Source organism: Trachypithecus francoisi, unplaced genomic scaffold, assembly GCF_009764315.1.
Source record: "Trachypithecus francoisi isolate TF-2019V2 unplaced genomic scaffold, Tfra_2.0 Lachesis_group2, whole genome shotgun sequence".
In the NCBI taxonomy this organism is placed as follows: domain Eukaryota; kingdom Metazoa; phylum Chordata; class Mammalia; order Primates; family Cercopithecidae; genus Trachypithecus; species Trachypithecus francoisi.
This window is the reverse complement of record NW_022681465.1, coordinates 15,458,321-15,524,572: the sequence shown is the minus strand read 5'-3', so window position 1 is coordinate 15,524,572 and position 66,252 is coordinate 15,458,321. Positions and strand designations below refer to the sequence as shown.

The 66,252-nt window shown below is 37.7% G+C and overlaps 1 pseudogene; it reads right to left on the bottom strand.

Annotated features, from left to right (window-relative positions):
• Positions 1-15,154: 15,154 nt before the first annotated feature.
• LOC117066015 lies at positions 15,155-16,443 on the bottom strand (annotated as a pseudogene).
• Positions 16,444-66,252: the final 49,809 nt, after the last annotated feature.

Genomic DNA, 66,252 nt, shown 5'->3' with positions numbered 1-66,252 from the left:
CACTGGTGTAGGTCTAAGAGTCCAATAGCTGAAAAATTTGGAGTTCAATGTTTGAGGGCAGGAAGCATTCAGCACAGGAGAAAGATGACACCTGGAAGACTCAGTCAGTCTAGTCCTTCCATGTTCCTCTGCCTGCTTTTATCCTGGTTGCACTGGCACTTGACTATATGGTGCCCACCCAGATTGAGGGTGGGTCTGCCTCTCCCAGTCCACTGACTCAAATGTTAATCTCCTTTGGCAACACCCTCACAGACACATCCAGGAACGGTAGTTTGCATCCTTCAATCCAATCAAGTTGACACTCAATATTAACTAATACAATGGATGTCTCTTGAAAGAAAACATACAAATGACCAACAGTTATAGGAAAAAATGCTCAACATTACTAATCATCAGAGAAATGCATATGAAAACCATGATGAGGTATCATCTCACTGATTAAAATGGCTTTTATCAAAAAGGCATGCAATAACTGACATGCAATTCTGGTGAGGATGTGGCGAAAGGTGAACACATTGTCTGTTTTGGTGCAAAGGTAAATCATTTTTTTTTTTTTTTCTGAGACAGAATCTTGCTCTGTCACCCAGGCTGGAGTGCCGTGGCATGATCTCAACTCACTGTAACCTCCACCTCCCAGGTTCAAGCAATTCTTGTGCCTCAGCCTCCTGAGTGGCTGGGAATATAAGCATGCATCACCATGCTTGGCTAATTCTCATATTTTTAGTAGAGACAGGGTTTCATCATGTTGGTCAGGCTAGTCTCGAACTGCTGACCTCAGGTGATCTGCCTGCTTTGGCCTCCCAAAGTGCTAGGATTACAGGCATGAGTCACCATACTCAGCCGAGAATGTAAATTAGTACAGCCACTATAGAAAACTCTAAGCAGTTTCCTCCAAAAACTAAAAAGAGAAATACCGTATGATCTAGCATTTCTACTACTGGGAGAAAAGGAAAACCAATATACCAAAGAGATATCTGCCCTTCTATGTTTATTGTAGCACTATTCACAATGGCTAAAATGAGATATCAACCTAAGAGCCCAACAATGAATGAATAAATAAATATTGCATATGCTCACTCACATGTGGGAGCTAAAAAAGTGGATCTAATGAAAACAGAAAGTAGGTTTGTTACTGGAGAAGAGAAAGGGAATAAGGGAGGGGAAAATACAGAGTATGATTAATGGGAGAAAGTATACTGTGTGATATTGGAAATGTGCTATAACAGTTAATAGAACAGTATGGTGACTACAGTTTACAACATCTATTATATAGTTCAAAATGGCTAGAAGAGAATAATTTGATTTGGTCTTTTCACATAGTCCCATATTTCTTGGAGGCTTTGTTCATTTCTTTTTACTCTTTTTTCTCTAAACTTCTCTTCTTGTTTCATTTCATTCAATAATAATCGGACTGTATACTTTGTCTTTCTGTGTCTGGCTTTCTTCACAACCTAACAGCCTCCAGTTCCATCCATATTGCTGCAAATGATAGGATTTTAACTTTTGGGGCTGAATAACATTTCACTCTGTGTATATACCACATTTTCTTTATCCATTTGTTTTATTTTTTTTTTAATTTTTAAAATGTTTGTGGGTACATAGTAGGTATATATATTTATGGAATATGTAAATTGTTTTGATACAGCCTGTAATGTGAGATAAGCACATCATAGGGAATGGGTTCTCCATCACTCAAGCATTTATCCTTTGAGTTACAAGCAATCCAATTACGCTCTTTAAGTTATTTTTAAAAGTGTGCTATTGTGCTATCAATAGTAGGTCTTATTCATCCTTTATAACTATTTTTTGTATCCAGTAACTATTCCCACTTCCCCTGCAACACCACCCATTTCGTTCTGGGAAAGCCTCCCCAAGAAGGTTGGGTACAAACAAGCCCAGACAGTGAATACTAAAATAAATACCTAACTCTTCAATACCTAGACACTGAAGAACGTTTACTAGCATCAACACCATCCAGAAAAACATGACCTCACCAAATGAACTAAATAAGCCACCAGGAACCAATCATTCAGAAATAGAGATGTGTGAGCTTTCAGATAGAATTCAAAATAGCTGTGTGAAGGAAACTCAAAGAAATTCAAGATAACACAGAGAAGAAATTCAGAATCCTGTCTAATATGGTTTCGCTCTATGTCGCCACCCAAATCTCATCTTGATTGTATTCCCATAATTCCCATGTGTTATGGGAGAAGCCCAGTGGGAGATAATTGAATCATGATGGTGGTTCCCCCATACTGTTTTAGTGACAATAAATAAGTCTCCTGAGATTTGATGGTTTTATCAGGGGTTTCCACTTTTGTATCTTTCCCATTCTCTCTTTGCCTGCTGCCTTCTGTGTAAGACAGAACTTGCTCCTCCTTGCCTTCTGCCATGATTGTGAGGCTTCCCCAGTCACATGGAACTGTAAATCCAATTAAATCTCTTTCTTTTATAAATTGCCCAGTCTCAGATATGTCTTTATCAACAGCATGAAAATGAACTAATGCAGCACACTGGTACCAGTAGAGTGGGGCACTCTGAAAAGATACCCGAAAATGTGGAAGTGATTTTGGAACTACATAACAGGCAGAGGTTGGAACAACTTGGAGGGCTCAGAAGATAGGAAAATGTGGGAAAGTTTGGAACCTCCTAGAGACTTGTTGAATGGCTTTGCCCAAAATGCTGATATGGACAGTAAGGTCCAGGCTGAGGTGGTTTCAGATGGAGATGAGGAACCTGTTGGGAACTGGAGCAAATGTGTCTCTTGTTATGTTTTAGCAAAGAGACTGGTGGCATTTTGCCTCTGCCCTAGAGATCTGTGGAACTTTGAACTCTAGAGAGATGATTTAGGGTATCTGGCAGCAGAAATTTCTAAGCAACAAAGCATTCAAGAGGTGACTTGGGTGCTGCTAAAAGTATTCATTTGAAAAGCGAAACAGGGCATTGAAAAATTTGCAGCCTGACAATGTGATAGAAAAGAAAATCGTATTTTCTGAGGAGAAATTCAAGCCAGCTGCAGAAATTTGCATAAGTATTGAGGAGCCAAATGTTAATCCCAAGACAATGGAGAAAATGTCTCCAAGGCATGTCAGAGGTCTTCATGGCAGCCCCTCCCATCACAGGCCTGAAGGTTTAGGAGGAAAAAGTGGTTTAGTGGGCCAGGCCCGGAGTCCTTGAGCTGTGTGCAGCCTAGGGACTTGGTACCCTGTGTCCCAGCTGCTCCAGCCATGCCTGAAAGGGGCCAAGGTACAGCTCAGGCCATGGCTTCAGATGGTGCAATTCCCAAGCCTTGGGGTACAGCTCGGGCCATGGCTTCAGATGGTGCAAGCCCTAAGCCTTGGCAGCCTCCATGTGGTGTTGAGCCTGTGGGTGGAGAGAAGTCAAGAATTGAGGTTTGGGAATGTACACCTAGATTTCAGAAGATGCATGGAAACACCTGGATTCCCAGGCAGAAGTTTGCTGCAGGGGTAGGGCTCTCAAGGAAAACCTCTGCTAGGGCAATGCAGAAGGGAAATGTGGGGTTGGAGCCCCCACAGAGGGTCTCTGCTGGGGTACCACCTAGTGGAGATGTGAGAAGAGGGCTGCCACCATCCTCCAGACCCCAGAATGGTAAATCCACTGACAGCTTGCACTGTGCACCTGGAAAAGCCACAGACATTCAATGCCAGCCCATGAAAACAGCCAGGAGAGAGGCTGTACCCTGCAAAGTCACAGGGGTGAAGCTGCCCGAGACCATGGGAACCCACCTCTTGCATCAGCCAGAATGACCTGGATATGAGACATGGAGTCAAAGAAGATCATTTGGAGCTTTAAAGTTTGACTGCCCCACTGGATTTCAGATTTGCAGGGGCCCTGTAGCCCCTTTGTTTTGGCCAATTTCTCCCATTTGGAAACCTTGTATTTACCCCATGTCTACACTCCTATTTTATCTATGAAATAACGAGCTTGCTTTTGATTTTACAGGCTTATAGGTGTAAGGGACTTGCCTTGTCGCAGATAAGACTTTGAGTTAAAGTCTAATTAGGCTGGGACCTTTGAGTTAATGTTGAAATCAGTTAAGATTTTGGGGGATGGTTGGGAAAATATGATTGGTTTTGAAATGTGAGGACACGAGATTTTGCAGGGGCTGGAGGGGAATGATATGATTTGTCTCTGTGTCCCCACCCAAATTCATCTTGAATTGTACTCTCATAATTCCCATGTGTTGTGGGAGGCAGCTGGTGGGAGATAGTTGAATCATGGGGGTGGTTTTCCCCATACTGTTCTCATTGTAATTAATAAGTCTCATGAGATCTGGTTGTTTTTATCAGGGGTTTCCAGTTTTGCATCTTCCTCATTCTCTATTTGCCTGCTGGCATTCATGTAAGACAGCACTTGCTCCTGGTTGTCTTCTGCCATGATTGTGAGGCTTCCTCAGCCATATGCAAATGTAAGTCCAATTAAGTCCAATTAAACCTCTTTCTTTTGTAAATTGCCCAGTCTCAGGTATGTCTTTATCAGCAGCATGAAAATGGACTAATACACTATCGGATAAATCTAACAAAAATATTGAAACAATCAAAAAGAATCAAACAGACATTCTGGAGCTGAAAAAATGCAATTGACACATTGAAGAATGTATGGGCGTCTTTTAATAGAGAATTCATCAAGTAGAAGAAAGCATTAGTGAGCCTGAAGGCAGGCTATTTAAAAATATACGATCAGAGGAGACAAAAGTAAAAAGAACAAAAAACAACAAACCATGCCTAGAACATCTAGAAAATAGCCTCAAAAGAATAAATCTAAGAAGTATTAGCCTTAAAGAGGAGGTAGAGAAAGAGACTGGGGTAGAAAGATTATTCAAAGGGATAATAACACAGAACTTCCCAAAATAAAGAAAGATATCCATATCCAAGTACAAGAAGGTTATAGAACACCAAGCAGACTTAACTGAAAGAAGACTATCTCAAGGCACTTATTATAAAATTCCCAAAGGTCAAGGATAAAGAAAGGATCCTAAAAGCATCAAGAGAAAAGAAACAAATAACATACAATACAGATCCAATATATCTGGCAGCAGACTTTTTAGTGGAAATTGTACACACCAGAAGAGAGTGGCATGACATATTTACAGTGTTGAAGGAATACAATTTCTACCCTAGAATAGTATAACCAATGGAAATATCCTTCAAACATAAAGGAGAAATAAAGACTTTCCCACATAAACAAAAGCTGTGGGATTTCATCAACACTAGACTTGTCCTACAAGAAATGCTAAAGAAAGTACTTCTAGCAGAAAGAAAAGGACATTAATGAGCAATCACCAGTGACCTGAAGGTACAAAACTCACTGGATATAAGTATACTGAAAAACACAGAGTGTTATAACATTGTAATGGTTTACACTACTCTTTTCCTAAGTAGAAAGACTAAACAATAAACCAATGAAAAATAATAACAAGAACAACTTTTCAAGACACAGACAATATAATAAGATATAAATAGAAACAACTAATAGTTAAAAAGTGTGGAGAAGAAGGTCAGGAGTAGAGTTTTTTAGTGTTCTTTTTGCTTGTTTGTTTGTTGATGCACAGTGTTAAGTAGTTATCCTGTTAAAATAATGGGTTATAAGATAGCATTTGCAAGCTTCATGGTAACATCAAGCCAAAGAACATACTATGAATATACAAAAAATAAAAAGCAACAAACTAAATCATACCACCAGAGAAAATTAACTTTACTAAAGGAAGACAGGAGGGAAAGTAAGAAGGAAGAGAAAACCACAAATTACCCAGAAAACAAATGACAAAATGGCAGGAATAAGTCCTTACTTACCAGAAATAGTATTGAATGTAAACGGGCTAAACACTCCAATTGAAAGACATAGAGTGACTGAATGCATGCAGAAATAAGACCCATGGATCCGTTCCCTGCAAGAAGCACACTTTACCTAGAAAGATACAAGTAGACTGAAAATAAAGGGATGGAAAAAGATATTCCATGTCAATGAATTGGAAAAAAGAGCAGGTGTGGTTATATTTATATCAGAGAAAATAGATTTCAAGACAAAAACTATAAGAAGAGACAAAGAAGGTCACTAAAGAATGATAAAGGAGTCAATTCAGCAAGAGGTTATAATAATTTTAAATATATATATGCACCCAACATTGGAGCATCTGGATATATAGAGCAAATATTATTAGAGCTAAAGAGAGAGATATGTCCCAATATGGTTAAGCTTTGTTTCCCCATCCAAATCTCATCTTGAATTGTAGTTCCCATTATCCCCACATGTCATGGGAGGGACTCAGTGAAAGGTAATTTAATCACAGCAGTGGTTAACCCCATGCAGTTCTCGTGATAGTAAGTGAATTCTCATGAGATCCGATGGCTTTATAAGGGACTTTTCCCCCTTACTTGGCACTTCTCTCTCCTGTCACCATGTGATGAAGGACATGTTTACTTCCCCTTCCACGATGATTGTAAGTTTCCTGAGGCTTCCTCAGTCATGCTGAACTGTAAGTCAATTAAACCTCTTTCCTTTATAAACTACTCAGTCTCAGGTATTTCTTCATAGCAGCATGAAAATGGACTAATACAGTAAATTGGTACTGCAGAGAGTGGAGTGCTGCTCTAAGTATACCCCAAAATGTGGAAACAACTCTGGAACTGGGTAACAGCCAGAGATTGGAACAGTTTGGAAGGCTCAGAAGAAGACAGAAAAATGCGGGAAAGTTTGGGATTTTCTAGAGACTTGGAGGGCTCAGAAGACAGGAAGATGTAGGAAAGTTTGGAACTTCCCAGAGACCTGTTGAATAGCTTTGACCAAAATGCTGATAGTGATATGGAGAATGAATTCTGGGCTGAGATGGTCTCAGATGGCAATGAAAAACTTGGAAACTGGAGTAAAGGTCACTCTTGCTTTGCTTTAGCAAAGAGACTGGTGACATTTTGCCACTGCCCTAGAAATCTGAGCAACTTTGAACTTGAAAGAGATGATTTAGGGTATCTGGTGGAAGAAATTTCTAAGCAGCAAAGCATTCAAGAGGTGAGACAGCAGAAAAGCTTGGAAAATCTGCAGCCTGACAGTGCAGTAGAAAAGACAAACCCATTTTCTGGGGAAGAGTTCAAGCTGGTTGCAGAAATTTGCGTAAGTGATGAGGAGCCAAATGCTAATCGCCAAGACAATGGGGAAAATGTCTCCAGGGCATGTCAGGGACCTTCATGGCAGCCTCTCCCATCACAGGCCCAGAGGCCTAAGGGGGAAAAATGGTTTCCTGGGCCAGGTTCAGGGCCCCCCTGCTGTGTGCAACCTCAGGACTTCATTCCCTGCATCCCAGCTGTTCCAGCTGAAGCTAAAAAGGTCCAAGTTCAGCTCAGGTGCAAGCCTCGCAGATTCTACATGGTGTTGGGCCTGCAGCTGCGCAGAAGAAAAGAATTGAGGTTTGGGAACCATTCCCTAGATTTCAAAGGATGTATGGAAATGCCTGGATGTCTGCTGCATTAGTGGAACCTCCATGGAGAACCACTGCTAGGGCAATGCAGAAGGGATATGTGGGGTTGGAGCTCCCCACACAGAGTCCCCACTGGGGCACTGCCTAGTGGAGTTGTGAGAAAAGGGCCATGGTCCTGCAGACCCCAGAATGATTGATCCACCGACAGCTTGCACTGTGCACCTGGAAAAGCTGCAGACAATGGCAGCCATGAAAGCAGCAAGGATGGGGTTTGTACTCTGCAAAGTGTGAAGCTACCCTAGGCTGTGGGAGCCTACCTCTTTCATCAGCATGACCTAGATGTGAGACTTGGAGTCAAAGGAGATCATTTTGGAACTTTAAGGTTTAATGGGCTGGGTGTGCTGGCTCACACCTGTAATCCCAGCACTTTGGGAGGCCGATGGGGGCAGATCACGAAGTCAGGAGATCAAGACCATCCTGGCTAACATGGTGAAACTCCGTCTCTATGAAAAATACAAAAACAATTAGCCGGGCATGGTGGCAGGTGCCTGTAGTCCCAGCTACTCTGGAGGCTGAGGCAGGAGAATGGCGTGAACCCAGGAGGCCGAGCTTGCAGTGAGCCAAGATGGCGCCACTGCACTCCAGCCTGGCTGACAGAGCGAGACTCTGTCTCAAAAAACCAAAAAAAAGTTTAATGACCACCATATTAGATTTTGGACATGCATAGGGCCTGTAGCCTCTGTTTTGACCAATTTCTCTCATTTGGAATGCATGTATTTACCCAGTGCCTCTACCCCCATTGTATCTAGAAAGTTAGAAAGTTACTAACTTGGTTTTCATTTTACAGGCTCATAGATGGAGTGGATTTACTTTGTCTCAGATGAGAGTTTGGACTTGGACTTTTGTGCTAATATGTTGGAATGAGCAAATACATTGGGGACTGTTGGAAAGGCATGATTGTGTTTTGAAATATGAGAACATGAGATTTGGGAGGGTCCAGCAGCAGAATGATATGGTTAGGCTTTGTGTCCCCTTCCAAATCTCATATTGAATTGTAGTCCCATAATCCCCATGTGTCCTGGGAGGGACGTGGTGGAAGGTAGTTGAGTCTTGGGGGAGGTTACTCCCATGCTGTTCTTGTGACAGTGACTGAGTTCTCGTGCGATCTGATGGTTTGATAAAGGCCTTTTCCCCTTTGCTCAACACTGCTCTCTGCCCTGTGAGGAAGGCCATGTTTGCTTCCCCTTTCATCATAATTGTAAGTTTCCTGAGGCCTCCCCAGCCATGCAGAACTGTGAATCAATTAAACCTTTTTCCTTTATAAATTACCTAGTTTTGGGTATATCTTCATAGCAGCATGAGAATGAACTGATACAGGCCCCAATACAATACTAACTGGAGACTTTGCATCCACACTTTCAGCATTGGATAGATCTTCCAGACAGAAAATCAACAAAGAAACATTGAACTTAAACTCCAAGTAAACAATCAAACAATGCAACTAAAAAAGATAGAAAAGCAGTAGCAAATCAAACCTGAAATTAGTAGAAGAAAAGAAATGATAAAGATTAGAGAAGAAATAAATCAAATTTAAACAAAGAAAACAGGAAATAAAAAACCAATGAAACAAAAAGTTAGTTCTTTGAAAACTTAAAATTGACAAACCTTTAGTCAGTCTAACTAAGAAGAGGGAAGATCCAAATAATTAAAAGGAGAAATGGAAAAGAAAACTTTACAATTAATACTAAAGATATTTAAAAGGTCATTAGAGGCTACTATGAGCAACTATATGCCAATAAATTGGAAAACCTAGAAGAAATGGACAAATTCCCAGACATATACAACCTACCAAGATTGAACAATGAAGAAGTCCAAAATCTGAAAAGACCAATAACAAGTAACAAGATCAAAGCTGTACTAAAAAGTTTCCTGCTAAAGGAAAGCCTAGGACCAGATGGCTTCACTGCTAAATTATACCAAACATTTTAAGAACTAATACTAGCCCTACTCAAACTATTCTGAAAAATAGAAGCAGAAGGAATACTTTCAAGCTCATTCAACAAGGGTGGTATTATCCTAATACCAAAAATGAGACAAAGACATATCAAAAAAAGAAAACCATGTGCCAATATCTCTGATAAATATTAATACAAAATACTAGTAAACTGAATTTAACAACATATTAGAAAATCATTCATCACGACTAAGTAGAATTTATCCCTGGAATGCAAGGATGATTCAACATATGCAAATAAATCAATGTGATACCTCGTATCAACAGAATGAAGGATAAAAACCATATGATCTAATTGACACTGAAAAAGCATTTGATAAAATCCAACATCCCTTCAGGATAAAAACTCTCAAAGAAAATGTGGTACATATACACCGTGGAATACTATGCAGCCACAGAAAGGAATGAGGTAATGTCCTTTGAAGGAACATGGATGGAGCTCAAAGTCATTATCTTCAGCAAACTAATGCAAGAACGGAAAACTGAACATCACATGTTCTCACTTAGAAGTGGGAACTGAACAATGAGAACACATGGACACAGGGAGGGGAACAACACACATTGGAGTCTGTTCGGAGGGGCTAGGGGGAGGGGGAAGGAGAGCATCAGGAAAAATAGCTAATGCATGTGGGGCTTAATACCTAGGTAATTGAGTTGATAGGTGCTTCAAACCACCATGGCACATGTTCACCTGGGTAACAAACCTGCACATCCTGCACATGTATCCTGGAACTTAAAATAAAATATTTAAAAAAGGAAGGAACATGACTCAACATAATAAGAGCTATGTATGACAGACTCACAGCCAGTATCACACTGAATGGGGAACAACTAAAAGTCTTTCCTTTAAGATGTGGAACATGACAAGGATGCCACTTTTACCACTATTATTCAACATAGTACAGGAAGTCCTAGCTAGAGAAATCAGAGAATGGAAAGATATAAAGGCCATCCAAATTGGAATGGAAGAAGTCAAATTATCATTATTTGCAGATGATATAATCTTGTCTTTGGAGAAACCTAAAGACTTCACACACACAAACAAAACTGTGAGAACTGATAATCCATATTCAGTAAAGTTGCGGGATACAAAATCAACATGCAAAAATCAGTAGCATTTCTATATGACAAGAGTGAATAATGTGAAAAAAATAAAAAAGTAATCCCATTTACAATTGCCACACACAAAATTGAATACCTAAGAATTAGCTTAGCCAAATAAGTGAAAGGTCTCTGTAAGGAAAACTGTAAAACACTGATGAAAGAAATTGAAGAGGACAACAACAACAACAACAACAACAAAAAAAAAAAGGAAAAGAAAAAATATTCCATGTTCATGGATTGGAAGAATCAATATTGGTAAAATGTCTGTACTACCCAAAGCAATCTACAGATCCAGTGTGATCCCTATTAAAATACCAATGACATTGTTCACAGAAATAGAAAAAAAAATCCTAAAACTTATGTGGAACCACAAATGACCCAGAATAACCAAAGTTACTCTAAACAAAAAGAACAAAACTGGAGAAATCACATTACTTAAAATTACGCTACAGAGCTATAGTAACCAAAACAGCATGGCACAGGCATAAAACCAGACATATAGACCAACAGACCAGAATAGAGAATACCAAATCCACACATTTATGGCGAACTTATTTTTGACAAAGGTGCCACAAACATATGGTGGGGAAAAGACAGTCTTCAATAAATGGTGTCAGGAAAATAGGATATCTAAATGCAGAAGAAAACTGGACCACTATCTCTAGGCATATACAAATATCAGATCAAAATGGATTAAGGACTTAAATCTGTAACCTCAAACCATGAAACAACTACAAGAAAATTTGGGGGAGAATCTCCAGGACATTGGTCCAGGCAAAAAATTCTTGAGCAATACCCCACAAGCACAGGCAATCAAAACAAACATGGGCAAATGTGATCACATCAAATTAAAAGTTTCTGCAAAGCAAAGGATACAATTAACAAAGTGAAGAGACAACTCACAGAATGGGAGAAAAATATCTGCAAACTACCCATCTGACAGGAGATTAATAACCAGAATAAATAAGGAACTCAAACAACTTTACAGAGAAAAAGCTAATAATCCAATTAAAAGATGGGCAAAAGATTTGAACAGACATTTCATAAAAGAAGACATACAGATGGTAAACAGAGACATGAACAGGTACTGAATATCACTGGTCATCAGAGAGATGCAAATAAAAACTACAATGAAATATCATCTCAACTCAGTTAAAATGGTTTATATCCAAATACAGGCAATAGCAAATGCTGATGAGGATATGGAGAAAAGGGAACACTTGTGCACTGTTGGCAAGAATATAAATTAGTCAAACCACTGAGGAGAACAGTTTGGAGGTTCTTCAAAAAACTAAAAATTGAGCTACCATATGATCTAGCAATCCCACTGTTGGGTTTATACCCAAAGGAAAGGAAATCAGTATATTGAAGAGATATCTGTGCTCTTATGTTTGTTACAATATTGTTTACAATAGCTAAGATTTGGAAGCAACCTAACTGCCCAATCACAGATGAATGGATAAAGAAAATGTGGTACATATACACAAAAGAGTACTATTCAGCCATAAGAAAGATGAGAATCAGTAATTTGAAACAATATGGATGGAATTGGAGATCATTATGCTATGTGAAATAAGCCAGGCACAGAAATACAAACATCACATGTTCTCACTTATTTGTGGGATCAAAAAATCAGAACAATTTAATAGATGGAAATAAAGAGTAGAAAGATAGTTACCAGAGGATGAGAAGGGTAGTGGGAGGCTCCGGGAGAGGCTGGGATGGTTAAAGAATACAAAAAAAAATTAGAAAGAATGAATAATACCTATTATTTGATAGCACAACAGGATAACTAAAGTCAATAATAATCGTACCTTTAAAAATAACTAAAAGAATGTAATTGGATTATTTGTAACACAAAAAGGATAAATACTTGAGGAGATGAATACCCCATTCTCAATAGATGCACTTTTATGTGAGTAAGAGCACTATTCACAATAGCAAAGACATGAAATCAACCTGGGTGTCCATTAATGGTAGAGTGGATAAAGAAGATGTGGAACATACACACGATGGAATGCTATACAGCCATAAAAAGAAATAAAATCATGTCCTTGCAGCAACGTGGATGCAACTGGAGGCCATAATCCTAAACTAATTCATGTAGGAACAGAAAACCACATATCACATGTTATCTCTTATAAGTGGGAGCTAAACAATGGGTACTAATGGCAATAAAGATGGCAACAATAGACACTGGGGAATACTCCTTGGGGAAGGGGTATAAGTGTTGAAAAACTAACTGTTGAGTATTATGCTCAGTACCTGATAATGGGATCAATCGTGCCCCAAACTTCAGCACCAAGCAATGCACCTAGGTAATAAGACTGCACATGTAACTCATGAATCTACAATAAAATTTGAAATTATAAAGAAAATGAATTGAATTAAAATTAAAAAGTTATTTAAAAAAATGAAATTGTGGCTCATTGTTTATTTTGCTTTTCTGTATTTATGAATGAGTATTTTAAAGTTTATGGGTGTTTTCCCATTGTTTATAAGTCATTTAAGTTTTTATATAAATTTTCAGTATTCTCTGCCCATTTGTCTGTTGGATTACTAGTCATTTCTCACTGATTTGTAGTCATATTTAAAATGATTAGCTCTTTTTCCGCCAGATGTATTGTAGTATTTTCCCACTTTTGCATATCTTTTCACTCTGTTTTTAATTTTACTGCAGTAGAGTTATTTAACATTTCTTTCTATAGTTTTTAGGATTTTGTCACTTTGAGAAAGGTATTTCTCATGCCAAAACTGGAAAAATATTTAACCATCTTTTCTTCCAATAGTCTATTTCACATGTAATTTATTTTTGTTGTAAAGAGTGAAGAAGCAAGCCCAATAACACTTTCTTTCTTTCTTGTTCTTTTTTGTTTTTGTGATAGTCTTGCTCTGTCGTCCAGGCTGTAGTGCAATGATTTGATCTTGGCTCACTGCAACCTCCGCCTTCTGGGTTCAAGCGATTCTCCTGCCTCAGCCTCCCAAGTAGCTGGGACTACAGATGTAAGTCATCATGCCTGGCTAATTTTTTAAAATAGAGATGGAGTTTCACCATGTTGGCCAGGCTGATTTCAAAGTCCTGACCTCAGGTGATCCACCCACCTCGGCCTCTCAAAGTCCTGGGATTACAGGCATGAGCCACTGCGTCCAGCAAACATTTTCTTATTTATTGAGTATTCCATCTATTCATCATGTAAATTGAACATGATATTTGTCACATGCTAAATTATTATATGATTCTGTTTCTTTCATATACTCTTCTATTTGTTAATAATTCTACTTTCTTGGGTGTTCTCCCCTTTGCTGAGTTTAATGACTCATTATACTAACAGACTAAAATATTTGGCAATTCTTCGTTGTATGCTTTATTTTTGAGATTCTCTCCACCCTGTCTATGGATATGCTTGGGAACTGCTGCCAGCATTTGTTGTGGGAGGAGTAACTCCTATAACATTTCTGCTTGGTTGTGCCAGTTCCTTGTCCCTGAGGGAAATCCCTCAACCAGTAGGAGACTGCAGTCATTGGCCGAATTCGCATGACTCTCCTCATAAGCAACTCAGGAGGTATTTTATACAGTTCTCTTGAAAAGTCAGTGAAATAAACTCCCCATTGCCTACAATGATGACCTGAACAATGTACCCTTTGGTCAAGTTTTCATCCTTCCTTGGTTCATTCTCCCTTCACTCCCACTCCTGATTCTGGGGATTACCTTCCAAATAAATTACCTGCTTGTAACTCCTTGTCTCAGGCTCTGCTATAGGGGAACTCAAAATCAGACAGTACTGTTTAAAATTGCAAGTATCATAGAGTTAACATTGTGGAAAGCAACATTAATAAATAGTCCCATTCTATACTTTGTGGAAAATATTCTACTCTTTTTTTTTTTAACAGCAGCTCTTTTATTTTTCCTTACACAATGATGTGTTGCTGGGGTCTAATGTTCTCATATAACAGTAGAAAATCAAAATTCTTTGTCATCTCTTTAAAGAATCTACAATTGCATACAAAAAAAAAACCTTATGTAAATTAAAGGATGAATACATTTACAGGTATAATGCAAACTGCTTCCAACTCAAGGCAAGAAACAGCACATAGTGTTCTGGCAGGAAAATATCAGCTAAGAAAGGAAACTGGGCCCTATGGCTTGGACTTTTCCAACCCTGGCACACCGGCAGGACAGACACCACTGGCTCAGGAGCCCTTGCCAGTCTCTAGAGGAATCCCAGAACACTTAGCCCTGACACAATATCCTGCACAGATCAGAGCCTGCTGGTCACGCAGACACTCACCAAGTCACAGACTTGTCTTCCACAAACACGTTCTTACCTCAGCCACGAAGTGACCAAGCCACATATACTAAGGGTTGAAATGAAAGATATGTACGGGGTATTAAATACCAAGGGGAATAGTAAACTTGAATACAAGGTCAAAATCAGCAACAAGTTCTACAATCCAGTGCTGATAACAAATATGAGCTTCGAGGACAAATTTCTTTCAGAAGGCTTATTCCAGTTTTGTAAGGCTAGCATGAGGTGTATGCATTTGCCAGGGGCAAATTTATGCTTTTGAATTAACCCATGCGGCAAATGCTATGAATCTGCTCGCTATCCATTTAGAAGCATTTGTGGCGGACGACGGGGCCGTGGGGGTACTGACTCGTCATACTCCTGCTTGCTAATCCAAGTCTGCTGGAAGGTGGAAAGTGAGGCCGGGATGGCGCGGCAGATTCACACCGAGTACTTGCACTCTGGGGGTGCCATGATCCTGATCTTCATGGTGCTGGGTGCCAGGGCGACGATCTCCTTCTGCATACTGTGGGCGATACCTACGTACATTGTGGTGCCGCCGGACAGCACCGTGTTGGTGTACAGGTCTTTGCTGATGTCCATGTCACACTTCATGATGGAATTGAGTGTGGTCTCCTGGATGCGGCAAGAATCCACGCTGAGGAAGAAAGGTTGGACAGTGCCTCCAGATCCTGGAACCGCTCGTTGCCAATGGTGATGACTTGGCCATCAGGCAGCTTGTTGCTCTTCTCCAGGGAGGAGGAGGATGTGGTGGGACCATGTCCTGCTCCAACTCCAGGGTGAGGTAGCACAGCTTCTCCTTGGCATGACCTCCCCCTGAGCGGTGGTGGTGAAGCTATAGCCATGCTTGGTGAGGATCTTCACGTGGGAGTGGGTCAGGTCCCGGCCAGCTAGGTCCAGAGGCAGGATGGTGTGGGGGGACAGCATAACTCTTATAAATGGGCACCATATGGGTGACCCCATCTCCAGAGTTCATTACAATGCCAGTGGTGTGCCCAGAGGTATAGGAGGTCAGCACTGGCTTGGATGGCCACGTACATGACCGGGGTGTTGAAGGTCTCAAACATGATCTGAGTCATCTTCTTTGTTGGCCTTGAGGTTCAGAGGGGCCTCAGTCAACAGCACCGTGTGCTCCTCCGGGGCCACACACAGCTCCTTGTAGAAGGTGTGGTGCCAGATCTTCTCCATGTCGTCCCAGTTAGTGATTATGCCATGCTCCATGGGGTACTTCAGGGTCAGGATGCCATGCTTTCTCTAGGCTTTGTCACCCACGTAGGAGTCCTTCTGGCCATGCCCACCATCACGCACTGGTGCTGGGGGCACCAGACGATGGAGGGGAACACAGCTCTCCCAGCAAAGCCAGCTTTGCACATGCCAGAGCCATTGTCAAGGAGGAGTGCAGTGATCTCTTCCTCCATTGCAACTGGCAGCGACTGCAGCACAGCTGGGCTCGGAGCGGCAGGGGGACGTGGTGCGTGGGGTGGCGGCAGTGAGTCATATTCTACTTTTATCAACAGAAACAATATAAGATCCTGCTTCTGCTTGGTTGTGCCAGTACCTTGTTGTCTAGTATGGATGGTCTCCATCTTCTATGGGTATCCTCAGACATGTTGACATTGCTTGAATTCTCTGGATCTAGTGCCCTACTAATTGCTCTAGAACCCTTGTGTCCACCATAACATTAGATATAAGTTAAAGATAGGGGAGGGGAGGGACAAGGGCCAGACTTCTTAGCTGCTCCTCTGGTTTACCAAAACCATGGCGCAGAGAATTGCCGCCTTTTCCCTTCCTGCTCTTTGTCCCTGCCACCTCTGGGCTTAGAGTTTCTATGGAAGCCCCGTGACCTTTAGCATATGCTATTGGCTGTGGTGCCATCACACGTGTCTGTCTCTGCTGGTCAAAGATTCTTCCAAAATTTGATCCATCAATGGAATTCTCTTTTTTAAAAAATTTAGATTCAATGAGGGGTACATGTACATGTTGGTTACAAGGGTACATGTGGTAATTGGGCTTCTCGTGTACCCATTACGCAAATATTGAACATTTTATTCAATAGGTAATCTTTCAATCCTCACCCTCCTCCCTCTCTCCACTTTTTGGTGTCCCTAGTGTCTATTATTTTCATTTTTATGTCCATGTATACTCATTGTTTAGCTCCCACATATAAATGAGAACATGCAATATTTGATTTTCTGCTTCTGAATTAGTTCACTTAGGATAATGGCCACCAGCTCCATCTATGTTGCTACAAAAAACTGATTTCATTCTTTTTATGGCTGCATAAACAAAGGATCTCTTTTCGGTCATTCCTAAATTTGTATCGAAATGGCAAGCAGGCATGGGCAGTCGATGTGCTGTTTTGACTCAAACTATGCCTTCTTAGCAGGATCTTACACTGTTTCCATTGGTAAAAAGTATAATATTCAACATGAAGCATGATCTGGGACTTTCCATTTATAAATGTTGCTTTCGACAGCATTAACTGTTCGATACTTGCAATTTTAGAGTGTACTGTTTGATTTTGAGTCCCCCTTTAGCAGAGCCTGAGACAAGGTGTTATGAGCAGATAATTTATGTGAAAGGTAATCCAAGGAATCAGGAATGAGTGAGAGGGGAGAATGAAATAGTGAAAGAGGAAAAGTTGACAAAATGGTTTGTCAGGTTTATTTAGGTTATCACTGTAGGCAGTTGAGGTTAGGTTTCACTGATATTCCAAGAGAAATGTATAAAATAATTCCCAAGTTGTTTATCTGAATCAGGGAGGCATGCATATTTGCTCAACGACTCCAGTCTCCTGTTGGTTGAGGGATTTCCCCCATGACTTTAATCCAACTCCTATATTTGTGTGCCAGCTGGCTCAACAGGCTCCTGCAGTGTCAGAGAAGAAATGATACCACCCAAGAAATGATGGCCAGGTTCATGGGCAAGAAAAGATGTCCTGTGCATGCTTGAGGTGGGTCATCAGCAGCATGAAGTTATCCATGTTGAAATAAAACTATACATCGCAACTGCTACTGAAATCAGAATTCAGCCAAAAAGACTGATTATCAGCTCTGGAGACATCTGAGAAAAGTACATGGTAATCTTAGCAAAGTGTTCTCTGGAAAATAAATTATAGAATACACATAGAATGGTCATTGCTTTTCCACAACTTCTATGAGTCCTGTGCTAAATTCAAATGTGACCTCCTAACAATGTACACTTGAAACCTCTGCAGGGTTTGATATATCTCAAAACATATGAATATGATCTGAATCATACTAGAACTCTCTACATACAGCATGTCCCACAGAAGCTGATTTAGTGTTACTATGATATGTAATTATATAGTCTTTTTTTTTTTTTTGAGACAGAGTCTCGCTCTGTCGCCCAGGCTGGAGTGCAGTGGTGCCATCTCAGCTCACTATAAGCTCTGTCTTCTGGGTTCAAGCCATTCTCCTGCTTCAGTCTCCCGAGTAGCTGGAACTACAGGCACCCACCACCACGCCTGGCTAATTTTTTGTATTTTTAGTACAGACGGGGTTTCACCAGGTTAGCCAGGATGGTTTCAATCTCCTGACCTCGTGATCCGCCCCTCTCGGCCTCCCAAAGTGCTAGGATTACAGGTGTGAGCCACTGCGCCCAGCCATATAGTCTTATTATTTATAAAAGAATGGTAAATATGTGGCAAGCATTCCCCACAGTCTTGCTCTCCAGGGAATAGAATGTATAACCACTTGGTTAGGGTATACTTGCCCCGTGGAGTCCAAGAAGAGACCTCAGAATGCTTCTCAACACTGTGCTCCAAGTTGGTGTTTGAGTTACAGTTTATTGTCTATTTAGTATAATATCATTTCTTATTTTATTATAATAATAAAATTTACTCAATCCCAAGTGCTTCATTCAAAACTCCACAAGCACTAGAACAAAATAAATTGCCAAAAGTCATATGTTGACAGTCGTGTTTGGTAATAAAACTAAGTTGACCCTTACCATGCATTAGTCCTGGTTACAGACCTTAGATCTCTCAACAAAACAAAGACTAATAATGCTAGTAAATCTTGTGTTTACACTAATGCTGCAAGTTCATAAGGTTGAAATAGAACTTGAGAGCCCAAGTTGTAGTATGAACAATCCTCACTTTACACAGCTCATTGGAACTGTAGCCTCACTTTGCGCAATTCTATGGTCACTGAGATTGAATCTTCATTAACAGCAAACCATGCAAAGAAAAGGCATAATTCTGATGTGCACGCATTTCAGTTAACAGGGTACTGGGAAAGGAAGGACTTCCTGTGTATAATTTAATTAACAAATAGTCAGAGTAACAGTTTAATAATCTGGCTCCGTGTCTTTCATGCTTTCAGCTTCAATATAGGAAGTCTTGCAGCGCATGAAATTTAGGATCAGGTTTACTGACAGGTGTTGTACTCTGTAATAGGTACGCCATCATTTATTTAAGCTTAGGTTCTCTTCAAATTGCCGGAGAGAGGACATACTCCACTGTCTGCGAAAGCACTTGAATGATTTGTACCAACTGTTATTTTTATCTCTTTGAATATAAGATCCCATTCTTATTGCCAGAATATCTTGGTTCAAAGTATTAGCCAAAACAGGCAAAATAAAAGCATGCCTTGAACAGCAGTCCAGTATAGGGGCAGCAGCTATTTTGGTCTAACACCATTCTAAAGTGTACAGCATGCAAGAAGCAAATCTTAAAAAAAAACATCATTTACTGATCTTTAATGACATTAATATAATATTTCTGTAGTTAATAATAGGTATATTTCATGACAGAAGCTGCAGTTCAAAAAACTTTAAACTTTGCAAATAAGCTTGGGGACTTGTAGAATTAGAACAAAAGGAGTAGTTATTTTTAAGTATGTTTATCAAAATGTTGCTATTGAGTTTCAGTTTCTGCTCCTGTCTATTGTCTGTGGCATTGCTAATTGCCATTTTTACTTGCCAGTACCATTCTCTCAGCTTTCAAAAATGTCCAGCCCCCCATATATGATGCCTACAAGTACAACTCATTCTGTTGTAAATATAAAAGTATTATTGCTTTTAGAACTGGAAGGATCCATTTAAAAAATCAATTAGTCCAGTTTTCTCATTTTAAATATGAGGTAACTGAAACCCAAGATTTGAAATGATGTGGCAATGTCTCACAACTTTAGAAGTAGACTCCATCTTTCTTTCAAATCTTTCATTCTGGAGTGTAACATTAGAATAGCATCACCAGCATATAGGTAATTCCTGGGAAAAAATATGGAAAAATCAAAAGACTTGCTTTCATAGGCAGATTTCTCGGTAATTTCCTCCATCATTATTTCTTTTATTGTTATTACAATGTGTTGTTATGATGAATAAAAATTTGAGGAAAAATAAAAAAGAAGCAAATTGCAAACAATTAGATTTACCAGTTTGTCATGAAAAATAACATATTTAACATATGTTTCTCCAGATAAAGCAGCCTGGGGGAAAAACAGTTTTGAAGGAATAGCAACAAGAAGTATTTTTCTGACTCAGGCCTTGCCACAGGATTGCAAGAAATTTAGCCTTCTTTAAATTCTTCCCAGCTAGTTTGGAAAGGCATTTTCTGGGGCTGTTTCATGCAAGTACATATTCTCATTCCTTAGCTTCCATGGTAAGCCTACCGATTCTTACCCTCTGTGCTCGGTCATTTCTCCTTTGGGTCAAGTACTGAGACATCCCCGGCCTCTTATCAGAAGAGAAATTTGAGAATCAGAAAGCATCGATGGAGATGGTGCCATGCATCCTGGATGGCTGTGTCTGTGTCTGGATTATTCTTGGCTAGTATGGGAGCCCCTTAGCAAAGTATCACGGCAAAGAGTTACTTGCTTCCTAGCAGAGTACATAAAACTAAGTTGACCCTTAACATGCGTTAGTTCTGATTACAGACCTTAGATCTCTCAACAAAACAAAGACTAATAATGCTGGTAAATCTTGTGATATTTACCTGAAGGGATAAAGTCCCAAGTCCTGGTGGTGGGAAAATCTTGCCCCATGTATTTCAGATAGAGCACACTTTCAGAGAAACACAAACTTAAGATGGGAAGATGGGGTAGATCTGCTCATAAACCACTTGGAGGTCAGCTGACCTCTTACTCCCTGTTGTCAGTGAGACCGAAGTGGACCCCTCCACTTGAGGAACAAGAGCCCACATTTGATTCTCTTAGAGCAATAGGCTCAGGAAACAATGCGCCACCACCTGAAGAATGAGAGTTTGCAAATCCTGCCCTGGGGAAGGCGGTCAGGATTCCTTTTGCAGATAGGTCTAATAGGGTTTTTGAGGGACCTATGGGGTCACCAGACTGAGAGAGACCTTGAGTTTGAAGTGAAAATGGAGAAAGAAGAGAGGAATGAAAGAGACAGATGACATTGAGAGTGACAGAGTATTCCCCTGAGGCACTCTCTGAAGATTTACACTGTTAGATGTTTCCCTTCCTGGGAGGAAATAATTACATAAGGTCCCCAGTTCTTGTCTTCCCATCTGGCACTACTTCTGGTGGCTTTCCCGGCTCTTCAATCAAATAGCAGCTTCACCTTCATCTGACTCAGTGTGAATCTATACTGCAGAAGACAGTGTAGTTTTCCATACCTAGGAAGCACTCAACACCTGCTTCCTGATTGCCCAGGTAGGGGAAAGAGGCCCCTCCCTTGTGCTCAGTGGAAGTAGGAGATAACTTGACTCCTAGACTCCTTCACAACACAGCTTCCCTGGCCTTTGCCTCACACCGAGCCCAGAGAGAATGTCACATTGTGCTACTCCAGGAGCACCATTCAGATCAGACGCCACATGGAAGGTGTCCCCTGTCAGCACGAAATGTCGATTCATTTGTATTGCACTGTAGAGAGTACAAAAACTTAGTGGTTTAAAACATTGCAAATGTGTTATTTTATAGTTCTGGAGGTCTGACACCCGAAATCATTTTCACAGGGCTGAAATCAGAGTGTCCAAAAGCCCACCTTCCCTCTAAATGCTCTAGGGGAGAATCCATTTTCCTGCCTGCTTTTGGTTTCTAGGGGATGCCTGCATTCCCTGACCCCCACCATCTTCAGAGCCAGCAGCCTAGCATCCTCCTCCCTCTCTGACCTCTGCTTCCATCCTTTTACCTTCTCATTCAGACCCTGATCCTCCTGCCTTCCTCGAACAAGGACCCTTGTGATTCTATTTGATGGCTCCAGATCATCCAGGATAATCCCTCCCTCTGTGTTAGGTCATTCTTGTGTTGCTGTAAAGAAATAACTGAGACTGGCTAATTTATAGAGCTAAATGGTGTTTTTATTTTTTTGAGACAGAGTTTCACTCTTATTGCTCAGGCAGGAGTGCAGTGGCATGATCTCAGCTCACTGCAACCTCTGCCTCCCAGGTTCAAGTGAGTCTCCTGCCTTAGTCTCCAGAGTAGCTGGAATTACAGGCACGCACCACCATGCCCAAATAATTTTTGTATTTTTAGTAGAGACAGAGTTACACCATGTTGGTCAGGCTGGACTCGAACTCCTGGCCTCAGGTGATCTGCCCACCTCAGCCTCCCAAGGTGCTGGGATTACAGGCATGAGCCACCACGCCTGGCCAGCAAAGTGGTTTAATTGGCTCAAGGTTTTGCAAGCTATATCAGCATGATGCCAATATCTGCTCGGCTTCTGTGGAAGCTTCAGGGACTTTTAAGTGGAAACAGGAGGAGGAACATCACATGGGGAAAGCAGGAGCAAGAGAGAGAGTTGGGGGCTGTGGGAGGTCAGGGAGGTGCCACATACTTTTAAACAACCAGATCTCCAGAGAACTCACTATTGCCAGGACAGCACCAAGCCATGAAGGACCCATGCCCATGACCCAAAGTCCTCCCACCAGGCCCCACCTCCAACACTGGGACTTACAGTTTAACATGAGATTTGACAGGAACATATATTCAAACCATATCACCCAGCAACTAAACATCCTTAGTTCAATCACTTTCACAAAACCTCTTTTACCGTGCAAAGTGACATATTCACAGGTTTGGGGGATTTAGATGTGGACATCCTAGGAAGGACCATTATTCAGTCTAACATAAAGTGCAGATACACGTGGAGGCCCCGGGCAGGGACCCCTTGTTCTGTGCATGAGTCTTAATCTATAAAGCAGGCTGAGTGTCAGCATGGAGAGGTCAAAGCCATGAAAAAAAAGTTTTTTGTTGCTTGCAGTTTCACTGGAAAAGCAAGGAACAGCGTGCCAGTCAGGGACATGGGAGAAGCACCAGTGTTGGTCAGGAGACAGAAGCAACAGGGAGAAGCAATCCTCACCACAGTCTTTGCTGGGGTGTCCCTGGGAAAGGCAAAGCACAGTAAAGTGAATTGCTTAGGGTTGGCTAGTTTGGATGATTCCAGCAGGCTTTATGCTAGAAGAGTGGTTTCTGGTTGTCTGGTATGTGGCCCCAGGATTATTAAGACAGAACAATATTGCTTCCTGAAATATACTGAATAGAGAACGTAAAGCTCTGGACTGGCTAGTTTGCATATTAAAGCCCTTTTTTTTTTTTTTTTTTTTTTTTTTTTTTGGAGACGGAGTCTCACTCTGTCCGCAGGTTGGAGTGCAGTGGCGTGATCTCAGCTCATTGCAACCTCTGCCTCCCGGATTCAAGTGATTCTCCTGCCTCAGCCTCCCGAGTAGCTGGGACTACAGGTGTGCTCCACCACGCCCAGCTAATTTCTGTATTTTTAGTAGAGATGGGGTTTCACCATGTTGGACAGGATGGTCTCCATCTCTTGACCTCGTGATCCGCCTGCCTTGGCCTCCCAAAGTGCTGGGATTATAGACGTGAACCACCACGCCTGGCCTCAAGCACTTTTCTAGCTGAGTCTTTTGCTATTCCTAAGGACTGGCTAGCCCCAGGTAGGCCAGTCTGTCCCCAGACAAAAAGAATTTTTAAAATATAAAAACACCATAATATACAAAAAATAAAAAATCTCCACCCATGTTGGGACAAATTGAAGGTCAGGCTCTCTGCCCTTGGGCCACTATGATTCTACTTCTCAAGTATTGGTCTCCTAGGTCCACTGTCCTAGTGTCCTCACCCGCTGAACCGAGGGCTGCGTTCTGTGCCTGTATTTTTCCCATCATCATGATGTGGACCCCAGAAAAATATACCTTCCACTGTTCCCAGAGAAGTCTAAGTAGCGTAGTCAAAATTTCTCCCTCCCGTCTGTCACTAATCAATTGTTATGGACAGATCTCACAACCCCTTCACTTTATCTTTCTGTAGGATGATTTCTTTACTTGGAGGCTCTTTCCTGTGTAGAGAGAACACTTAAAGACTAGCCCCAGAAGACACAGCAAAAAGTCCATGTGTCTGCATCCTCAAGGTGGGCACACATTAAGCCCTTGAGCTAAGATCCTAATGCCATCATGATTCAAGAGAAAATTGCTGAGCCTGAAAACATAAACCTTTGGATATACTTTTTCAGTAAAGTAACTAATAACTTTGGATGAGGGGTGAGATTTAAATAAACCCACTTGATATCAATTACAGTGAATTATTTATCTTAATGATGCAATTTGGAAAAATTATGCTTGGCATTATGTAAATATAAACTTTTTCAATAATATAAAGAATTTGTTCTACTAAAAATTTTATTACATTAAGATAAATAGAAAGCAGATTTGTCAAGAATAGATCAGCATGAATAGTGATACTACTACCAATAAATACTAATAAGATCCTCCCATGAATAATGAATGTTGTGCTCTATTCTCACAGCCAGGTTGGCTCAGGCACAAACTCAGAGGCAGGGGGAGAGCCACATCTATCCTGCTTCATATTCTAACTCCTAATCATCCAAACTTAGGATGGAGTACCTGAATAGACATTACCTCTTATTATTTTAAAAAGTCCCATAATACAAAAATCATCATGAGGGTGCATAGCCAGTACATTAACTTCAAATCTGGACTCCCAGTATAGTGTATTTTTTACCAACCCTTTATCTCAATACACACACACACACGCACACACACACAGAGAGAGAGAGAGAGACAGAGAGAGACAGAATTATTGCAGGGCTTAGGAGAAACCTGGTCTTGCAGAGAGGATACACATCATAGAGACTGTAGACACACCAAAGATTTAGAATAGATTGAAACAGAAAGCTGCAGCTCAATTGTCAGGTTAAAAACAAGAGACCAGAAAATATCTCTGATCAGTAACAAGTGAGGATGCGAATTAAGAAAGGAACCTCTCCATGAAGACCATGGTTTGGGGAAACAAAAGTAATCAGAAAGCAAAAAAAGAAATTAGACCACCCAGAAGACAATGAAAACTATACCAGAGCTATTATTCTTTCATCTTTCATTTGAGGAAACTCGGGATGATATTGGCAACCACAATACAGGTGGGACATCCAAACTCGGAAACTGTTTGAGTGCTGCCATGAGGCCACAAGTGGAAAATCCCACACCTGACCTCACATAATGAGTCGAAGTGAAAACACAGCCAAAACTTTGTTTCATGCACAAAATTACTTAAGACATTATATATAAAATTACTTTCAGACTATGTAAGATATATATAAAGCATAAATGAATTTCATGTTTACACTTGAATCTCCTCCCCAAGATGTCTCACTGTGTAATGCAAATATTCCAAAATCCCAAATGTGAAACACTCCTGGTCCCAAGCATTTTGGATAAGGGATACTCAACCTGTAAATCCTTTAGTATCTCTTATATGTAACTAGTTCTTATTCTAAAATAAGGATGTGGTTTTTCATAATGTAAGAAATACAAGTAGCTACATGATCTTTGACGGTCAAGAAGTGCCAGTAGTTTTAGTTTTATATATGCAGTTCATCAGTTCTGAGCCACATTCACAAAGGTCAGCAAATAGCCTGACTAGAACCTTTAGTTAAGTACATAGCATCCTTATGTATAAAGCCTCTCTGGGTATTACTATAGCAGAATAACTGAATCAGGAGAACTTCTGCTCATCTATTACAAGTTTGATCATTGTGTCCTTAGTAACAAGATAGAAAATGGAAATAACATCTCTCACAGAATCATGTCTCAGGGAGCTTTATTTCTATTTAGGTTGCATTAGGTATCTCCTCTCTAGATATGTAAGATAGCCCTAAGCTGATTGAGAGAGTCTTGAGCTTTACTTTGCATGGATAAATGAAGGGGGATGAGTTTCCTGGAGTCGCTTAAAGGCTGAGATCTAGAAAAATGGAGAGAAGAGAAAAATGTTAGAGGGGTTTGGAGTGAGTGGAAGAGCTGAGTAATGTTGGCAAATAAAACCTCTCCATTTGCAAGATCTGCCACAATTTTAAATGTTAGGTGTGAGTGTTTTTATTGGGGTGAGGGGGATCACAGAAAATGAATGATGTTCTATATATAATTCAGTATGAAGCAGAGAAATAAGAGAAATGCTGGGAGGTGAGAACAAGAGTTTGGTGGGAACCAGAAGAGCATGAGCCCCCTGAGAAGTGGTAAATATAGGGAGGCTTTGGACTTCCCACAACGTGTGGGTTAAAGCCAATCTGCATTTTCTCCAGTTCAAGTGATTGGATGACTTCAGTAGACATGTGAATTACAGTCGTTTCAAAAGAGTTCATCTCTGCTTTTTAAAGAAAGCATGTTTTGTAAGTCTCACGAGGCAAAGGTGAGTTACAAATCCACTGCACCATGCTATTGTCAGCTGGGCAGGAAGAGGAGGTTGAGATACACAAAGGAGAATTCTGTGGCCGAAGCTTGGAAAGAGCACGGGACGCGACTAGAAAGGAGAACAGGCTAGAGTGAGAGGAATTTGGGAGTGAAAGGAATTTGTGAGAGGAATTTCAGGCAATGCTGGCATGTGGTAAGGATACGTGGTAGCAGATAACCTGATACCATGATGCTCACAAGTGTGGTAGTAACAGAGCATGAGGATTCATTTTGGAGAACAAGGGCATGATTGGCAAAGAAGGGAGGGCTGCTGGGAGTTCTTTGATAACCACATTGTCACATTTTGAAAGGGGAAGAACTCCAAGATTTCACAGTCATCTTGAAGGCATAGCTGTCTTGGCCATCATTTTGGTCAATTGTGGTGATCAAAGTTTGCTAATCTTTCTAAATATCATAACACTTGTTCTATGCAATAATGTTAATATTACACAAATAATAATTTAAAATGTCAAATATAACATCAATAATAAATTATAAAATATATTAACATGTATTAATATTCTAATATTACACATTTTGGAAATCTTTTAAAATATGTGGTAAAGTGAAATAAATGTTTGCACATATTTAATTACTTTTTTTACTGAGTAACATTAGAAATCCATCAATGAAGTCAGTAAGTTTCAGATTTCTGAATAAAAGACAATTAATAACACATCTAGCCGATGAAAAAAGTGAGCCAAAATAATTACAGTAGAACTGAAGAAATTGGCCTGAAACATTCTGACACATGATTTGGGAAAAGAAAAGCTTCCCTACTCCAAAATACACTAAGACAATATAAAAATATCATTTTAGAACCTCACTTTCTGCAAAGAAGTAAATGAATGCCAGGAAGATCTATTTTAAGAGCTATAAAAATAACTAGATAGGGAGTCAAGTAAACGTTAATATGTCCCCTTGATGAATTAATCCCTTTAGTATTACAAAATGGACCTCTTTATTCATCTATATTCCTTGTTTGGAAATCTACTTCATCTGATATTAATATAGTCATCCCAAATTTTTGGATTAGTGTTTGCATAGGATATCTTTTCCATCTTTTACTTTAAAAAGAATTAGCTTTATTGAAGTATAAATTGCACACAAAATATTCACCAATTTTAAGAGTTCGATTTGAAGAGTTTTTGCCAAGGCACATGGCCATAAACCTCTATCACGATGATGATATAGAAAGAACATTTCCATCACCCCATAAACTTCCTTCATCCCCGCCTTTCAGTCATTCCCTTCCCCTTTCCATTGAACCTGTCAACCATTGATCTACTTTCTATCCCCATAGTTTTGCCTTTTGTAGAATTTCATTCAAATGGAATCATACAGTATGTAGTCTTTTGCGTCTGGCATCTTTCACTTAGCACAATGTTTTAGAGATTCCTCTATGTGGATGAAACGTTATGTGGATCAGTAGTTTGTTCCTTCTGACTGCTGAGTTGTATATTTTTATAAGATTAAATCAAAATTGGTTTTCCATTCATCAACTAACAGAGATCTAGGAACTCTCTAGTTCGGGAGTATTATGAATAAAGCAGCTATGAACATTCTAGTATAAGTCTTGTATGGACACATTTCCCAGGATACATACCCGGGAATAGAAATGCTGGGTCATATGGTTGGTGGATGTTTATCTTTGTAATAAATTGCCAAAGCACTTTCCAAAGCAGCTGAACTGTTTTGCATTCCCACCAGCAACCTATAAGAGTTTCACTTGTTCCATGTCCTCACCAACACTAGTTTCTTTCATTTTAGTTTTATTCTCACCTTTTAGCCATTATTCCTTTCAATTATAGCTCTAGTGGGTCTAGTTAATCTACTGTGGCAGTATTTCAGTGGTTTTCCTGGGCAATGTCCACATATTAACAATGTTACACATCCTTTTATGTGCTTATTGATGATTTGCATATATTAATTTTCAGTGCATTCAAATCTTTTCCCAAGTTTTAAATTGGGTTAGACAACTACTTTTTTTTTTTAGAAAAACTGTGTAAATTTAAGGGGTACAAGTGCAGTTTAGTTATATGGATATATTGCATAGTGGTGAAGTCAGGGCTTTTAGTGTAACCATCATCCAAATAGTGGTACGTTGGCCCTATTAGATAATTTCTTGTTACCTAACCCCTCCCACCCTTCTGAGCCTCCCATCGCTATCATTTCACATTATGTCCATATGTATACCTTATTTAGCTTCCACTGATAAGTGACAATATGCAGTATTTGACTTTTTGTTTCTGAGTAATTTCACTTAAGATAATGGCCTTCAGTTCTACCCATGTTGCTGCAAAAGACATTTCATTCTTGTTTCCAGCTGAATAGAATTCCATTGTGTCTACATACCACATTTTCTTTATTCATTCAGTTGGGATGGGCACTTAGGTTGATTCCATATCTTTGGTATGGTACATAGTGCTTCAAAAAATGTAGGGTTGTAGGTATTTTTTTGATAAATGATTTCTATTCTTCGGGCTAGGCACCCAGTAGTGGGATTGCTGCATTGAATGGTAGTTCTATTTTTAGTTCTTTGAGAAATCTCCATACTGTTTCCCATAGAAGTTGTACTAATTTACATTCCCACCAACAGTGTATGTGGATTCCCTTTTCTCCAGTTTATGTATTTGGATTAGAAGTCCAGATATACATTTGGCTAATATTTTACCCTAGACTGAGACTTGACATCATTTTCTTTACAGTGTTTATGGAGAGCAAGTGTTTTTAATTTTAACAAAGTGCAATTAAATTTTCTTTATAGTTTGTGCTTTTTCTGTCCTATTTAAAAATCTTTACCTTCTCTTAAATTGGTGAATATTTTCTACATCTCCAAATTTTCTCATAAATATTTTACAGAATTTTAAGAGTTTTGGCTCTGACATATAGGTCTATGCTCCATTTGAAATCAATTTTTGAATGTGGTGTGTGTTAAGTTTTGAGATTTGTTTTTCTTTTATTTGCATATGAATAGCTGGTCTTTTCAGTAAGGCTGGGGAAAAGATTGTCCTTTCCTTATTGAATTGCCTTGGCAACTTTGTCATGAATCAATTTAATATTTACATGGGCCCATTTCTGAAGTCTCCATTCGGTTCCATTGATTTATGTCTCTCAGGAACAAAGAATCCACTGCTTCATTACTGTATTTTCATAATAAGACAAAATCAGGTTGTGTAACTTCTCCAACTTTGTTCTTCTTTCTCAAAATTATTTTTGGAAATTCTAGGTTCTTTCAATTTCTCTACAGAGAAGCTTTTCACTGTCTACAAAATAATTGATTTAATGTCAGAAAAAAAAAGCTTGTGAAGATTTTTGGCTGATTTGTATTGAAAATACATTTTAATTTGGGGAGAATTGAAATCTTAATGACATTGAATCTTCTGAGCCAGGAACATAGTATACCTATCCATTTATTTTGGTCTTATTTCTCTCAGAAATATTTTGTCATTTTCAGTGCACAGTCTTGCAAAAGTTTCATTAAGCTTTTACCTAAATATTTCATGTTTTTAATTCTTTTATAAGTAACATTTTAAAATATTTTAATTTCCATTTTTTCTATTGTATAGAAATACAGTTAGTTTTTGTATATTGATATCATAATCTATGAATTACCTAAACTTATTTATCAGCTTATGTTTGGATTTTAGAAGATTTTCTACATAAATGATCATGTTGTCTGTGAATATGAACAGTCTTAATTCAGTTTTCAGATCTGTATGTCTTTTTCTTGCCTCATTTGGCTGAACAGAATCTCCATTATGGTATTGAAGAGCAGGAGTGAAAATTGCCTTTTTCCCAGTTTTCATGTGGAAAGTGTCCAGTCTTTCACAATCTATATGATGTTAGCTGTTGACTTTGTAATGAAGAAGATCCCTTTTATTGTTTATTGATGAAAGTTTTTATCCTTTATATCATTTATTTATTTAGTTATGAATGTTAAATTTTCCAAATAATTTTTCTGCGTGTATTGAGATAATTTAAAAATGTTAAGCAAATCTTGCCTTTTGGGCATAAATCTCACTTGATCATGATTTATATTTTGATAAATATTGCTGGAATAATTTTTTTAACATTTTATTAACATTTTTGCACTGTGCTCATTTAGATACTCTCTGGTTGTTTTCTCTTGTGTGATTCCTTGTCTGTCCATGAATTGTGAGTTCTTTGCTCATAGCTTCATGAATTGGGAAGTATATGTTTCTCTTCTAGTTTCCAGAAAAGTTTAACAAAATTTCTCTGTCTTGTTCACTAAACGTTTGCTAGGATTCAACAACGAAGTCATCTGTTCCCGGAGCTCTTGTTTCTCAGAAGGTTTTTACCATGCTTAGGATACTCAGAATATTTCTTTTAAAGTAAGCTTTAGTAGTTTGTGTCTTTTAAATGATGTGTCCATATTGTTAAAACTGTCATATTCGTTGGTTTATAGAGTTGCTGGCAGTAGTTCCTTATTGGTCTCATAGACCAATAGAATATGGTTTGTAGAATGTGTAGTAATATTCCTCTTTTATTCCTGACATTGATAATTTGGCTCCTTTCCTGCTTTTTTGATCAATCTGGGTAGAATTTTGTAAATTTTGTGGATATTCTTCATAGAACCAGCTTTAGATTTCATTGATTTTCTTTGCTATATTTCATTTTCTTCGTTATTGATTTCTGCTCCTATCTCCTTTCATAATTTCCTTTCATTTCCTTTAATTACTTTTGTCTACTCTCTTTAAAGTGGGATCTAAGAACGTTGCTTTGAGTCCTTCTTTGTTTTCTTATATGAACATTCAACTCTATAAGGATGCTTCTCCACTTACAATGGGGTTACATACCAAGAAACCCATTATACGTTAAAAATATTGTCAGTTGAAAATGCATTTAATACACCTAAGATACTAAACATCATAGCTTAGCCTGGTCTACCTTAAACACACTCAAAACACTCACTAGCCTACACTTTAGCCTACACTTGGGCAAAATCATCTAATACAAAGGCTATTTTGTAATAAAGTATTGAATATCTCTGTAATTTATTAAATGCTGTGCTGAAAATGAAAGGCAAAGTGGTATATGGACACTCAAAGTATAGTTTCTACAGAATGTGTATTGTTTCCCACCTTTGCAAAGTTGAAAATTCATAAGTTGGACCACTGTAAGTCTGGACCATCTGTGTACTTCCCTCAAAGCATTACATTAGCTACACCTTACAAATATTGATGTTATGTTTTCATTTTCCTTCATTTTGAAATATTTTGTAATCAACTGTTCTACTGCTTCTTTAATTCATGGGTTATTCAAAGTTGTACATTTCAATTTTCAAATATTTTGACATTGTCTAGATATCCACTTGTTATTGATTTCTAATTTAATTTAATAATGGACAGAAAACATAGTATGATTACAATCCTTTCAAATTTGATGAAATTTGTTTTATGATTCTGAATATGATCTAATTTTGTGAATGTTTTCTGTGTACATTAAAATAATGGATTTTTTTTGTTTTATAGCTGTCAACTAGGTTAAGTAAAAGTCATATATATGCTTCCTGATTTCCCCAATTATTCTATTAATTATTGAGAGGAATGTTAAAGTTTGCAAACATAACTTTAGATTTTTCTATTTTTCCTTTAGTTTGAAGTTTTGCTTTATGGTTTGAAGTTCTGCTTTATGTTTTGAAGTTCTGCTGTAAAATCTATTAATATTTAGGGTTAGTATGTCTTATTGATATATTAATCTATTATTTACTATGAAATATCTTTCTTTATCTTGATGATATTCCTTGTTCTTAAATTTACTTTGATATTAATATAAAATTTCCAGCTTTCTTGTGATTAGGGTTTTCATAATATATTTTTCTCTATCTTTTTAATTTTAGCACATCTGTGTCTTTAGATATAACGGTAGTATTTTTTAAATCCAATCTAAAAATCTCTCCCTTTTCATTTGAATTCTTGAATCATTTGCATTTAAAAACATTGTTGATGGGATTTTCACAAAATCCACCATCTTGCTGTTTATTTTCTGTTTGTCCTATCTCTTATTTATTCTTTTAGCTTCTATTTTCTGCATTAGTTTAATTACTTAAGTGTTTTTAATACTTATATTTAGTCTCCACTACCACTATTTTAGGTGTAATATATTGCTTTACGTTTTCGTGTACTCCTTAAGTTTTAAAATACCCATCTTTAACATTATACATTCTACCTTCAAATACTATTACACTACTGTTATATATGGAGTAAATTTTTTTTTTTTTTTTTTTTTGAGATGGAGTCTCACTCTGCAGGCAGGAGTACAGTGAGGGGATCTCGGCTCACTGCAACCTCCGATCCCCGGGTTTAAGCAATTCTTCTGCCTCAGCCTCCTGAGTAGCTGGGACTACAGGTGTGCACCACCACACCCATCTAATTTTTATATTTTTAGTAGAAACGGGGTTTCACTATGTTGGCCAAGATGGTCTCAATCTCCTGACCTGGTGATCCGCCCACCTTGGCATCCCAAAGTGCTGGAATTACAGGCATAAGCCACTGCGCCCAGCCTATACTGACTAAATCTTATAACACATTCTTCCATTGTGCTGTATTTGTCATGCATTTTATTTCTGCATATGTTATGAATCACACAATACATTATCTTTATTTTTGTTTTAAACAATTTTCTTCTGAAGAGACTAAAATGAGAAAAATATATTTTATACTTACCCACATATTTATCATCTCTAAATGTTTTCATTCCTTTGTGCAAATTTCAGAATCTCATCTGTTATCACTTTTGAGAAACTTTCCTTAAAAGTTCTTGAGGTGTAGATTTGCCAGAAATAACTTCTCTAACTGTGGTTTGTCTAAAACAGTTTTTATTTGGCCTTTATTTCTGCAACACATTTTTGCTGAGTATACAATTTTTAGTTGATGTTTACTTACTGACATAAGATTTTAAGGACATTGCTCCATTGTTTTCTGGCTTACGTTTTTTTCTGACAAGAAGTACGGTGCCATTCTCACCTTTGTTCCTTCATGTTTCACGTGTCTTTTCCTCTTTAGCTGTATTTAAAAGGATCTCCTATTCACTTGTTTCCAGAAATGTGATTATGGTGTTTCTTGGCATAAATTTCTTTATATTTCCTCTAATAAGGGTTTGTTGAGCTTGAATCTGTGAGTTCATTAATTTTATCAAATTTGTAAAACTCTGGCATTCACTTCCCCAACTTTTTTTTCTGTTTCTCCTTCTTTCCTTCTGGAGTTTCAATTATATGTTTATTAAACTAACATTGTTGCTCAGATAACTGATTCATTATTAATTATTTTGTCTTTTTTCTACCTATCATTTTGGGTAGCTTGTATTGCTGTCTTCAGAGTTAATTACTTTTTTTCTTCAGTGTCTCCTTTATCTAATTTTACCCTGTATGATATCCATTTTAGATATTACATCTTTTGCTTATATAAGTTCCCTTTTGGTTTTTAAAAAAAATCTTTTATTTTCTCTTCACCGTAATGATATTTTTCTCTACCTTGTTGAACATATGGAGCATATTTACAATCGTTGTTGTAATGTCTGTCATTTCTGGGTCTGTGCCTATTAAGTAATTTTTTTCTTTTTGGCTTTGAATCATATTCTTTTTTTTTTTTTTTTTTTTTTTGCATACCTGATAATTTTACTTTGATGCTGAATGTCATAAATTTTATAATTTGGTTTTGGTTGATAGTTTTTCTGTTTTCCTTTGTATAGTTTTAAATCGTTCCTTGGTCACACTTAGTATCATTTGGAATCAGTATGATCCTTTTGAGGTACGCTTTTATGCTTTGTTAGGGCATGCCCAGAGCACCCCATAGTTTAAATCTAATTTAATCCCACTACTAAGGTGATATCATTTTATGAAAACTCAATGAACTATGCTTTGTAGTACCTTTCTACTCTGGCTGATGGGCACATAAACTCAGTTTATGTGAACATTGGAAATTCTTCTGCTTACAGTTTTTCAGTGGTTCTTTCCCCAGCTTTGAGTATTTTTATCTCCTGTGTATGAAGATTAACATCAGTGAAAGACTTAAAGCATCACCTCCACAAATATTCAGACTTTTCTTCATGGAGTTCCCTCCTCTCTGGCACTCTTCTCTGAAAATTCTAGCCACCTCTGTCTCCATGAAAAGGACAAAGCCTCTGAATTGTGTCTGCTCAACTCAGCAAGACTGTTGGCTCTGTTGGATTTAGTCTCCTTGCACTATGGCCTACAGCTGCATCCAGGCATTGAGCTGGTAAAATCACAGGGCTCACCTCATTTGTTTTTATTTTCTCAGGAATCACAATGTTGCACTGCCAGTTGTCCAATGTCTGAAAATCATTGTATAATCTATTTTGTCCTGCTTTCTAGTTATTTAAGGAGGAGCCACTACTCTTTAGAATAATTAGAAGCCTCCTTATGAAGAGCTTTGATGAAGGCTGTAAAGATCTTTGCCTTCATCTCAAATGGAGGCAAAGGTAAGTCTCTGTAAGGTATTAAGAAGAGCATGGAGTACTCAAAGCAAAATGAGAATACAGTTTGGATACTTATGCTAGAACCTTGCTTGCATTTGTGTATCCTTTGAGAGGAAGCAGAGCTTGAAATCAGTCACAGGGAGGGAGCTTTGATGCAGAAAAAGAAAGCACTGCATTTGGAATCAGAATACTGATAGTGAGTGACTTACGATTCTGCCAGCTACTAATTACGTTATCTTGGATAGTTTAACGCATTAGTTACTAAGTTTGTGATGTTGGTCAATGAGCTTATTTCCTTACCTGCAAAATTGGTGGTAAAATCACTTCTTTTCTAGGGCTTCTGAGAGAAACAGCTAGACATAAGATCGATCAGATGTGCATAGGTCGAGATGAGAGAGTTCTAGTTCCATATCAGCCACTGGCATGCTGTGTCAACTATAACCACAGAAAGTTAACTATTGAAAGCATTCTTGTAATTAATTAATTTTAATAATTTTCATATATACAAAAGAAACATAGGAATCTGAACTTTTGAAACATAATTTATAATATTTTTTACTGTTTAAATTATTTTTAGATTTTAGAATTTGGAAATGAAAACATTTTCTAGATAAACTTCACGTTTAAAAAACCAAAAGTGTGCAGTCTTATTATTTGAATATGTCAAGAAGGCAAAGGGAGGGTATTAGTATGGTCTAGGACTTCATTGAAAATGAATAGTCAATGTGACCCTAAATTCTTTTACTTGTGGATATCAGAGATAAAGTTGGGAACTGGCCAGGAATGGGGAGGAAAGTCAAATATCTCACTTTCCTCCAGAGAAAGTAGAAATTCATGATAAAAATACAGTATTAAATATTTTCCATATCTTATACCACAATTTAAAATAAATACATTCAAATGTCATAATAAACTAAAGACATAAGTACTATAAAACAATTAAAATATTTTAAGTGAGAAAATTTGAGATGGGAGTTCAGTAGACTTCCAAAGTAAAAATGTTATTCTCTTAAGAACACTTGAATAGGAGCTACTTTTATAGTTTCTAGTTTAGTGATAAGCCATAATTCCACTGGAGTTACAATATTGAATTTTTATTTGATATTGTTTGCCCTCTTACTGCCCCTTATTAAAAGTGAATTTTTATAAACTTCTGCTTCCAGGAATATAAAGTAGGTGTATTTTTCCCTATTTTTTCCTGCTAAGTACAACTTAAAAACCTAGATGTTAGATATAAAATAACCATAAGAATACTTTGAAAGGTGAAGAGAAGGTAGTTGTCTAAGACCTCAAGATTTAAGGAACAATACAGAAATAAATTACCTTTGTTTTCTTTTCTTCCTTATATATCCCAGACATTAAAGAAGACAGCAACCTGGAAATGCCCAAGGATATAGACAAAATAAGTTCAACAAGATCTTGCTCTCTCTAGACAAAGAGCTAGGAAGAGGAGATTCTCTCGCCAGCAAAGGCTGAATAGAGAAGCAGACTTCTGTCTTTGCCAGGCCATAATGAGGTGTCCCAAACTCTAGCTGGGGTAGTGTTAGAGAAGGCTAAATATGATGCTGAATTTCGTTCCAACCCAGCAGTAGTAAGAGACCCTCTACCTCCCATCTGAAATGATGTCAGAGGAGGCATAGTCAGAACTTTCACCACTGCTCAGCAATAACAAGGCCACTCCATCCCTTGTGGTATCATTGGAGGCCAAGTGGGAGCCAGTAATGAGTGATTGCTATCCCTTTCAATCAGGTTGGGATGCTAAGCTGGGAGTGGAAACACCTACGTTTGCCCAGCATTAATGAGGCTCACCTCCCCGTCATGTCAAAGCAGGCTAAATGGGGAACCTGGACCTTTGCTCCCACCTGGAAGTAATGAGGCATGTCTCCCTCTCCCACTTCACTTTCCATAGTGGTTCCAGAGAAAGCAGCTGAAAGAGGAAGTTTACATAGCCCATAGTCTCACAACACAATACCCAAAATGTCCAGGTCTCAATAGAACATCATTCGTCATACCAAGAACCAGGAAGATATCAAACTGAATGAAAAAAAAAGGCAATTAATAGATGTCAGCACCAAGATGACAGAGATGTTAGAATTATCTGTCAAAGATTTAGAATAGTCATCATGGAAATCCTTCAATGAGCAATTATGAACATATTTAAAACAAATGAAAAATAGAAGTCCTTAGCAAAGAAACAGAAAGTCTCAGCAAAGAAATATATATAGATGAATGGAAATTTTAGAACTAAAAATAAAATAAATGAAAAACTCAATGGATAAGCTCAAAAGCAGAATGGATGGAACAGAAAAAAGAAGGAATGAATTGAAGATAGATAATAGTAATTGCTTAATTTTAACAACAAAAATAAAACACACTGGGAAAAATGAACGAAAGTCCCTGTTCCTCAGGGGCCTGTGGAATTGTGATAGTCAGTTTTACGAGTCAAATTGGCTAGACCGTGGTATTCAGATATTTGGTCAAAATTATTTTAGATGTATCTATGAAGGCATTTTTTAAAGATAAGATTAACATTCAAATCAGTAGACCAAGTAAAACAGCTTATGCTCCATAATGCAGGTGGGCCTCATCCAATCAGTTGAAAGCTTTAATAGAAGAAAACTGAGCTCCCTGCAGAAAAGAGGGAATTCTTCCAGTGTACCACCTTTGAACTGGAACTGCAACTCATCTCCGGGTCTCCAGCCTACCAACCTACCCTGCTGATTTTGAACTTGCCCAACCTCCACAACTATATTGGCCAATTATTTAAAAATCTCGTATCCCTATGTATATATAAAATTGTGTGTGTGTGTGTATATATATATATATAATTGTGTGTATGTATATATATATATATCTTTGGTTCAATCATAAGAACCTCAGAGGCAGAGGAGAAAGTAAACAGGGCTGAAAGAGTGCTTATAGAAATAATGTCTGAAAACTTCACAAATTTGGCAAAAACTAAAAATAAATATATAAGACAATATATAATACAAATTGGGTACACTATGTACTGCTCGGGTGATGGGTGCACCAAAATCTCAGAAATCACCACTGAAGAACTTATTCATATAACCAAATACCACCTGTTCCCCAAAAACCTATGGAAATAAAACATTAAAATAAATAAATATATTAGATTCAAGAAGCTAGGTGAAACACAAACAGGGTAACCCCAACAAATTCACCCTGATACAAAAATATGTAAAGCAGCAAATACAGAACGGCACCTTTTCTTTACGGGAAAACAAATACAAATGACAGTGTTTTTTTTTTTTTAACCGGATGTCATGGAGGGCATAGGAGGTGGTACAATATTTTTCAAGGGTTGAAAGAAAAGAACTGCCAACCTAGAATCTTATATCTAATAAAAATATCTTTTAGGAATGAAGGAGAAATCAAGGCATTTTCAGTTGAAAGAAAACTATCAGAACTAACAAGTGAGTTTATCAAGTTTGTAGGATACAAGATAAACGTACATAATTGTGTTTCTGTATACAAGCAATGAACATATGGAATTTGAAATTAAAAATACAATATCATTTGTAACTGTTCAAAAATAAAATTTTAAAGGATATATACACATACAGAATTTGAATATTCTTTGAAAACTACAAAACACTGGTAAATCAAAGAAATTTCTAAACAAATGGGAGGCAATCACTTTTCATAGTTGAAAGACTCATAGTAAACATGTAAATTATCCCCAATTGATGTATAGCTTATATGCACTTTCTATTAAATCCCATTTTGTAGATATAGGCAAAATTATTCAAAAACTTATACAGAAGGGGAAAGGTATTAGAATAACTAAAACTATTCAGAAAAAGAATAAAGTAGGAGGAACCAGTCCATTCAATTTTAAGGCTTACTATATTGATACAGCAATCAAGATTGTGTGGTGTTTCTGGAGGGATAGACACATAACTTAGTGGAACAGAATAGAGAATTCAGAAATAGATCTATACAACTATGTCCACCTGAGTTTTGGCAAAAACGCAAAAATTCAATGGAGAAACAATAGCATTTCAACAAATAGAGCTGGAGCAAGCATTTATAAGCAAAATATAAATCTCAACCTAACTGTCACATCGTATTTAAAATTTAACTCAAAATGAATCACAGACTTAAATATAAAACATAAATCTGTAACATTTTTAGAAAAAATCATAGCAGAAAATCTTCATAATCTAGGACCATACAAAGAATTCTTAGGCTTCAAAACAAAAGTATGAGCCATACTTTTGGTAATGGTATGGTAAATTACATTTCATTAAAATATAATTAAATGTAAATTCAAGTCTCTGCTCTGTAGAATATCTTGTTGAAAGAGTGGGAAGACTGGGAGAAAATATTTGCAAATTACCAGTCTGGCAAAAGACTCATATCTAGAATATTAAAAAAAACCTTCAAATCTCTGTAGTAAAAGCAAACAAACAATCCAATTAGGTGATGGACAAGAGACATAAAGAGACATTTCACTGAAGAGGATATGCAGATGACAAACAGGGAAGTGAAAATTAAAACCACAATGAAACATTACACCTGTAAGAATGGTTAAAATTTAAAATGTTGAAAACACCTAATGGTGGCAATTATAAAAGGAAACTGAATCATATATTGTTGCTGGATATCTAAGATGGTGTATCCACTCTGAAAAACAGTTTTTCAGTATTTCATTTTTTTAAAGACAGTAAACATGCCTCTATCATGGGGTCCAACAACTGCATGTTTGGGTATTTATCTCAGAAAAATAAAACTTTATATTCCCCAAATTCTGTATATGAATTTATAGTAGCTTTATTTGTAATATTCACAAACTGGAAACAACTTAGATATTTTTTCAATGGGTGAATGGTTAAACAAATTGTGGTATATCTGTATGCTAGAACAGCACTCAGCAAGGAAAAGAAACAAATTGATACATGCAACAACCCAGAGGAATATTCAGAAAATCGTGCCTAGTGAAAAGGCTAGTCCCAAAGGTTAATACTGTGTGATTCAATTTTTATAACATTTCTGAAGTGACAAAATTATAGAAATGGAGAGCAGATTCATGGTTTCAGGTTAAGGAGAGGTGAGGGTGGAAGGGAGAAGGGATGGGTTATAAAAGGATAACTTGGATCCTTGTGATGATGGAAATTTTGGGGGCTTTGACTACATCGTGTTAAATATCCTGGCAGTGATATTTTACTATAGATTTGCAAGATGTTACTATTAGGAATGCTATGGAGAGAATTTGTCCCCTGCCAAATTCACATGTTGAAACCCTAATCTCAAATGTCATGGTGTTTGGAGGTGAGACTGCTAGGAGTTAATTTGGCTTAATTGAGACTGTGGGAGGAGTCCTCGTGGTGGAATTAGTGTCCTTATAAGAAGAAATACCAGACACCTGTTCTCTCTGTGAGGCCCCCCCCCAGCTAGAGAGTGTCTGTTTGCAAGCCAGGAGCGGAGCTCTCGGCAGAAACCAGCCATGCTGGCATCTTCATCTTGGACTTCTAGCCTTCAGACTATGGGAAAATAAATTTCTGCTGTTTAAGCTACTCAATCTATGGTGTTTTGTTGTGGCAGAGTGAGCTGAATTAAGACAGGGAGAAACTGGGTAAAAGGTACACCAGAACTCTCTTTATTATTTCTTACAAGTTCATGTAAATCTATAAGTATCTCAAAATCAAATGTTTAATTAAAGAGTCTATTTTTACATAAATATTTGAAAGTTATCTTTGTATGCCATAAAATAATGCTTCCCGTTCTTATGGTACTTTACATTTTTCAGGTGATTTCATACAGTATCCTTCACCAGAATTTGGTTACACGTTGGGGAGCCACTGCTGTTCTTTTAGAAATGAGAAAACTGAACCCACTAAAGGTAAGCTCATGGGAATACAGCTGTACAACAAGGGACTGAGGCTCTGACATCTCTTCAGAACTTTTTCCATTTCAACAAGCCTACATTAGAAGTAAAGAGATTGCCTAGCCATAGAAGAGGATGAGTCGCTTCTGTATCCCTAAGGATAACATTTGAAAATTAGTTTTGAAGCTTTCTTTGAAATGTCTTAATAAGCCACAATACCCTCCATTCATATGGTACTTCACATTCAAGCTAGTGTGAATATAGTTGTATGCAAGGGTTAACTTCCAGTTTGCTGTTCGAGCCCCAACCCTCCAGATGGGGCTTTCCTGTGCACACCCTCTGAATGCAGAATGCATTAAAAAAGAAGGAAAGAAAGAAAGACTCTCTCCACAGAGTATGTTCAAGTATAAATATGTAAGGAATGTATGGGGGAAGGTAGTGATCCTCTGTTTGCTTTTCATTAAGAATGGATTCCTGATACTCACTGTCCCAAGCAGAAAATCAAGGCTAGTTCCTAAGCACCAACCGTCTTTTCCTTTGAGGGCTTCTGCCAAGTTCATAGAAAACATTATACAATGCAAAAATTGTAGAGCTGGCTTCATGTTTTCTCACTGCAACTCTACTCCCTGTGTTAGGAGTTGAATGGCAGGTTCCACCTTTCAGCTGGAGCCCAAGATTTTATTTTTCATTTGAGAATTCAGAATAGAAAAAACTTCCCGGTAGTTGTTATTTTGTGAAAAGGCACAGTAAGCTGAATTTACTGAAACAAGAGCTCCCTAGAATTCAGAGCTTGCTGTGTGTGTGTGACGAGCCGTGGCGTCTGGCTCACCGTTAGTACTTTAATTTCCTTTTTTAGGGTATAAACCAGCAAGGTGCTTTGACAAGAGGCTTGTTAAATGGAGAATGGAACTATTTACTATGGTATGTCAACCAAAACCAGAATCTAGCTTTCAAGTAGTTGGATGGCTCCCTCAGATCTTTATAGCCAGAAGACTGGGTAATCAGGTGATATACATTGTTAACCTGAGCCACGATTTTACCCAATGCTGGTGATGCAAGCCACAGTGGCTGAATCCCTGGTACGTGTGTGGGCACACAATTGTTGCATGGGTCTTTTATCAAGACCTTCAAGTTTAATCTAATCATGGCCACGCTGGAGAAGGTCACCTGGGTAGAGGAGAGTGACTGACTATTCAGGGCATTCGTATTACATCATCTGGACCTGGCAGTTTCTTGGTTAGTCCATAAGAACAATAGCTCCTATTATTTAAGTTGCACCTATTTGCCAGACACTGGGCTAGGTGCTGTGTATGCATTGTTCCAATGAATCTTCATAAGAATTGAAGAGGTGAATTGAATTAGCACCCTATTAAAGATGAAAAAACTAGGCAGGTAAGTACCTGTCCTGAGATTTTATCTCTGACAAGTGCAAATATGTGAGTTATACACACATCTGACTGTTTTAAAACCCATGCTTTTTCTTTCCCCCATTCGACATGCTCTCACGCCACTAAAACTCTTCAAGAGCTAACTAACTTCTTGAAGGATCTAGAGAATATTGTGTTGGAACAGAGTGTCAAATATTAAATTCTGATTCTTAGTTTCTACAGATTTCAAAAAGTCAAAAACTGCTCTGATACGTTTCATATTTAGCAAAAAAAAAAAAAAAAGAGGAATCCACTATGCTGATTTAAGTATCTTTGAACAGTTTTAGTATTAGTTTTATTGTTCAGTGGCACCTTAACTCCCTCTGAGTTAAGTCCTGATAATTTAGCTGATAAATACTTAATGCCTTCAGAAACCTAGTGTGTTCTGGTGACAGGAGCCTGGAGACTTGGGCTCCAGCCTGTTTTTCTCACTAATTTAGCAGTTATGACATTGGACAAGCCAGTTTAGCAATCTTTGCTATAGTATTATTGTGCATTAAAGGACATAATACCTGCATATCTATCAGTTAGGAATGTTTTCAGATACATATAACAAAATACATGATTAACAGTAGTTACAAACATAAGGGTATTAATAAAAGTTTGAAGGTGGGAGGACTAGGGCTAAATCAGCAACAGTGGTGTCAAGAGCCTATTCTTTTATATCATTCTATTCCTCTTCTTGCTGGGTTTTCCAGCTTATGGTTTTGTATCAGCCTATTCTTTTATATCGTTCATTCCTCTTCTTGCTGGTTTTCCTCATGCTTATGATTGCAAAATGGCTGCTGCAGCTCTAGCATCACTCCCATACTCAACCAAGGAAGACTAAGGAAGAAGTAAAGCGAATAAGCTCTTCTTTGCATCTATTCTTTTCACCAATAAGCAAGCTAGGTTTCTCAGAAATGCCATAATACACTTCCCTTTACAGCCTCATTATCTAAAATTGAATCACTTGGTCACCCACCCATAATTAAGAGGCCAAGAAAGCAAAGTGTCTGGCTTTTCAATCTTGATATTTGTATAGTCCGTTTTCATACTGCTATAAAGAAATATCCAAGACTGGATAGTTTAAAGGAAAGAAGTTCAATTGACTCACAGTTCTGCATGGCTGGGGAGAGCTCAGGAAACTTACACTCATAGTGGATGGGGAAGCAGGTACCTTCTTTACAAGGTGGCAGGAGAGTGTGTGAAGGAGGAACTTTCAAACACTTATGAAACCATCAGATCCTGTGATAACTCACTATCATGAGAACAACATGGGGGAAACTGACCCCATGATCCAATCACTTCCCTCCCTTGACATATGGGGATTACAATTCAAGATGAGATTTGGGTGGGACACAGAGCCAAACCATATCATTATTAGAAGACAAAAAGAAAAAATAGAGCTCAGAATGGCCTTTGTAAGCAATTATTAGTGTCTTGCATAGTGATAACCTCAAATGATTTGTTTCATCAGAGTAAGATTTCTTGCTTTGTCCCTCTCCATCCTAAATAGTTTGTAACCAATATTTTAAATGACATGGTGTATATCCAATCATCTTTATCTGTGCAATGTCTCATATATGTGAAATACAACAATGCAGAGTAAATACCGTAGATATTCAATCGATGAATTATTTCAGTACCAAAAAAACGCCCACTTGTGATCTAATATACAATATGTTTTTTGTGTCATTTAAAGTAATCTCTTATATTAGTGTTCTCTTTTTCAATAGCTGGTAAACTAGACACAAACTATGAATAAATAATGCCAGAACATCTGGATGAAAAGAAAAAAATCAATTATCTGGATGTTTTGTCTACATAACATCAAAACATGTAGCATTGTATAGACAAAACATCCAGATGATTGAATATTTTACTTTTCATGCAGACAGCTTGTTGCCATGTAGACAAAAAGCACTGCCAAGTTAGGAACATAAAAAGAAAAAACAGGGCATAGCAAAACTTGCCTAATTTGTGGATCGTGAGGATTGGTCCTAAACGTGATATAGGAAAAGAGGACAATTAATGAGGTACTGTATCAAATTAATTTCCAAAACTTCTTGACTATATTGGAAGAACTTTCTTACCACAAGTTCATAGTGATCATAATAAATGGTGGTTCCATTATGAAATGCTTAATAGGAAACACACAAACCACTTTTTATTTGACACTGTGTTTATTTTATAGATGAAGCAATGCATTCACAGAAAAAAAGAAAAAACAGTGATTACTAAAACACTCCTTTATCTCCTGGAAGAGCAAATATAGAAACTAATTCTAGTTGTCTAAACATAAGTCAACTTACTAGCCAGGACTCAAGTACAAATTCAATAATTATTTACCTTTGGTGAGCCAGGGGCTGCACTGATGAATTTTTCATATGCAGGCTATCATCCGATTTATTCCACATTAATTCTGTTCAGTAGCAATTGTTATTCCCATTTTATAAATAGGAAGCTGGGTCTTAAAAATGAAGGAAAATCTCCAAAACCCCACAGTTCAATTATTTCAACAAATAACATGATGCTTGAAAAATAATTTTTTAAATCGGTGTGTTTTGTTTTGTGTAAAATAAAGGAGTGGGGCCTTAGAACACCAAATTTTCAAAACTTGGGTGTCATGACTTGTAAATGCTAGGAATTATGGCTAAATGCACTATGTCATACTATTTTTATTTCATCTGTTGTTAACACTATTTTCCTATGTTCCAAGTCTAATATATCTAATTGAGAACTAAACTTGATGAAGAGGGATATCAGTGTTTGACAGGAATCTTTATTTTATCCTTGAAGAAACTGACAGTGCAATGTCCTTAAATACCATCTGAAAAGCCTCACTGAGATAACAAATTACGTTTTATGACTCACTATTCTCATTCCATCTTAAGCAGAAAGTTCCAAATTCAATACACAGAGGTCACTAAGGGAACATTCTGTCTTCAAATCATCCTTATGTAGTCTCTCAGTTTTCTGGCAGTGGTTTAGCTGGCTGGGATCATTAGTGAGAGTCAAGGGAACCTTTTGTTTTGAGTCAAAAGTTGTGTGATCAGGACCCAGTGGTCTTGGATTTTCCAGGTCAAAAGGCTGTCAAAAAATGTCATCGGGGAATGGGTCTGTGGAGGAAAGCAGTAGAATGTTCAACTTGAGCCACAGTGGTGTATTACTCAGTGTAAAGAAACGCATCATTGTGATAACCTCTGAGCCCTGCAGCCACTTTGTGAAATACAGAATTGTTCTGATTTATGAATATGACATTACGGCTGCCGCAAGTCTGTCACCTACACATGAAGTTTCAGACCAGGAGTATCAAGGTAAACCTCACCATGCTGCCCATTTATAAATTTCCTGCTGTTAAAATCCAACACTCTTCATGAACACATTGTATTTTAAACCTGAATTGGTTCTGGAACAAGATAGTGGTAATGGTTGCACAACCTTGAGAAGATACAAAAAAAAAAAAAATAGATTTAATGAATTCATCCTTTAATGGATGAATTTTATGATATGTGAGTTATATCTTAATTTAAAGAGAACCGTATTGGACTAATTCAAATGGCTTCTTGAACATCAAATGGATCTTACAAAGCTATATTTCTGTGATTTAAGTGTAAATGAAATAGAAACATATGGAGTAAATTTCTGCAGAATTGTGCATGATTTCAAAAATTAAGAGGGAAGCGTTCTTGGCAAAACCTAGTTGGGTTTTATCTAATCCAAACTATTTAAAAAATAAATTGAGACATTTTATAAACCAAAAATACAGCTGGTTTTTCCATCCTTTATGTATTTGTTATGTTTAGTCCTTTACACTAAATACATTTCTACTTATATTGAATGGTACAGGCAGTTCAGGCGCCCAGACAGATAATTGTGAATACTTTGGATAATCATATGATTGCCTAAGTATATGAATAGTTAGGATATCATAGAGCCTAAAACAAAGTCAAGTTGTGAAAAAGTTGCTATAGTTTATTAAATATCATTTTCGAGGAAATATTCTTTGTTGAAATAATTAAAGGAGAAAGCCTGTTACAGCAGCCTCTGGGTTAAGTTCAAGAGCACAGAATAACTGAAATCTCTGAAACCAGTCTTCAAAGTTCATTCCATCTTCATTATATGTTAATATTTTCTGGGCATATAAATACCATTGTTACTAACAGTGAAGTCTTTTTTAGTGTGCAAAACGCAATCACAAAAAGGTAAATCTTTACACATATGACAAATTTTTGAGGTTATCACGCACAACCTTGTAATCATTTTTAACCCATACATCTACTTATTTTTCCCTTGCTTTTCTATTAAGTCCTAGACTGTAAACTCCTAAGCAGCAACATATGTGTCCTTTCCACAGTTGATTTCCAATGCCTGATGGGTCCTTTGCACCCACAAAAATGTGTTGAATGAATGCTCCTGATGAAATGTCATTTTAACTTCCATCTCTTCTGCTGGTGTCAATTCCTCAAATAAGCCTTCCCCAACTGCCTATGTCCATCATCTCTCACTCTCTATCCATTGATCTTTTTTAACTTTACTTCCTAGCATCCTATAACATGGCAGTATAATATACATATCTATTTGTTTATTGTTTCTCCCACTGACATATTATTCATTGAGGTCAGGCACTTAGTTTTCTTCAATGCTCTCTGAAAATGGGAGGACAAAATATCAGAAGATATAGAGAAGCCAGAGTTTGAATCACTCACTAAGTAATATTGGCTCCAAAGCCACAAGAGGAAATATTAAAGAAGGACATTCCATCTCACAAGGAGCAATTTCTAAATATCTGGAATTCGGGCTTACAAAAAAGGAAACATCATATGCAGCTATTGGACCCAGTCCACGCACTTCCATAGATTTGCTCAGACCTGACTGTTCCAAGGCCCATGGAAACTTGCCCTGCCTTGTGGTCCATTTGGAATCAGCAAATGGGTCATGTTTCATGTTTCTCCTATGATGATAAAGCCCCCACTATGATGCCATCTTATCTCTTAATGCCATTGCTTTTTAAATCTTTACTAGGTGCAAGCACCTTCAGCAATGGGCAGTGCAGGAGCCCTAGCATGTAGGTCCTACCCAACTGGAGCTGCAGAGACCTTGCCTTCCTCAGCAGCTACACAGACAGACTGATGTTGAACAATTAAATATGAGGATATTTGAATGGATTCGTTGATCATTCTTTCTCCACAATGGAATGCTCTGAGAGATGAGCTTCTTATTGCCTCACTGGGGACATTCCATATGTCCACATAACCAGTTGGGTTTTCCTGTGAAGAAAATAAAAGGCTTGGGGCATTAAACTGCTAACCTAAATCACACTCTGAAAGCCCAGAGGTTTCTATGTCAGCTTTAAGGGGAGTATTCATTTCCTTCAGACACATGGAAGACTGTGTTGAAAATGAGAACTGATATCCAATTATTGGTGTGACAGAGTTACTAAAGTGATTAAATGTACAACACAGGTCTTCTATAATAAGGCTCAAACCTGATATGAAAAGTATGGGAATGGGAGATTTTAGATTGGCGAGTCAAACAATCTCAATCCTCCAATTCTCCAGAATTCTACTACATACCAGAAGAGAAAACTCTCCTTGCCTGGAAACTGTGCAAAGGCCTCACCTGAAGCAAGGTCTCTTACTATGTCTCAATTTTCTCAGGGTTCTCTGCTACCCTCCATTGTAACCAGGCTAGATGGCAGCCTGGTTAAGCCTTGGACTTCATTGTCTGAGACAAAAATAGATGCGATTTCTACATTAGATAGTAAGGCTGAAACAAGAGTGGGAATCAAAGTGTTTGATCTACAGGGATTTATGGCCACGGTGCTTGGAGAGGGCAGAAAAGGCAAAGATGTTTAGATGGTGATCGTGTTGCTTGATTTATGTAATCAAAAATAATTGATGTCTATTGAGCTGAAGGATGATGCCAACAGCTGTAATGGAAACTCAAGTTTCCTTGACCTGTTTCTAGATTTAAGTTAATTCGCAGACCCAGAGTCACATAACTGGAAGAGTGGCTTGATAAGAGAAATAAATAGGATAGATATTTCCCAAATTCTTCTTCCCCCAAAGAGCTCACAGCCAATTTCCGTGACAACTATATACTGGGGAAAGGAGAATGCCCAAATACTCAGGAGCTGTTATATATAGAATCTGAGTTTATGCTGATTTAATTGGACCTAAAATGCCTTCCTGCTCTCATTAGGATGGACACTTTAAAGAGATTTGGGGAGAAGGCATAGATGGAGAAAGTTCCCAAGAATTTGGGTGGGGACAGGATTGAATGTGCAATGTAACTTTTGAAACTAGAAGATAGAGTAGGTAAAGTCATTAATTTTACAAATTTACACATTTAGTCATTAATTTTACACACTAAAATACTGTCTCTATAAATACTGTTAAATTAAAATACTCTATAAATACTGTCTGTTATGTTATAACAGCAATGGGAATAGTAGATAGCAAGATAGAAACCAAGAGAGGAAAGAATTTCAAATAGGAAATGGCTTGTCAATAAACATTCTGTAGCAAGACCTTCATTTGTTCTGAGGACGAATGCCTGAGTGTTTATTTCCATTTGTTGAGCAGCAGAAGACGAGTTCTGCCCACAGCTGTTCATGAGAAAAAAGACAATTGTTTTTTTTTTCTTCTTTTTAAAATTGGTTGCAAAGGAGAGACAGGAAAGCCTTCTTGGAATGCAACTAGGAAGGGGGAAGAATAGATGTATGGGGGTAAATCTTTAGTTAGTGGGAACATGGTGATAACAGAGAGACAGATTGGTCTGGCTCTGAGTTTTACTCTGTTCTACCATTATGGCCTTGGGCAAGTGGGCTAAAATTGGAGGTGGCCAGGGGAGTCATTAAATAGAAAAAGAATTTTGGAGACTGTTTTTTTTCCTGGACTTTCTAGAAAACAAGCCTAGAGCAAAGTTTACATGCTAACACTTTATCAAATTTTGCAATCCCATGCGTGAGTGAGGGGAAAGTAAAGCAATTCAGTACAAAAGAGTGAAGGCAAATGTAATTATGAGGTTGTGCATTAGCTAAATGATCATGTTTTCCCAAGAAAACATAATTGTTTCCTTGGTCAAATAAGATTTTTTAATTATTAAAATTAACAAACGAATTTATGAAAGTTAACATAAAAATGAATTAATTTAAATATACTGGCAAGAAATAATTAGAAAAATAAGTTGATCAAATAATAAAAAGTACACACTGTATCTACATGGTTCAAGTAATCCACATCCAACCTACTTCTGAAAACTGAGTCTAGAATATCCATTTTTACAATCATCTCTAAATTTTGTTGTCTAGAAATGTCTTTAATAAAATTTTGAAGAAGTGTCCCTGGAAAAGATTGTGATAGCAAAGAATCCGATGTGATCATTTGTAGGTCCTTGGCAATTTATCCCCTGATGTTGGATAGCTTTGGTTTTCAAGAAAATTGTGTATTTTATGTGACGCTATAAGCAAAACCATTTCTTACTTGTGTCTCAGTTTTTGGTGAGGCAGCTCTCCGGTATATATAAAACATCCTCATCAAGAACCCAAATAATGTTCTTCCTTTCTTAGTTCTCCCCAATGTAGCAACTACATTCTGTTTGGCCCTTTTCCACCTGTATCTCTGTCACACTTCCATGACTTCCTGGAACTTAACAGAGCTTTATGCAACACAACACCTAGTGAAGTTGAAGTGAATGTATGTATTAACAAGAGGTTATGATATATTGACATGAATGTAGACATAGAGATCTAAGTAATTTATGCAAACCATTTTGGTTAAGTAATTCTGAAAATATGTTTCATCTCCCTGACTTACTATTGATAAATGTGTTTCCGAGTTTGTTCTAAAAGTAGTCACCAGCACTAGCTGTTACTTCTTGCTTCTTCCCAAGAAACTGGCACTGATTTGCTTGATAAATTTGAACACTTTTCAAAAAGATCTCTTTTAAGAGCTGGTAAATAGCAGAATTAGAATATATTTTCTGTTCGTCATACTTTTTCTATAGCCTAACCTGAGGGTCCTGTAATATTTTTCTAACTCAAATGCTATAGTATTTTAACCTTCAGAGAATCCCTGTGAACAGTGTATAAAAATGTGGAGTGCATAAAAAGTATTTTGACAGTACTTCAAATAATGTAGATCATGGATCACCCTCTCCACCTGCCTGTATGTGGGATTCTGATATTGTATTATACACATGGTCATAATAAACACACTAAAGTGTTTGGATCTGGACACATTTTTTCTTTGTTATTTTTGTCTTAGTTAAATATAGTGGAAAGTGAAAATTATTTATTCAGGGAAAACACCACATTTCCTGAGTCATTCATTCAGCAGTGTTTGGTTAAGTTGATTTTGTTGGGCATTTTTATAAATCTGATATATTTACCCAGAGGACTTTTGGCACTGGCAGCATATTAAAATCAGCAAAAATAGTAATAATAACGATCTAGCCTCGGATTGGGAAGACTCAATTGCATCCAGATGAGGACCAAATCCACTTCAGATTTCCAAAGCAAATACAATTAATTATGTCAAAAATGCATCCTTTGGAGACTTCTGGGATGTATATTTATTCCCATGCTAATTATGGTGGCATTCTAGTGACCCAATTTTGCATCATCTGCACATACCCCCATCCTCCCGCTTGTCTTCCTTTGTGTTTATTAGTCTTCTTATTTCTGATTCACATAATTTTCCTGAACCAACAATTAAAGGAGATAATTGAAGCAAGTATACAGAGGATTTGACTTTTAAAAAGCACGTTTTCTAAATTTATACCTCATTTTATTTTTTTAAAATTATTCATTTATTTTTAATTTTTCCATAAGTTATTGGGGTACAGGTGACATTTGGTTACATGAGTAAGTTCTTTAGTGGTAATTTGTGAGGTTTTGGTGCACCCATCACCCAAGCAGTATACACTGCACCATATTTGTAGTCTTTTATCTCTCACCCCTCTCCCACTCTTCCCCGCAGTTCCCACAGTCCAATGTATCATTTTTATGCATTTGCATCCTCATAGCTTAGCTCCCACATATCATTGAGAACATACAGTGTGTGGTTTTTCCATCCCTGAATTACTTCACTTAGAATAATAGTCTCTAATCTCATCCAGGTCACTGCAAATGCTGTTAATTCATTCCTTTTTTTATGGCTGTATAATATTTATCACATATATATCATATATCATATATACATATATCATATATGTGATATATGTACATAGATCATATTTGTATCTTATAGATGTGATATATGTACATATATGTATCATATATGTGGTATGTGTACATATTTGTATCATATGTGTGATATATGTACTAACATGTATCATATGTGTGATACATGTACTAATATCACATATATGATATGTGCACACATATCACACATGCACATATATACACATACCATATATGTACATATATGTGCACATATCATATATGTACAGATATATATGTACATAGAGCATACATATGTATGTCATATCTCTGTCTCTCACAGTTTCCTTATCAACTGATTGATTGATGGGCATTTGGGTTGGTTCCACAATTTTGCAACTGTGAATTGTGCTGTTATGAACATGTGTGTGCAAGTATCTTTTTTGAATAATGACTTATTTTCCTCTGGGTAGATACCCAGTAGTGGGATTGCGGGATCAAATGATGGTTCTGCTTTTAGTTCTTTGAGGAATCTCCACACTGTTTTCCATAATGGCTGTACTAGTTCACATTCCTACCAGCAGTGTAGACGTGTTCCATGTTCTCTGCATCCATGCCAACATCTACTGTTTTTTGATTTTTTGATTATGGCCATTCTTTCAGGAGTAAGGTGGTATTGCACTGTGGTTTTGATTTGCATTTCACTGATCATCAGTGATGTTGAGCATGTTTTCATATGTTTGTTGGCCATTTGTATATCTTCTTTTGAGAATTGTCTATTCATATTCTTAGCCCACTTTTTGATGCGATTATTTCTTCTTTTCTTATTGATTTGTTTGAGTTCGTTGTAGCTTCTGGATATTAGTCCTTTGTCAGTTGTGTAGATTGTGAAGATTTTCTCCCACTCAGTGGGTTGTCTGTTTACTCTGTTCCTTTTGCCATGCAAAGCTCTTTAGTTTGAATAGGTCCCAGATATTTATCTTTGTTTTTATTGCATTTGTTTTTGGGTTTTGGGTCATGAAATCCTTGTCTAAGTCAATGTCTAGAAGTGTTTTTCCAATGTTATATTCTGGAATTTTTATGGTTTTAGGTCTTAGATTTAAGTCCTTAATCCATCTTGAGTTGATTTGTCTATAAGGTGAGAGATGAGGATCCCGGTTCATTATCCTACATGTGGCTAGCCAATTATCCCAGCACCATCTGTTGAAAAGGGTGTCCTTTCCTCACTTTATGTTTTTGTTTGCTTTGTCGAAGATCAGTTGGCTGTAAGTATTTGGGTTTATTTCTGGGTTCTCTATTCTGTTCCATTGGTCTATGTGCCTATTTTTATACCAGTAGCATGCTGTTTTGGTGACTATGGCCTTATAGTGTAGTTTGAACTCAAGTAATGTGATGCTTCCAGATTTGCTATTTTTGCTTAGTCTGACTTTGTCTATGTGGGCTTTTTTCTGGTTCCACATGAATTTTAGAATTGTTTTTTCTAATTCCGTGAAGAATGATGGTGGTATTTTGATGGGAATTGTGTTGAATTTGTAGATTGCTTTTGGCAGTATGGTCATTTTCACAATATTGATTCTATTTACCCACCCAGCAGCATGGGATGTGTTTCCACTTGTTTGTGTTGTCTACGATTTCTTTCAGCAGTGTTTTGGGGTTTTCCTTGTAGAGATCTTCCAACTCCTTTGTTAGGTATATTCCTAAGTATTTTATTTTTTATTGTTGCAGCTATTATAAAAAATGCTGAGTTCTTGATTTGATTCTCCGCTTGGTCACTGTTGGTGTATAGAGGAGCTACTGATTTGTGTACATTAATCTTGTATCCGGAAACTTTGCTGAATTATTTTATCAGTTCTAGAAACTTTCTGGAGGAGTCCTTAGGGTTTTCAAGGTAAACAGTTATATCGTCAGAAAACAGCGACACTTTGACTTCCTCTTTACTAAATTGGATGCCCTTTATATCTTTATTTTTTGTCTGATTGCTCTGGCTGTGACTTCCAGTACTGTGTTGAAGAGGAATGGTGGGAGTGGGCATCCTTATCTTGTTTTAGTTCTCAGAGGGAATGTTTTCAACATTTCCCCATTCAGTATTATGTTGGCTGTGGGTTTGTCATAGATGTCTTTTATTACATTAAGGTGTGTCCCTTGTACGCCAATTTTACTGAGACTTTTAATCATAAAGAGATGCTGGATTTTGTTGAATGCTTTTTCTGCATCTATTGAGATGACCATGTGATTTTTGTTTTTAATTCTGTTTATGTGATGTATCACATTTATTGACTTGTGTATGTTAAATCATTCCTGCATCCTTGGTATGAAACCCACTTGATCATGGTGGATTATCATTTTGATATGTTGTTGGATTTGGTTAACTAATATTTTGTTAAGAATTTTAGCATCTATGTTCATCAAGGATATCATATACCTCATTTTAGAACAGTGCAATAACCTCCGAAATAATTTCTTGGGCTCAGTGTGCTTCATCAGAAAATTCTTCTTAAATACCCTTTTGCATCTTATCTTCTAAGTTTAGATGGGCAGCTTTGGGACATACACGTGGGTCACCATCCATGGAAGAGAAAGGGAGAGAGTTAAAAGATGGCCACTGGAAACTGTGTATAACAGAAACCTAGAGGACTTCTGCCTATACTTGTTATGAACTGTGTCATGCTTGTGTTCCCTCCCAAAATTCATATTTTAAAATCCTACTCCCTAATGTGATGGTGTTAGGAGCCTCTGGGAGGTAAGAAGGATCAGATGAGGTTATGAGGGTGACACCCTCATGAATGGGATTCGTGTCCGTATAGGACAGTACCAAGAGAATGTTCTTCCTTTCTCTCCCATGGAAAGACACAGAGAAAACTGCCACCTTTGAACAGAAAGTGAGACCTCACCAGCCACTGAATCTGCCAGCACCTTGATATTGGACTTCCCAGCCTCCAGAACTGAAAAAAGTAAATATTTGTTATTGAAGCCACCTGGCCTATGGTTTTATGTTGCAACAATCTGAGTTGACTAAGACAATACTATAGCAGATTAAAAGTTGGTCCTGTAAAAGATATGCCAATGTTCTAACCCCCACAACTTGTGAGCGACCTTATTTAGAAAAGGGGTCTTTGCATATTTAAGTTACTTTCTGGGTGGGCCCTAAACCCAATGGCAAATGTACTTATAACAGACTGAAGAGAACACACAGATGTGAAGACAGAGGTAGGGATTGTATTGATGTAACCACAAGCCAAGGAATGCGTACAGCCACCAGAAAGTAAAAGAGCAGGAAAGGATTCTTCCCTAGAGCCTTTAAAAAGTATGTGGATTCCAGATTTCTGGCCTCCAGAACTCTAAGAAAATAAGTTTATGCAGTTTTCAGTTGCCCTGTTTGTGGTAATTTTGTTACAGCAACCCTAGGAACTTAAGACATGTACCAAGAGAAGGAACCTCAGATAGTTACTCCAAAGATGTTTCCTTACTAAGCAATTTTTTACTGTTAACATCCCTAGTTTAGGAACCACTAGCAGGGCTGATATCTACACTGGAGTGACACATAAGCTGCAGACATTCTGATTTGTTGAGAAGCATTTCTGAATGGCCAGTGGCTTCTTCATACTGATTGTTAAATATTTTGAATATTATCTCCGATCATTTCTGCATCTAATATTCAACATGTACCTGATGCGTTATAGACATTTAGTAATGTTGCATGAAGTGAATGAATGAGCTAGTCTATATGAGCTGTTCTAGAAAATAGTTAATTATTCATTAATCATAATCATACTTTGGACTGGGTGCATTATTTCTAAAATTAATTTTAGAACTATTCCCAAACCTAAACCCAGGGGTCAGATAATGAGCACATTATTTATTTATAAGCTATTATGAATATTGTCTGGAATGAGGCAGTTTATCTAAAAAGGAGCGAAGGACAGGGAGAAAAAGAGAAAGGGAGACAGGAGTTTGGCATTCTCTCTCCTATTACAAGGACTCTTCAAGACAAAACCGTCTCATTTATTTTTCTTCTCTTTTCTTCTCTTTTTTTTCTTCTTTTCTTTTCTTTTTTGAGATGGAGTCTCACTCGGTCACCCAGACTGGAGTGCACTGGGGCAATCTTGGCTCACCGCAACCTCTGCTGTCCGGGTTCAAGTGATTCTCCTGCCTCAGCCTCCGAAGTAGCTGAGATTATAGGTGCCTGCCATCGCACCTGGCTAATTTTTGTATTTTTAGTAGAGACAGGGTTTCACCATGCTGGGCAGGTTTTTCTTGAACTCTTGACCTTGTAATCCACCCACTTCAGCCTCCCAAAGCTCTGGGATTACAGGCGTGAGCTACCGTGCCTGGCCTCTTGTTTATTTTTCTGATAACATCAAGGATGCATGGTCAATGAAAATCATTAACTGAGTTCAGTGGCATCAGAAGTCTCTTTAAATAATGTTGCATTTAACTGGAATGGCTTCTATCTGGTCTTGTTACATGTTGCATTTCCAGAGCTCTATTTTCTTTTATTTGATGACTTATCAAATTTAGCTCTGCTGCTGGTACTCCCTCTGAACTGCCCTGTGGTTTGTAGCTTCAGTTTGTTCTATTTTGTTTTGTTTTTCTTTTTGTTTATCTCTGCATCTAGAACAATTATGTCCAATAAAACTCCTACTGTGATGGAAATGCTTTATGTTCTGTGCTGTCCAATACACAGCTACAAGTCACTTGAGATGTGGTGAATGTGCCTGAGGAACTCAATATAACATTTTATTTAATTTTAATTAATTTATATTTCAATGTAAATAGCCACATGTGGCTAGTGGCTACCATATTGAATGATGCAGATCTAGATTGACGTTTAAATGCTGAAATTTTAAATTGCTATTATTTCTAGAAGTTTGGAAACTCTGCCTTTGTTGCAAATTGCTATGAAACTTTGTTGCTTTATAACAGTTAAATGCTTAATATTTCATCTTCTCTTGATCTGCTTTTGCTAACAATTAAGGCTTGCTATAACCTAAAACAGAAGTTGGAGAACTACAGTCCCTAGGCCAAATCAAACCTGCTGGCTGTTTTTATGAAAAAAGGAAAAACAATAGTGATATTGGAACACAGCATGCCCATTTGTTTGGGCATAGTCTTTGACTGGTTTTGTGCTACAATACCAGGACTGAGTGATTGTGACAGAGACTACAGGGCTGGCAGAGCTGAGGGTATTACTATCTGGCCTTCACAGAAAAAAAAAAAGGCCCATCCCTGATTTAGAATAAAGTTGTTCTTTCATTGTATGTTATAATAATTAAATGTTTATTCTTTCCATAATTTTTAGTCTACTTTAAAGGATAAGGCTTTTGTTATTAGAATAATGGATGCCTTTTAATTTTTCTCCTCATTTTGACACCAATTCAATGTCATTGGCTCAGTAGCTTAGAACATCTCCTTGCCTCATTTCTAATTTTGACATTGTGATGATCTTAGGCAGTATGTGTTCTGAGAAGTTGACCAGACATTGTACTAGCCTGTTAATAATTTTAAAATGCTTCCAGGGGACTTAACAATCTTTCCAGGTGATTTTCTCTTTATTTTTAAGAATATAAAGTTCAATTCACTATTGTACTACCATATCACTGATTTTCCAAATTCTCTGAGATGGATTCATTCACAGAGCAAACTGTATAAATGACTGCTCAAGGAATCAAATCTGACTTCAGTTTCTATCCAGGTTGTGGCTTGCATAGGAAGTTCTATTCATCAGCCAGGTGCAGTGGCTCACGCCCATAATCCCAGCATTTTGGGAAGCCAAAGCAGGTGGATCACGAGGTCAGGAGTTCAAGGCCAGCCTGGCCAAGGAGGTGAAATCCCATCTCTACTAAAAATACAAAAATTAGCTGGGTGCACATGGTGGCAGATGCCTGTAATCCCAGCTACACAGGAGGCTGAGGCAGGATAATTGCCTGTGGTGGCAGAGGTTGCAGTCGAGATCAGGCCACTGCACTCCAGCCTGGGAGACAAGAGTGAGACTCAGTCTCAAAAAAAAGAAAGAAAGAACCACTCATCTTTGGGTGGTTTTATTCCCTATCCAAGAATCATCTTGTTTCTCCGTCATAATGCCTGGTGGCTACTTCAAGGAGGAGTGGTTGATGATTATTTATATCAATTCAATCAACAAGCTAATATCTAAGACTTTTTTTTTTTTTTTTTTTTGGTGGAGAAATGTCCATACTAACCTTTTAGTTTCATTTTTGTGGCTGCAATTTCTGCTTGTTTTTCAAAGAGTATTGAAAAATCAGTAATCAGCCTTTGGAACAAATGAGTCAGTATGCATGCAGTTGAGCTTTCTGTTGTACTTAACAAGGATGGCCTGATCCTAATGGGGAAATTAGACTCTAGGAAAAGCAAAGAGAAGACCACACACAAGGGACCAGATGAGTGGTAACACAAACAGCCCATTAATTCCTCGATGGTGATACCAGTGTATTTATTACCTTTAAACTAGTGGTACAGTTTTCGGTCACATTGTTGTCTTTTCTTATTTAAGAAGTTTGGAGTTTTTCTTAAGATTGATTCTCTGTGTCTGGCCTAAAACAACTTTTCAAAGTGATACTACAATTCTGATCTTGGCTTTCATAAGGACGCTATGCTGTGATGAAAATTTAGTTCTTCAACATCAAAATTATAGCTTAAAACAAATCTTGTAATATCTTGTTGAAAACTGTAAATATTATGAAGCAGAAATATAATTCTGATTATATCTCCAATGATGCTGGACATCTGTGAAATGGCAGGGTTTTTCATTTTGTTTTTTTGTTTTTTGTTTTTTTTTTTGAGATGAAGTTTCACTCTTTGTAGCCCAGGCTAGAGTGCAGTGGCGTGATATCGACTCACTGCAACCTCTGCCTCCTGGGTTCAGGCAATTCTCCTGCCTCAGCCTCCCAAGTAGCTGGGATTACAGGTGCCTGCTACCACGACCGGCTAATTTTTGTATTTTTTTTTTTTTTTTTACTAGAGGTGAGGTTTCACCATGTTGGCCAGGCTGATCTCAAACTCCTGACCTCAGGTGGTCTGCCCGCCTCAGCCTCCCAAAGTGCTGGGATTATAGGCATGAGCCACCATGCCTGGCCAAAATGGCAGTTTTGTATGCTGACTTACCAGATCAAAATCATCTGGAGTGGGGTTGAAAGCTGGGAGTGAGAGTGCAGGTTCTCATGTTTCTGCAATATCTGTGTGGGTAGGTTGCACTGCATATGGCCTAGATTGTTGGTGACAATCTGTCTGACTTCTTGAGGGCTCTTTAACAAAATATATATGTCTGGCATTTTGAAAACATATAAATTCTTATGTTGTTCTTATTTCTCAATTTTTATCAAGACAGCATGATCAAACCTTTCACCTGAAGATCGTATTTGTCCCTGAAGACCCTCAGCAAGGCTAGTGTGAAAATATTTGAACCTTAACACTACATGAGAAAACAAAGTATTTTTCTAAATATGAAACAGAAACATTAAAAAAGTATGGATTAGTTAAACTTGAAGCAATCCTATAGCTATCTATATCATATCTATGTCTATATATTCTCTGGTAAACATTAGTACCTAATACCTCCTGAAACTATTGAATCCATGTAGACGCTGGCCAACAGTAAATTATCCCCAGTGTTCTCCTAGAACTTTGCCCATGCCATGGAACTTACCACATTGTATTGTGGTTACTTACTGAGATCTAGAAGCTGTTGAGTATGGTGAGATTAAAAGACCATTCGGTCCACTATAGCAGGGATGCTGACTGCAGAGCTATCTCTTTGATTAGAGAGAGCTTCCTCTGAGAGAGTACCCTTAAAGACAGTTGGTCACCTGACTAAGTCACTAGGAAAAGTACCCTTTAACACACTGTCTTTTTTAAAGCAATTCTTAAGAGATGATTGTGTTTCCTTATTACTGATCTAATCCATAATTGTTGAAGGAAATTTGGAACATGCATAGTGCCAAATTAAAATAAAAATACTATCCATATCCCACCATTAGAAGTAATTAATGTTAACCTTTGGAATGATGCTAAGTAAATTGTTTTGCTTACATATGCATTCAAAGCATACATTGGTTTGTTCTTAGAATACCCGAAGCTTCCAGTTTAAAGAATCTCTTTTTTAAAAAATTGAAATATTTACTTGACAAATAAAAATTGTATTTATTCAAAGTGTATTAAGTGAAGATTTTATATATGTAAACATTGTGCAATGATTACTGCAATTAAATTGGCACATTCCTCACCATTCATAATTACTACCAGGTACGTGTGTGTGATGAGGACCCTTAAGATTACTCTTCCAGCAAATTGCAAGTAAGCAATACCTTAGTATCTTTAATAACTTTAGTCACCATGCTGTGCATTAGATCCCAAGAAGGTACTCATCTTATAATTAAGAGTTTGTACCCTTTAACCAACATTTCCCCGTATCCTCTACCTCCCAGCCCTTGCCATACACTACTGAGGGGCATACACTATTTCAGCAACACTGAAAATAATTGAAGGAAGAAAATGAATGCTATTCCAATTATGGGGGAAATCCGGCATAGGCTGACAGGACTCACTGATGCTGGCACTGAGCCATGCATCCCAGTTAACTCGACAATCATGCTCAAATTCCCAGGACACATTTGTAACCTCACTAGTTCTGAACCTTTGTTTTGTAGCTCCAAGTTTTCTAAAGAGTCAGAAATAAGCTTCAGAACCATTTACTCTATCTACCAGCAGTGCTTTTCAATAAAGCCCTGCCTAAAGTAGTTTAAAAGAGAAATGTAAATTCTTTTACTCGAAGAAAGTGATGAGGGTAAAAAAGAGGAACCAGTGACATTAGCTATTGATATTATTTGTTGACCCAAGCTCTTGCACTTGCTACCTTGTTTTTGGTTTGATATTCTTCTGCTGTTTTATGATAGTTTCTTGAACTCTCCAAGGTCCTCCCATATCAGGGCCTTCACATGTATTCCTACTCTCTAGAACGATTCTCCTAGTTTCCCACCATTTTTCTCTGGTAGAGTCTTAATTTATCCTTTACATTTCGTTATAAACGATCCTATTTTAGGGAAGCATTCTATGACCCCGAAAACTAAGTTAGGGTCTTGCTGTTATATGCATGCTTAGAGACACTACTTTTCTTCATTAGCAACTATCATTATTATGACTGTACACTTGATGGTGCCTGGTCTTTTTCACATCACTTACCACAGAGCTGGAGAGATAATTTCTCAATAAATAGTTGTTTATTGATAATAAATACTACTTGACTAAGAGAAGGGCCTACACATAATGGTACTAATTACATGTTTATTTTCATGTTTTGAATCATGATAGTTACAACCAAATTGGAAAGGTGAAATAGATTCTTTTTAAGTAGTCAAAAAAGTCACCTCCTTCTTTATTTCTGTCTCTTTGCAATATATCAGCTCATAGTTTCAAATTTCTGTCATGTTCTGCAATTTCAGGCACATTAGAAGATATAATGAGATTATCCTGGTAGAAATTGCCCACATTTCCAGTGAAAATGAAAGCATTGTCTAACTAATTTTCCTCTGACTGCTATGGGAACTGGTCCTTTTATGGTATTTTGAGATAAATGCACACCCAAATCCCAGAGAGCTCACAAAATTTGGTTTCAACATCAAAAACTTTAATTTTGGGTACACAGTTAGCCATCAAATGCTTCAGTAGATTACTGAAGTAAAAGTCAGGAAACTTTAGTCTCAAAGTTCCCTACTTTCTTCATTTATGAAATGGAAAGTTTATTTATTCATTCAACAAATACTTATTTCATACCTTCTGTATAACAGTACTGTGCTAGGTGATAAAAGAGAAACAAAAAGAGATTATAAATAAGTACCCAAGGTAATATGTGATATAAATACAATGGCATAAATATTAAGGAAGAGTTGTAATAAGTATACACTGGAGGAGCTAGCTTCCCAGACATGTTTTATGGATTTCAAGTAATTCATTGTGTTTCTCAAAGGGTTTCTATATTCAAGAAAATTTGAAGAATGGTGCACACTAAATTTTGTGAAGAGACACAATATCAAACATACCAAAATGAACATGCCAAAATCTCTGAGAATTCCCACAATTATTAAAATGATTTTTGTTTAATCAAATGTTTCCCTGAATCTTTTAATTACAAACCCTCATCTTTCTCCTAAAATAACCTAAATATTTCAGTGTTTGAAGATAATTTCCAAGCATTCCAAGACAACAATGGATCTAAATCCTTGGGGAAAGCCTAGGTTTAAGCCCATAATATTGGGCCCATAATAACAACTCTATGTAATAATATGTAGAGTTTGGAAATTGGGGAAGAGTTTGGGATTGGGCTGGTCTGGAGTTTCTAGTAAGGTAGAGGATGAGACTGGCCAGGTGGAGAAGAGGCAGAGTCTGTAGAACATTGACCATTACCCTAAGGGACTAAAGAGTTAGTGGTAAGCAACCAATTGCTATTGGCATTTTCTGATCTGAGGTGGGCTAGCAGAAGAGAAATTTTGATGATGCTAGTGTTGCCAAGAAACCAATTGAGTATTTAGCTTCGTTTTCATTAGAGAGAGGAATAGTGAGAATAATCCAGGACTGCTCTTCTAGGTGTTCCGTGATGATTGCCTGGGCTTGGAGAATAGAAATGAGAACAGGCTCATGACATCTCAAAGGACAACATAACTAAGCTTAGGAGGAAATAGAAATGAAAGAGAGCAAAAAAAAGTAGAAGTGATTCCATAGTTTTGCTTTCAAAAGACTGGAACTTTATTGGTGCCAGCAATCCCACATGGCGGAAACCTTGCTGTGAAGTGGAGGAAGAGGTGCACAGTCGTGTGACAGAGATGGGAATAATAAACAGCTGAGACTGGGAAGAAGAGAGAAAAACCAGGCCGGGCGCTGTGGCTCAAGCCTGTAATCCCAGCACTTTGGGAGGCCGAGACGGGCGGATCACGAGGTCAGGAGATTGAGACCATCCTGGCTAATGCGGTGAAACCCTGTCTCCACTAAAAAAAATACAAAAAACTAGCAGGGCGAGGTGGCGGGCGCCTGTAGTCCCAGCTACTCAGGAGGCTGAGGCAGGAGAATGGCGTGAACCCAGGAGGCGAAGCTTGCAATGAGCTGAGATCCGGCCACTGCACTCCAACCTGGGTGACAGAGTGAGACTCCGTCTCAAAAAGAAAAAAAAAGAAAGAGAGAAAAACCAGGGCCAAAGGCAACTCTCAGAACGTCCACAACTGGTGATGAGAAGGGAAAGAAGGAAGGGTAAGACCATTCAATTCAACAAGTATTTTATCAAACAATAATTTTTCTAGGCATATGTTTGCTGCTATATAAATAAAGACAATGAATGTTATCAAATATCTCATAATTTAACAAGAGAGAACAAGCGCATATAATGTACAATGATCATCCCTAATGAATTACATTTCCTGGTGTTTATGTGTTGGTGTAGTTCTCTCCATAGTACATCTGAGATAGCCCTGAAACTCATATTGACCAACAAAATGTGTGAAGGTGAAGCATGTAATTTCCAAGGCAGGATCTTAGGAGATGTTCAGATGTTTATCTTCTGCCATTTGATGTTCAGATGTCTTAGGAGAGATTCAGGTATTTATCTTCTGCCATTCGAACACCTCCTGTTGAATTCCAGTCTCTACATTCTGAGAAGGCCAAATTTCATGAAGGATGACCTGACATCCTCATGTGAGCTTGCAGCTGAAAGCAAGCACCACCTGCAGCCTTCTGAGTGAGCCATCTGGGAAACCCAAGCAGTCAAGCTCCCAGATTACTGCAGTTCCTGCCAACAGCAGAGAGAGAGGAAAGAAGAACCCTGCTGCTGAGTTCTGTAAGCCCAAAGGACCAGGAGGAATCACAAAATTGTTGTTTTAACCACTCAATTTTTAGAGTGATTTCTTATGTACTTACAGATAAATGAAACCAATATAGTTTATTGTGGCCAGCTGTATAGAATAAAACAATAAGAAATGATTAATTATTCAAAGTAGGGTCATAGAAGTTTAGAATATATGGTAACACTGAAGTCTGGTTTAAAGAAAAAGCAGATGTTTGCTAGAAAGACAGGATGGAAAAATATTCCAGAAAATTGAAGCAATAAAAGAAAAGCAAAGGATAAGTCCATTTGGAAAACTGCACAGGTAAAAGGCATGTGTATAGAAAGGGTGAAAAAGAGTTGAATCTTGCCCGGGCATGGTGGCTCACACCTGTAATTCCAGCACTTTGGGAGGCCAAGGCGGGCAGATCACCTGAGGTCAGGAGTTCAAGACCAGCCTGGCCAATATGGTGAAACCCCATCTCTACTAAAAATACAAAAAAATAGCTGGATATGGTGGCTCGTGTCTGTAGTCCCAGCTAGTTGGGAGGCTGAGAAATGAGAACTGCTTGAACCCAGGAAGCAGAGGTTGCAGTGGGCTGAGATCCCACCACTGCACTCCAGCCTGGGTGACAGAGTGAGACTCGGTCTCAAAAAAAAAAAAAAAAAAAGAGTTGAATCTAGAAAACTTACTGGGTTGAATTCTCTGAAGGCAGTATATGTAATAGGTCTGAAATTTACAGTCTAGATCAGGAGCCACCAACCCCTAGGCCATGGACTGATACCAGTCTGTGGCCTGTTAGGAACCAGGTCACACAGCAGGAGGTGATTGGCAGTCACACAGCAGGAGGTGACTGGCAGCAGGAGGTGACTGGAGCAAGCATTACCATCTGAGCTCCGCCTCCTGTTAGGTCAGTGAGGGCTTTAGATTCTCACAGAAGTGTGACCCGTATGGTGAACTGCACATGTGAGGGATCTAGGTTGCACAATCCTTTTGAGAATCTAATGCTTGATGATCTGTCACTGTCTCCCATCACCCCCAGCTGGGACTGTCTGGTTACAGGAAAACAAGCTCAGGGCTTCCACTGATTCTACATTATGGTGAATTGTATAATTATTTCATTATATATTACAATAATAATAGAAATAAAGTGAATAATAAATATAATGCACTTGAATCATCCCAAAAGCATCCACCCCCAGCCCTGTCCCTTCCACGGAAATATTTTCTTCCATGAAACCAGTCCCTGGTGCCAAAATCGTTGGGGACTACTACTCTAGGTAATGGACCTATAGACATGTCTTTAGTTTGAATAGAGAAGAGCATATATTACACACACATTTATTCAACAGCTATTTATTGAAGACCCACTATGTAACTGAGGCTGCGGTTGATGCTGAGGACACATAAATGATCATCACAAACAGGCATGATTTATGACTTCACCAAGCTTGCAGAGTAGTCAAAAAGACAAATGATCAATAATTAGGAAAGTAATGAAAAAATTTAAGTTGTGATACATGCTATCAAAAAGGAATACTTATGCAATTATGCCATAAATTAACATAAGGATGAATTTATCTTTATTAACTAAACATAGAAAACTCACTAGGAGTCTCACATGTGGAGAGGAAAGATAATGAACTTTGGTTTGTGAGTGTTGAGTTTGAGGTACTTCGGATGGAAAATACATTCCTGAAACTCAAGAGGAAAATGGGGTTGGAATTACAGATTTAGAAATTATTAATATAGGTAAAAATTGAAGCTGTGAAAGTAAATAGAGCAAGTTATACAATAGTGTAATCAAGGTGAAGACCTTGGAGTTTCTTCCATTTGATACAGGAATATGAGCCAGGAAAAGGTCAGTGTGGGAGAAGATTCAGAAATTTTTTATAAAGAATGAGGAAATATAGTCAGGAAGGAAGAATCATTTACATGTATCAAATTTCACAATAAAGGTTTTCTAAGATGTTGCCTTTTCTTTATTCATTTGTAGAAATTCTTTTCATATCTCAGCCACTTATGAATTTCAAATGCTTTCTCCGACTCCACAGTGTGAATTTTTACTCCCTTAGCAGTTTCTGCATACCAAGCTATAAAGAAAGTCTCAACACATTTGAAAGAATTCAAGCCATTCAGAGCATGCTCTGATTGGTGGAATTAAGCCGGAAACAACAAAAACTGAAAGGTCGGCTGCTCACAGTGGCTCACACCTGTAATCCCAGCACTTTGGGAGGCCAAGGTGGGTGGATCACCTGAGGTCAGGAGTTAGACCAGCCTGGCCAACATGATGGAACCCTGTCTCTACTAAAAACACAAAAATTAGCTGGACATGGTGGCGGCTGCCTGTAATCCCAGCTACTTAGGAGTCTGAGGCAGGAAAATCGCTTGAACCCAGGAGATGGAGGTTGCACTGAGCTGAGATTGCGGCATTGCACTCCAGCCTGGATGACAAGAGTGAAACTCCATCTCTAACAAAAAAAAAAAAAAAAAAAAACTTACAAAAGGCAAAAAAAATTAAACAACATGCTTCTAAATAATCTATGGATCAAGGAAGAAACATGAAGAAAATAATATTTTGAACTTAATAAAAATGCAATATTTCAAAAAAGAATACAACCAAAACAATACTTAGAAATTCATGGCTTTAAAATATTTATGGGTTAAAAATGAAGCAAGACTAAAAGTAAATAATCTAAGCCTCCATTTCAAGAATCTAAAAACAAACAAACAAAGCATTGAAGCTTAAAAAAGGGAATGGAAATAATAATTATTTCAGCTATCAATAAAATAGAAAAAATAGCTTACATTAGAGAAAAATCAACAAAGCCCCCAACTAAACTTATTCTCAAAATAAAATTAATGACATTGACAAATCCTAGCAAACTAATCAAGAAAAAAGACAAAAGAATACACAAATTACCAAGAAAAACATATGAAATCAATATAGATCCAACAGACATTAAAAGTAACATTAAAGAGTAGTGTAAACAACTTTGCATCAGACAGTTTG